The sequence below is a fragment of the Apium graveolens genome, chromosome 10 (assembly GCF_009905375.1).
Source record: "Apium graveolens cultivar Ventura chromosome 10, ASM990537v1, whole genome shotgun sequence".
Taxonomy (NCBI): domain Eukaryota; kingdom Viridiplantae; phylum Streptophyta; class Magnoliopsida; order Apiales; family Apiaceae; genus Apium; species Apium graveolens.
In genome coordinates this window covers 235674904-235746992 of record NC_133656.1, presented here as the reverse complement: position 1 = coordinate 235746992, position 72089 = coordinate 235674904, and the positions used below count along the sequence as shown (strand labels likewise).

The window sequence follows — 72089 nt, the reverse complement described above, 5'->3', positions numbered from 1 at the left end:
GGAAAAATCTATTTAAAATAGAGGGGATTAAGCGAGGTTGTGCGTATGAGGGTGTATTTAGGTTGTATATGGGTTGGGTTGGGTTTAGGTTTCTAATTTTTATTTTAAGGTTGTTTCTATTTAAACGGGTTAAATAACTAAATCATATTCAAACTCAACCCCAACTTTCAACTGGATCACTCAAGTCAAGAAGTTTTCATTCAACTCGTTGGACTTGAAAATGCTAACAAACAGGTAACTAAACTAAAAAAAGACTTGCACGACCGTTAGATTCTATTGACTTTCAACGGACGACCGTTAGTCCATGTCAAATTAGCATTAACTTAGCTACAATAAAGCTCCAACTCAGGTCTAGAGCCGGCCAATTGTGCGGGTTTAAACCGCTCGTTCGGGACCGGCTCGTACGGAAACCCGGAATTATTCGGCCCAAACTGGGCCGGTTCAAGACCGCACAATTCGTTAAAAGCTGCGAGCCGGTTACGAATATAGAATTAGAAAACCGAGACCGACCCGGCCCGCACAAACCTGCTCGAACCGACGAGCCGCACGAGCTGCACAGCCCGGCCGGCCGGCCGGCCCGCCCAGCCCGCGGTTCTAGTGAAACATTCCTTAGCTGCTTTGTTTAACTCATTGTTATATTATTGGAGTCTTTTATTTTATTCTCCACTTTCGTCTTTATAGATGGAATATCTATGTCTTGATTATTTTTGTTTTTAGTTCTCCATATTAGGCATTTTCTAGTAAATAAATTTTGTACATTGTGGTGTTTGTCTTGTATTATTGCATAGAGATTAAAGGTTGGATATTAATAGTTGCCGAGAAAAAATTGCAACCCACTTTCTTTGATTTGGAACTAGTTTAACTTGGAAAAATATTTAATATCCTAAAAAAACATAAAAAACAACCATGATATCTTTTGTTTTGTGCACCAGAATAAAACTTTCAGTGTAATTTTGTATGATGCAAATTTACAAGTGTATAAATCGCCAAATTCGGCCCGCACGACTCGCACAAGCACGCGAGCTTGCGAAGTTTAGTGCCGGTTACGAGTCTTATTTTCTTTATCCGAGCCCGGCCCAGCCCGGTTCGTAAATTCTATGTGTCGGTTCAGTGTTCATGCTTCGCGAGCTCAACCCGTGTTTAACCCGGCCCGGCCCGCACGGACCGCCCAACTGGCCAGCACTACTCAGGTCCAACAAAATTCTCATATTTGAGCCCAACCAATTGAAATCACTTGATCCCGAACTTAAAAACCAACCACATATTTACACATTCCATTAATAAAGTTATCATCTAGTCAATTTCCCGACCTTCGTCATTATCATAAACATTGTGAAGAAAATAAAGTGTATAACTAAGATTCATGCTCAAACTCCGTTTATCTTCTTAAACAAGATTCTTTGAATCGTTACTCAAACTTCTTCCTCACCGTTAAAACCCCGATCTCTTTGACACTTTATCGAACACTTGTCATGCACTTCGCTTCATCACCGCCCACTTAATTTACCACTAACTCACTGACACTAACCTATAATATATATTCTAGTATCATCTATTCATGTAAACATGAACATTAGAATCTTGAAACTAACAACAATATTATAGCATGAAACCAACAAAAGGAAATGATATTAGAGAAGGTAAAAATCAATTGAGGAGTCAAGACTAGATGTAATTGATATTTTGATGTATAAATTTAGAAGCATGAATTCCTCTCCAAGACTTTGTAGGTTGAAATTCATGCAAAAGTTGAGAAAATTTTGGTGTGTAAATATGTAGCCTTATGTGGTAAATTTGGGGAAGATGATGTTGATGATAAAATGAATTAAAAATATACATCAGTTAAATATAAGTGTAAACATGTAAAGTATATCTAATTCTGAATTTCAAGAACTATCAAATATCAATTAATATTTTATTATATTACAGGTGAGCAATCCATGTGAACACTCCTTTAAGTCCGTTAAAATATTTAATGACGGTAACCTATTTGTAAGTTTTAAATAGTTAAATGAGTTGACTGCAAACTTTTTGAGTTCAGCTTTTCACTTGCAAGTTAGGTGTGAGTTCAATTATGTTTCAGCCATTTAACCCTTATTTGAACAACCCCTATATATATGATATTGATCCAATATAAAGAAAATTAGCGTAGAAAATAGTTCATAGTTCCGTACCAATTTTTAATTACAGTTTTAACGTGCGCAAATCATCTGTTTGTACATCACAAATCACTATTTTGTATATAATAAATCTCTTATATATATATATATATATATATATATAGGGTTGGGTTCTATGGAGAACACTTGAGAACACTTCCTTTTTTTGTAATTTTTCTAGATCTCTTATTCAAAATGCACGTGTTATGTTAATCAAAACAAAAATTTGTATATAGAAAAAAATATGATAATTTTTTTATATAACACATACATATATTATGCACATATCAAATAACATACTATAATTCTATATATAGTGTTCTATAAAAATTATGACATTATTTTTAAAATTTTTGATGTGTTGTGTAAAATTAAAACATATTTATGAGAACTTTTGATATAATTACGAAAAAGGTGAAAAAATATTTACAAAACACATAAATATAATTACCGAACATACTAGTTCTTTGGGGAAATAGGAAATAGTTCACATTTGAGCCTAACCCTATATATATATATATATAAAATCTTGTACAATTCCGATGATATTGGATGTATTGTATATATATTTTTTGCTACCAGCTTTTAGATATTGGCCAAATATAGCCATATGTAAGAGAGATTTTAAAATTATTGCTAAAGGTTTTAATTTAAATAATATCATTGAAGTACATTAATTGCTAAAAGTTGTGTCATGTAGGATATTATTGTTAAGGGGTCTTATGTTCTCTAAACTTTGTATGAGCGGAATCTTACCTTTATTAAAATTAAAAAAATCAAAGTATGAAATACAACATTACATACACTATAGTACCAAACACAATTTCCCATGCAAAATACTTCATTCCCCGTTACTGTCTTCACTACACCATATACGGCCTCTCCCAACACTTTTTTTGGTGTTACAAGCAAAAATGTTACCTTACATCCCCCAAAATTGATCTAAGCTAACATTTTGATTTTGCGTTGCAGTAGAGATGAGAAAGTGTTACCATAGACAGGAGCAAATCGCTATTATAACATAAAAAAAATTGTAACCATTGATATTAAAATATATGTGACCATAGAACTGAAATTTTAGGCGGTTCTTTTTTTAGTCTTTGGACAGCATTTAGGCGGTTGGTTTTTGGACCAAAATTTTGGGCGCCCAAAACTAAATAATACCCCGCTCATTTATTTTGTCCAAAAACACATCCGACTCAAACACATCTCACTCAAAAACACATTTCACAAACACATCTCACAAACACTCTCGTCAAATTTGGGGCTGAAGATGAATTAGGGTTTGAGGTAATCAATTGGGTTTGAGCTTTTCAGAGCTAATCAGTTGGGTTCAGAGATAATCAGTGGGGTTTAGGTTTCTTTTCTTTTCTCAGTCGAAAATTGTGACGCCCTCAATCTCGGGGTTAGGAAATGAGGACTCACACACCTCTAATCTAATAATTAAATATGCATAAACCCCGATTAACTACAAACAGGATCAACAGGATAAAGTATGAGACAAGATTACAACTACCAATCATAAAATATAACCTACAAACCCAAAATATTATTAAATAAACAATATCGATTCCGGCTGGGAACCGACAGATAACCCATTATATCTTTATACACCTCTTCCTAGGCGCGAGCTCACTCATAAACACCACTACCTGCTCTGGCAACCGGAAGCCCTCAACACGATAGGGACCACCAGGTACGCTCTTACGAGCAGTGCGCCTAAGCCTGGCCATCTTCTTGCTTAACTGCCATGGTTAGATTAAGACAAAACAAATGAGTATAAAACTCTGCAAGTAACTATATAGCAGTTCTACAATATCAAATCACAATACGCTTTATCAAACTAGGGCATTCTACTTTAATTAGTCTAGGTGGCAGATTTCCATTTTTTTTTTGAATAAGGAAAGGTATCTGAAGAATAGTAGGGGCTTTCAAGAAACAAGGCTCGAAACAGGACGAAAGCTGACATTCATCACAAATCATTATAGGAACAAAATAGATCTTTCGATAGAGGAAAGCAACAGTATTTCAAGATAGAATCAATCACATGATCAACAATTTCAAGAATCAGGGTTCTCGAGCTTTAAGCTCCACAATAACATAATCAACTCTTTTCAAGGCAATATAAACCATTTTCATTTCCAAAAATCAATTTACTGAATAAAAGTTTCAGTTTCCTTTTAAATAATCAATTAGAACCCTTGATTGGATCACTTTATCTTTCTATTTTATTATATACGGGTGATCAGCCCGTATCGACCTCCATTCCGGTCTTTAAGGTACCAATCGGCATAATTTCAGCCTTAAATTGGACTAGTCCCACTAGCCTCTTACCATGACTGGACTAGTCCCACTAGCCTCTTACGTCTCAATCCAATCCATCAGGAATTCATTTGGAAAACCTTGAGTTGGAAAAACAAATAGGTTTTCTAAAATCCATTTTATCATTACCAAACATTTGAAATCATTCGGACTCCTTCAAGTCGAAACTCATTCTTAAATCAAATTTTAAAGAAGCAAAGTTCAGGGAGTGAATCAAAGATACGCAGGGAACAATTCACAAAAATTATGTGTCAAGGATAACAAGGCACCAAATTAGAAGGATAAACATTGATTTAGGGATCAATAGGGTGATCAAGAGAAACAGAATATCATTAAACAGGGTTAACCAAGATAATCAATAGGTTCAATATGATTCATGGCATTATAGGTAACTCGAACAGAAAGGTCAGATTATCAATGAGTGAAATCAATAGGCTTATCAATAACAGCAAGAACGGGGATTCTTTAAATCAATATCAGGGTTTCATAAAATAAGGGTCTCATAAAACAAGGGTTTCATGCTTAACCGTTCAATACTCTACATGGTATGAACAACATTTCCTTTATAATCATTTACACAAGTAATCAGAGTTACTTGCCTGAATTTGCTTTCCTGAGGGTTGAACTACTGCCACCTAGTAAATCATTTCCTTTCCTAGCCTGAATGCCCTCACACTCCGAATCTACAATAAAACCAAAATCTTAATTAGATTCTCAACTCTCGTTCCCGGAACGATCACTCTATACGATAACTCGATTATATCTTTGACTCGAGTATACGGATATAGCTTATACATATAAGCACATAGCACATCCCTTTTTCGTAGCTTTTATATCCTTATATACTTAACCATCAAAGCGTACTCGCTTAACCTTGGCTATTTCTTAAATCACACTAACATAACTCTATTATGAGTACAAGACCTATTCACAACCAAACATTTACGTTCATAACTATCACTTATATCATTCAACTTAGTTCCCTTTTCTTTTGTTCCTTAATTAGAACCACATATTATAATCAAGCAACAAATTCATAAATATTTACTTATACACTTTCAATCATCCTTTTAATCATAAAACCAAGTAATTTGACTTTCATTCCCTATGGCCTATTCGGCCTTATCACACAAAATTAACCAAATTCTCACTTTAACTCACATACATACACACAACTCATTCAAAACTATTAAAGTATCATCCTTCTTTAGTTTAATCATAAAAATCCGAACCAAATCATACATACTTGCGCACATGCAATTCAATTTCAACTTATCATGATATCAAACACTTTATCTTTATTAAGTAAGCCAACTAAGTTCCTTAACACAATCGATTTTCACCTAAATCACAACATGCATCCATTTATTCATCACATTAATCCCTTTTAACTCAATTTCATTCGGCAAAACTCAAACTTGCACCTCAAAGACAAATCAATGACATGCACATCTTGTTCCTCTTTAAAACTAGCATGCAATCACTTTTAAACCATACAAACTTAGTGTTTACCAAGATTATCTCACAAAATTCAATTTCCTTTCTTGTTAACACAAAAATTCAAACCTAAACTTAGCATGCAACAATAATTTCATTCATTTTTACTCTAATAGCAACCCGTCATTATTTTAAACAAGTTAACTCAAATCAAACAACTTTAAAGATTAACACCATTCGGGTTTTTCAAAAACAAAACATGCAACTTGATATCCTTAATCCTTGAATCACAAATCATCCTATTTTTCAACATCAAATCAATAACTCATGCATTTCAATACAATCAACTTGATTTCCTTAAAATAATAATGGACATTCGGCCTTTTTAATCAAAACATCACATGCAAACTCAAATATATGGTCTTAAGGTTCTAGAGCTCAGTTTTTAACATCATAGCTCACCACCGGTTCACCGGAGTTCATCACCGGTGGCGGTGGCATCACGGTGGTGCCCTCATTCGAGGGTGTCCAACCACGAAACCCCCGATTTCTTAACAAAAGAAATGCAGCAACACCACATGCAATCTGATTTCAGCATAATAATCACAGAACATGAACTAATCAAGCAAGCCCTCGGTTCTCGGCTCAAAACCGAACCCAAAAACACACACACACTTTGCATGCAAGCATAAACACACACATTCACATGAATTAAAGCTCTTGTATGGAATAAGGTTGATGATTCATGGAGGGTTTCAAAGAATTAGAGAGGGAGAGCCAATATACCGAGAGAAATCAAAGAGAGAGAGTTGCCGAGAGAGAAAGAGTGAGAGTGGGAGAAAAAGAGGAGAGAAAAGAGTGAGTGCACGGAAAAGAAGAAGAAAATGAGGGAGGAAGGAGTGATTTATACTCCACCAAAACAAGGGCAAAATGGTAATCTAATAACTCCTTTTTGACTCACACATTCTTTCTCTTTTTACTCGAATGCAACAAAATTTGAATATAAAATATTTCTCTCTCGGAAAGTCGAGAATTATTGAAAATGACAATTTTAACACGTAGGTCTCGAAATTAGCTTTTTATCCATTACTCATAATAAGAATTTGAGCGAACGGTTGATTTTATATGAATTTCGCAAACTTGCTTTAATAAATACATTTTCCACATAAAATCGATTTAAAAATGCAAAGATCAACAATCAAATTCACTTATTATTTTTAAAAAGTCTCTAGGATCTTTACGAAGATAACAGAACAAATCCCATATTTTTATCCTTCTCGGATGATTTTATAAAAATGCGCGAAGGTTAATTAAACATTTACTTAAATGACGTAATTCCTTTAAAATTCGCAAAATTGACACATAACACATAGTCATGCATACATTCAAGCAATCACACATATACAGTCACAAAACGACTCAGGTCTGATCATAGAACTTATCCCTCTTGAATCTTTTATCCTCTTTTACGCGTACCGGGTCACGTTCAGCCTGACGGCCCGACGCTCAGCGTTTCGATTACGCTTCTCATTATCTTTGCCAATCATCACGTCTCTTAGGACGAAATATTTTATTTATTCACTTCACATATAATTCTCATTTTATATTATTTAATTCCATATTTGGACGGGTTTCGTTCTACCTGACGGCCCGACACCACAGCTTAACTTCTAAGCTGACTCTTTAAATTGGAACGTTTTTATCCACGCTCCTTAACTCTAGTATACAGATAAGACAAATAATCATCACTTAGTCACATAATTATAATCACATCACATAACACATACTTTATTCACTTAATTACGTCACAAAATTCTCAGTCGTCACAAAAATTGGGTTTATTCAATCGGGTTTAGGGTTCAGAGCTTTCTTTTCTTTTCAATCGAGCTTTTCAATCGGGTTTATTCAGGTATGCCCTTATTTCCTTCTCTTATTTGCTTGTAATTAGGTATTTAGGGTTTGATTTTCTCCTGTATGCCCTTATTTTTAGAGCTAATTTCTTCTCTTATTTGCTTATTTTTTCTTTTTGTAAGCATGCATCTTTCCCTGGTCGATTTGTGATTTTGCCTGGTCGGTTTGTGATTTTGCCTGGTAGACATGATGCAAAATCCATCATGTGTTTTTTTTAGAATACAAGGGGTGTTGTAGATAATATATATAAGTGAAGTGATGATGTGTTGTGTTTTGCTTATTTCTTCTCTTGTATGTTTGTGTTTTGTTATAAAACAAATAACATGTTACTTGTCTTGTTCTTCACTGTAATTATTATTTTTGCTTGGTTTGTATTTGGGTTTGTTATTTTTGTTCTTCACTGTAATATTCTGATGCATTATCTGAATATTAGTTCTTCAAATCATTAGTTCAAAATAATTTAGAGTTTGCTTATAAGTGCTTGATTTTGTGCCTGTTTGTTTTATTTACGGAATTGATTTAGAGTTTGCTTATAAGTGTAGAATCTTTGAGTTTTGTGCATAGTTGCGAATTGATTTAGAGTTTGCTTATAGGTAGTTTACAACATGTTGGTTCGTAAATTAAAGTAATGTTTCCATATGCTGCGAGTGGAAATTAGGTATGTAATTAGGTATGTAATTAAAATGTTTAACAAACTTTAATATGGTAATCCAAATAAACACAGTGCTTATATAGATTCGGCAGATCAGATTGTTATAAGACAGGGTGAATAATGGTAAAGCGAGTGTGTAATAAGATTGCAGTTATAATTTTGGTCCATATATGAACCTGGTAAGAACTTTAATAGATGAAACAAAAAGTAATGACTTATATGTACTAGCTAATTAGAGAATAAAGAGTCATTATTGGTGAACATCGACTAAAGTGGATTGAAGAATAGCTGCCCTGACCCTGATGAGAAAATAATAAGGCAGAGGCCGACTAATAATTTTGTAACATGAATAATACTCTGAAGTGTATGCTTGTTTATAAATGTTAGTGGCCAGTTTCAAATAATTACGAATTCACTGTATAAAATAATTGGTATCATGTAATAGAAATATATGCTAGTTTTAGTATATAAATTAATTAGCTTTTAAGGGGCTCGTTATTTTAATTAAGTTTTTAAGGGACTCGTTTAGTGTAACTATAAAAGATGTATGATAATAAATGGATAAAATATAAAATAATAAATGTGGTGCTAATATTATAGAAATTTAGCGGTATTCTAAATTTGATAATTGTTTTCTTTTTATGTAGACATGACTGATCAGGATAGTAATTGGTTAAATCATCCTAAGTATAGTGAAGTATATAGGAATGGAGTACAAGATTTTGTGAGAAACTGGATGTCTAAATTCGGTGTTGGAAATGAAATGAAGTATCCTTGTCGTCCATGTGATAATCGTCTATGGTGGTCTCAAAAGGATGTTTATGATCACCTTGTCTGCAATGGACCTCATGAGAGATTAGTACACTTTATATACGAGGTTTCAATATCGACGATGGTGCACAAAGAAAATAACGGATTTCAGGATAATATTGATGAGATTCTGAACGCTGCCTATGGTAATGTGGGACCGAATGCAGATGCAAAAAAAATTCTACGTCTTGTCGAGGAAGGAAGACAACCATTATATCCAGGTTGGAAGAAATTTTCGCGTTTAAGTTTCTTAATTAGGCTTTATAACTGGAAGTGTCTTAATGGCATAACCGAGACGGCTTTTAGTGAAATAATAGAGTTATTAAAAGAGGTTGTTCCCGATATTAGGTTGCCTAAATCTTTTAATTCTGTTAAAACTACCATCAAGGATTTAGGTCTTAACTACGTGAAAATACATGCATGTCTGAACGACTGCATGTTATACTGGGGTGAAAATAAAAAAGAAGTTAAGTGTAGAAATTGTGGTGTTTCAAGGTGGAAGGCTGTGGCACAAGGGTCAGAAAATAATAAAATTGTAGCCAAAGTTATGAGATACTTTCCACTAAAACCAAGGTTGCAACGAATGTTTTTGTGCAAAGACTTCTCTAAACTAATGAGCTGGCATGCAGTAGACCGAAAGAAGGACAGGAAGTTACGGCATCCGGCTGATGGGGAAGCCTGGAAGATGATGGATGCCACATATCCCCATTTTTCTTCAGATAATCGGAATGTTAGATTAGGTGTAGCTTCTGACGACTTTAATCCATATGGCAAGATGAGTTCCACTCGCAGTATATGGCCAATTGTTATCGTTAACTACAACCTCCCTCCCTGGTTGAACATGAAACCCGAAAATTTAATCCTCTCAACAATAATACCTGGTCCCAACGATCCCGGAAACAATATCGATGTCTACATGCAGTCGTTGATCGCGGAATTGAAAGAGTTATGGAATGTAGGGGTGGAAACTTATGATTCTTTGACGGATCAGAACTTTATGTTACATGCAAGCGTCTTGTGGACCATTGGTGACTTTCCCGGATACGCAATGTTGTCGGGTTGGAGCACAAAAGGCAAAATAGCATGTCTACGAGATGTCGTCGAAGTATTTGAAATATAGAAAGAAGGTCTGCTATATGAATCATCGAAGATTCCTAGACCTCAACCACAAGTGGAGGTCTGATAAAAGACGATTCAATGGCGATGTTGAGACTGGAGAAACTCCTACAATGCTATCTGGGAGGGAAATTGAAATTTTGCTGGATGGTTATGTGAACACATTTGGAAAGGGAAGTAAACGGAAAGTTAGTTGCGAAACTAACCCTTGGAATAAAAGGTCAATATTTTTTGACTTACCGTATTGGAGAGACAGCTTAATTCGACATAACTTGGATGTAATGCACATCGAGAAGAACATATGTGATACTGTTCTAGGCACATTGTTAAATATGGGAGGCAAGACAAAGGATCATATGAATGCTTGATTAGATTTGCAAGAATCTGGTATAAGGAAGGTCCTTCATCCTATCACCACTGCTGATGGAAAATCTGTAATTAGGGCAGCAAACTTTGACCTGACCAACAAAGAAAATGATATATTATGTTCAGTATTCCAAAATGCAAAGCTGCCACATGAATATCAGCAGATGCGTGCAAGATAGGAAAATTCTGGGATACAAGAGTCATGATGCACATATTTTTATGCAGTATTTATTACAAATTGAAGTCAAAAAAACATTAAAGCCTGAGGTCGCAATACCTTTAGTCAGACTTGGAAATTTTTTGAGAGATATATGTGCGAAAGTGATTGAGGTAGGTGATTTAAAAAGGTTGCAGCAGGAGATTGTTGAAATACTTTGTCAGCTTGAGATAATTTTTCTGGATCCGTTCTTTGACATAATGGTTCACCTACCTGTACATATGTGCAAGGAAATCGAATATGGTGGACCAACCCATCAAAGATGGATGTATTCGATTGAGAGATACCTATGAGTATTAAAATGATACATTCACAATAAGAGTAAACCAGAGGGATCGATTGCAGAGTGGTACTTGGCAGACGAGTGTTTGACGTTCTGCTCAAGATTTCTAAATGATGGTCAGACTACGTCATCGAATCAATTTGAAATTCCTGGTGCAGAGACTGAAGGGTACTCTATCGGCTCAAGGAAGAACAAAGAAGGGAAAGATATTCACTTGTCACATGATACGTGGATCACAACTCACCGATATGTATTATTTAACTCTAATGACAAGGAGGTTGAGGACCTAATTGAGTAAGTCCTAGTTTAGTATTCTACAGTCAAGTAAATAAAAATTAATGCCTTTATGTATATTAACTTAGCATACTAGTCTATAATTGTAGGAAGCACCATAAATTAATGGCCAACAATGAAAATTCTAAACGGTATAAAAGGGAAAGAATACACGCTGATGAAATCTATGACTGGTTCAAGGATGAAGTTGGTAAAAAAGTCGAAGTTTCCAGGGAAGTGGCATCATTAGCAAAGGGTCCAAGACGATCAGCTAAGCAGTTTAGTGGTTATGTCGTAAATGTATTTAGGTTCCATACAAGAGAAAGAGATCATAAATGTATAACACAAAATAGTGGAGTGTATTTGACAGCCTTGACAACTAGCTTCACAAGTTCGAAGGATCAAAATCCAATAGTTGGGGATTTAGGTTACTATGGATCGATTGAAGAGATATTTGAAGTTGACTACTGGGGTGCATTTAATGTTGTCCTGTTTAGGTGCACCTGGTACCAAGATGATAAAGATTCATTTGATTTTACTCGAGTTAACTTTAACCGAGTTTGTCAAAAGCATGATTCTTTCGTTATGTCAAATCAAGTGCAACGAGTTTTTTATATTGAAGATCCTGTTGAAAAGAATTTTTATTATCCTGTTAAGATGATATCATCAGAGTTTTCGGAAATAGGCGTTGGAAATACAATTGAAGATGACATGCTTGGGAAGTTTTCACATGACACTAGCTTTCGTACCATGATAGAAAATCATAAAAATGAAGTTACATGGTTCAGAAATGATGTCCCTGCGAAGGAAATTGCAAAGGAAGTTCCAGATGGAGTGAATGATTAAGTCAGGTGTTCTTTATTATTGCTTAAGGCCTAAGTGTTTGAATTAATTTATTTAAAAGGAAAGGGTAGATAAATTCTATAAAAATTAAAAACTTCAATTAAACTTTAACAACAATTTACAGTCAGTGAGTATATGATAAATGTTCATTTTATGCCTTGAATTCTAGACTCTGTTTAATTTGGTTTAGTTTATGAAATGTAAGTGTTAAAGATAATATTTAGATTAAAATTAGAAATGTAAGATGAAGTAGCTGCTATACTTGGTTTGAGTTGAAATTATTGCATTTGTAGCCGGCTTTGAATAATCTGTATATTGTGTGGCTTTGTTTTCTATGCATGTAGTTGGTTAGCCTGTTTTATATATTTAACATGGTAGTTTTAGATCATTTTTTAAATTTATATTATTGTAGTTTTTATTTCTCTCCACCTTGTTACCTGGTAGTTTCAGATTATTGTAGTTTTTTTTATATCTCTAACATGTCTTTATATTTTTATAGGATGACTAATTCAAGATATACCATCCACTTGCACCATACCAGAGATTTCAAAAGGACTAAATACACAGATGCTGACAGATTTTCATATTCTGTACTCATGGATTGGATTAAAGAAGATCTCAAGTATGATGAAATTGGGGGAGTATATGTCAAAAAAGGGAAGGGAGGTGGCTGGGCATTGATAAGAGATGATAGCATCATGTTTCGGTATATTCATGAAAGTAATAGTTCATAAGTGAATTTTTTTGTTGACTGCATTGTTGACAAAAGAATAGCCCCAATGGCGCATATGTAGCTGTTCGTGATTGTAAGGCCAAGAGCATGTATTGTAGAGAATAATGCAGAACAACGTAAATTTGTGACCTTGAAAGACATCACTGATGAGAAGGAACGAAGGTTAACTTCAAGAAAGAAACTACAATTTAGTTCTACTATTCTGAGTGTTGTTCCAAGTGCTACAAAAAGGGGAACAAGTTCAAAAGTTCTGCTGGAGGTTGTAGAAACAGGGAAGGTGGTAGAAACAGAGATGTTAGTAGAAACAGAGAAGGCGGTGGAAACAGAGAAGGCGGTGGAGACAGAGGACAATAGTGAGCTGATGGTGTTGGGAGAATATTTGAGGAGATGGGAAATACCTGCAGAAGATACAGTAAACAATGTTGGGAAGCAAGCAACGACAAAGATTACAGTTGAAGATGAAGGATGTACCGAATATGAAATTAATCGAAACAAGAATGTTGCGGAACTTCAGAAAAAGGTTGATGAACTCAGACTAAAGCAGTTGGCAGCTGACATGTTTAAAAAGAACCCTCAGCATAAAAAGAAAAAGCTACTGCGTGCTCGAAGTGGAAGTGAATCATGTTTTCCAAATCCAGAGGTCAGACCAGAAAATGATGAAGCTGACATTGTCACATCAAAGGTAGAAATTCTTGCTTTATTTCAAATTCTTCTAGCATCGTATAATTTATTATAGTCACCTGCTCATTAGATGACTTCTACATTTTTTATAGATAAAAAAAGGTGCATATACCTGAGGTCGGAGCTGGCCCAAGAACTCGTTCCCGCGCTAATAAAATTGCAAATGTTCCTGAGAAGAACGTAGTTGGGGGTTCAGTTGCTGCTGAGGTATTATTATTTTTTTGTCTTTAATTTTTTAAAAACATTGTATTAAATCTTGATTCCAAGTCTGCAATATTGTAGGTTAATTATTTTAGGAATAAATTGGAAAAAATAAAAAAAAATAGAAAAATATTGCTAAGTAATTGAAATATTTATATACACGTGGTAATTTTTCTTTAGGAAAATGAAGAATCACCAGTTCCTCTTGGAGAAAAGCTGAGGCAGCTGAAAACTGCAACTCCCGGTTCAATGGAAGCATACAACGTTCTCAGAAAACGTCAAAAAGCTCAAGAGAAAATTGAGACTATCCAGTCACAACCCCATCCGGAGAATTTGCAAACACAAACTACTGGTTTTCTTGTTTTCTTCTTACATATCAAAATATGTTTTGATTTTACACCGACATTAGATTTATGTATCGTTTGGTTAGACAGATGCGCCTCAAGAGTTGACAGAGAAAAAAAGGAAGAGGGGAAAGACAAGAATGGATCATGTCCATATAAGAAAGGAGAAAAAAGTAATTACAGTGAACAACAAGTTCCAACCTATATCAACTGATGACAAGTTATTATCTGAGTTCAACCACTTTCTAGGGACAATGGTAAGGGATTATGTCTCACTAACTTGTGTTAGTTGGACTAAAGTTCCTAACAAAGAACTCATGTGGGAGTATATCAAGGTAATTTGTATAATCATTTGTTGTATTTTTGAAGTAGTTCATAAATGTTAATTTGTAAGAATTTAATTAAAGAATCGTATATTTTCCTTAGGATAAATACGTTGTTCCTGAATATTGTAAGAAGTGGGTATTTAGAGGAATGACTGACCAGTTTAGGACGTACAAAAGTCGCGTCAAGGCTACCCATTACACTGCTTATGCATCTGATGAAGAGAGATTGAAAAATAGGCCTGGGGAAATTCCTCTTGCTGACTTCAAGATACTTTTAAATTATTGGGCTGATGAGAAAGTGTAGGTAATAATATTGTTGTTAATCATGTCGGTTAAATTATTTGACTGATCAACCAACGGTCATTTTTAATGCAGTATGCTTTTAATCATTTTTTGAAAAAAATAGAAAAGCGCGAAGTAAGGTTGATCAGACACACATACTATCGTCCAAATTCGAAACACAATGGTAATAAAATGCTATAACATGTATTTTATTTTGTAATTCTGGTATGCTTTTATTTTATCTATGTCATTATTTATGCAAGGTACTTGAAAAGGAGGCGGTGGAACCTCCGAATCCGGTTGATTTTGAGAATACTTATGAGGAACCTCCATCGCCGATATCTGATGCTCACCTTTTTATGGAAACCCGCAAACGGAACCCCAAGCGTGAGTACAAGGTCCCCGCTGAGGCGGTTTTGAAAAAAATTGTAAGTAAAAATTTTAATTTTGGTTAAACCCTTTGAAATGTGGATATATATTGGTCTGGTGACTAATTAACGTTATTGCAACATAATTGGGACGGGATTATACTACATGTATTTAAAGATAAATAAATAAAAAGGTTATGTAAGTAAAGTGCATGTTTGTGAATTGTTGTGGTCAAAAAATTCATTTAAGCGATTAAGGCACTGACTTGGTTAATATTCGACTGCTTGGCCGTAATATTTTGAACTGACTTGTTAGTTAAGGCACTGAATTGTTGGTTAAGGCACCGAGTTTCATATTTGCTTGGACGTAATATTTTGCATAAACGTGACTGGGGCAACGATACTTAGATTTAAAAGTTTATGTGCACAGGATGATAAGATTCTCAAAACCGGGGGAGATGTTGAAGTTGCGAATAAGCTTGTTTATGGTAGCAAGGAACATGGCCCGTCCTTTCTTGTTGGCAGGATTTGTAAGAAAAAAGATGTTAAGGGAAAGTCTTCTGCTTCAGCTGTTCAGGATGACCAGTACGAGGCGCAGCTTAACAGCAAAGATCCGTGCTCAGTTAGAAAGAGAGATGGAAGAGAAATTTGATAGAAAAAATCAAGAGACAATGAGAAAGTTAGCGGAGAAGAGTCTTTGACGAGGGAAACTCCAGTGGAAATAGTACTAACACAGGAGATGGCGACTCTGGTGGAAATGATGAATCTGGTGGTGAATCTGGTGGAAATGAGGGCGACTCCAGTGGTAATCATGATTATGGCGACTCCAGTGGAGAAGATGACAATACTGATGTTTGATCAACATGTTTCTTAAGCAAGCTCTGTGTAATTTAAGTAAACGCGTAATCTTCTGGAAATTTATGCATAGTAGTAACTAGTTGGCGCTCGTAGAAGTTAGACTTTTTATCTGGATTAGTTAAACTAGTACTTGGAATTTGGTTATTTTTGTTTGTTGGGAGCTGGAACTTTAAATTTGTTGGAAAGCCGGACTTGTGCTTTTGCCAACAGTTATCAAGTTCAGTTAGTATGTATTTAGGTTTTAATCTTGCAAGTTGTTTTATATTTTGTTTACATCTTGAAAATTAACAAAACCAATTGATATTTTAATGTTGGCTAAAACAAGAAAAAATGTTACAATTAATATAAAAGCGTAGCAACAGAGAGCAGGATGTTTATAAAGAAAGTGTTACAATAAGCTCTAAAAATGTTATCAAAAGAATATAATTGTTTTACCATATTGTGTTGCAATAGAAAAAAATGGTGTTACAAAAGAGTTTAATGCAACATTTTTATTGATGTTACTAAAGGTTCAGGGGTGTTGCAACAGAACTGTGGTTACACATGCATAGTGTTACCATAGAAACCTAATGTGTAACCATAGGGGGTCTATTGTTACATCTTTACGTGTGTTACCACAGGTTCCAAAAGTATTACATTAGACCCCTATTGTAGCACGAGCAAATCCAACACCACTAAAATTTCAAAAAGTGTAATTATAGCCCTATTTTTTGCTTTTGGTAACACTTTTTGGCCATTTTTACACTTTTTTTTGGTGTTGCTAGAGGTCATATATGGTGTAGTGCTTCCATGTTACTATTTTTTTTGCTTAAAATGGAAATTACTCTCAATCTTAGAAATAAAAAATTGGAATCAGTAGTTTACCAGAGATTTTAAACAAATTCACTCTTGAAAATGCGGTCGATTTTGAAGGACCTCACTCTCTTTCTCTCTTTTAACCAAAATTCTAAGGTAGTTTCCATCTTCAAAGCACATCAATTACCTGTCATTAACATCATATACATCATATATAAAAATTACCCCAATCTTTTCATTACTGTCATATACATACTAGATTTAAACTTAAATCGCTAAAAACTCAACACAAGACACTAAAAATTCAATAAATAGCACCAAATTTCAAAACAAAGCACCAAAACATTTAACAAAAAACACTTCACAAAAGCATCAAATTTCAACACAAAAATACCTAAAAAATATCACAAATCACCAAATACTGTATCATTAACTTACCACTAAAAACAAAATTTACATCATACATACCACCATCGTAGATATTCTATCGAACATAATCTTCATCTATCATATTTCTATCACCATCATAACTGTCATATCCAATTCATTTACTTGGATTTATAAAATCTAACAAATCTGAAAGATGACTTATAAAAAAGGACATGCACGACATTTGCTTCAATTTAAATTTTACAGTAATTGAAAATAGGAACGAGGAACCAGTAAAAGGTGCAATGTCGGTAATCGGAAAAAATATATAAAAAAGTGGTATAACTAATACATGATCGATAATAACGATCTTTAATACCGGGATATGAAAGTGATGGTCGTAGACTCGTAGGCTGGGGGGAGAGAGAGGGAGAGGGAGAGAGATGCATCGAATAAGTCAGGGATATATAAATGAGTGGATGAGAGTGGCTGAGGGAAAAAATGTATATTATATATGTATGGCTAAGATCAATTTCAGATATGAAATATGTGTGATTGAGATTGGGTTTAGAATCTAATTTTAAGTGAGGGACTTTGAGCACTTGCCCTTATATATATATATATATATATCATCTTCAATCATACAATAATAATGAAGCTCCAGTCACCAATATCGACACATTTCACGACTAATCACAACCGTTTATCACCACAACTTGCCATTGCCTATTATCATCAGGGAGAGCGTGGCCGGTTCGGCTCGATTTTTCAGAAAAAATCAACGGCAACCATATATTTTCGATTTTTAAAATCGAAAACCGCAACCACCGGTATAAATTTAATTTCGATTTAAAAATACATGTTCGATTTTAATCGGTTCGATTTCAATAACAAAACCGGATGAAATGAAAATTAGAATATGAAAACAAAACTATAAACCAAAAACATATTTCCCTCGAATGTTTAAGCGTTCAAGTTTACACCATCAAACGTGAACTAACATTAAAGCTCTAATGTAGTAAAATTTGTTAGGATTTGTTATAATCATTGGCCAGCTTTAATGTAGTTAAATCCACCTGCCAAACCCTACTCAATGTGCTTCACAATTTCTACATTTCAAACATGTACTCAGGAGTATAAATAGGTAATATGCTGAACACCAAAGCATCTTTATAAATGGTTGAAAAAACTTGTCATGAACCCAAAAGAAATTGTAGATCTAGGTATATATACTATTAGATATTATAAAATTATTTAAAAAATTATAAAAATTATATATTTTTTTGATTATTTAAATATTCGCTTCGGTTCAATTTTAACCAAAAACCCAAAATGAACCCATAAAATCGGTTCATTTTTTAATTTTTTGGTTTCGGCTCGATTTTTACCGTTTTTTTTAATTTCGATTTATTTTGATTTTTTGCTTTGCCCTAATTATCATCACAACTTACCACAACTAGCGACTATTTGTCGCCACCACACACCCTCCTCTTATCACTTACTGCCAGTGTTACAGATTTCGGAAATCGGAACTATTCGGTTGAGGTACTGATTTACGATTTATCGGACGATTTTTAAAAAATCGGATGATTAATCGGCGATTTATCGGAAATCGGACAAATATTTTTGACCGATTTTTGAGCGATTTATTGACGATTTTTGAAAAATCGGTCGATTTCTGAAAAATCGGCCGATTTCTATAACAAAGCTTACTGTCACTACAATTACAATTTATGATAAATAATCAAGTAATAATAGCTTATATAAATAGATTTATTTAGTTACGAAAAATAATATTGATATTTTTTTTGCATAAAACAATGATTAATTCTGTATAAATGAGCAATTTTGTATTTATAAACGGTGATTACATGACTGTTTTTTGTTTTCATTTAAAAAAGAATTTCTTATATAAATAAATAAATAATAAATAATAAAACATAAAAAATAAGCACGATTAAACTAGGCAATAGAAGATAGTCATTCTTGTGAAAAGAAAAACTAAACTAATCTTTTTCAATGTGTTATTCATGTGCCATATGTTTTCTTTAACACCCTCGCCTATGACAATGAGATAGATGAAAAAGTATTAGACAAATTTTTGGGACTATATGTATAAAGAAAAGATATAAAAATTATATAAAATTAGTTTTCTGAGCTGTTTCGACTTTATAATATATTCCCGGATTGTTGAAAATTATATAAAATATCAGAGTCTTTTTCAAAATTCATATTTCAAATATAACATGATATCATAAATTGTTGCATTTAATATATTTATCCTAAAGAACCGACCATTAAATATTAAATTTAATAATTATAAAAAAGAAATAACATTACGATATAATCTAGAGTTGTTTTGGAATTTATACAAATTAAAGGAATAAAGTTTGGTATACAAGATTTTAATATTAAATGCATTTTGTTGTAAACTTAGTTAAGAAAATGACAATCTTACGCGTGAAGAACTCGTAAAATGAGACTTTCATCGGTTCACTAACTTTTTTTTATAAATTATAAATTTGTATTTTAATGTATTCATTAGTTGAAGTACTTATGTTATGATTTTTAAGATGGGCGTTTCCTTTTAAAAATTAAAGCTTTATTATCTATATTTTTTATCTCTGCATGTCTAATAGTTAGATGATAAATTTGCCTGAATGAAGAAATGTTTTGTTACGGCTATTGTATTCCGATGCAATTCATACAATTGTAATGTGATATTTGACAAAAAAAATAGAAATTCACAAAAATATATTGAATTTACATTTCAGTAGTTATTCTGGAATTATAAAAGTTGCTTCGGATTTTAATTTTTGAATATCATAAAATTTTCGTGAAATTTCAAAATTTAAATCTATAATATTATTTTAAAAATCAAAAAAATGAAAATTTGGTTGGAAATCGATCTGGTCACCGTAATTATAGCAATATTTAAAATAAAACACTCTCGTAAATATATTAATATTTATAATAAAATTTTATAAAGACAAATAAAATTATAATATTTTTAATGAATTTTGTTTTAAAAAAACAATATATAATATTCATCCGGGCCGGGTTAAACAAAATTGTACAATTGATCCAATCTGAAATAAAAATTAAAAAATAGACTACATACAATTAGTTAGATTTGAAGTGTCACACTAAAACAAAATAATAAAGACCAATAAAATTTTGAAAGGAAATTCATTTGATTGATATAATGTCATAATGTTAAAACAAAATAATAGACGGGATAAAAACAAAAATAAACATTTGAAAGAAAATTTGTTTAGCTCATTTAATGTCTAAAACAAAACTAGATATATTATCTATTCGATTTAAAGGAAAATAATATTTACCCCGGATTAAAATAAAATTAAATAAAAAACTAAATATATTCAGCTAGATTTGGTTGATATAACAGGTTTGAGGTTAAAATCAAAATTTAGTACCTCATGCTAAAACATAACAATAAGTATTACCGATGAAACTAATAAAATATTTACTGGGCTAAAACAAAAATAAAATTTGAAATGTAATAAGTTGGTCGATATAATGTTATCACGCTAAAATAAAATATATTATCTATTCGGTTTAAAACAAAATAATATTCATCCAAAGCTAAAATATAATTAAAAATAAATTAAAAATAATTAACTAGTTGATATAATGGTCTGAGGTTAAAACAAAATAACATATAGTATTGTTCTATGCTAAAATTAAATAAATTAAAACTAAAATAAATCTGAATATAATTAGTTGGATGTAGTTGGTATTAAATAATTCGTATATTATTGATGTGAGCTAAAATTTATCTTTTAATTAAAATATAATTTTATTTCATAAACAAGCGAGTAAATATATGTAAAACTATATCTTTCAAATAGTCTATTTTTTTAAAACCAGAATATCACTAAATTATATACATATATATTTAAAATTATTATAAAATCATATTATTAAAAATTTATAATAAATAAATTTTAGAGTTTATAATTTTTATTTAAATTTAAATTCAAAAATTATATAATATTAAAAATAATCCGTATATCGCACAAAGGCTATTAACTGGGTAACTCCCAATCTGAATAAACTTTTCAAAATCTAAATTGCATAGAATGTGATCCTAGAAAAACATTGTGCAATTCCTATTAAGTACCCTCTTTTTAAAAAAAAATATAAAAAAATTGAATTAAATCATAACTAATTTACTCGAAGCCTCCCGCCTCACCCTTTACATAAGGCTGTACCGACTCCAAATCCCACGTGGCCCTTACCCCAAATCCAACGGTCCATATCACTCCACGTCACCACAAACAGCAGCCCCAAATTTCCTACTCCAAATCGAATATACCACAACGCTTACTTAAAACAATTCGCTTCTTCTATTACAAACCCTAGATATATACGTTAACATTACACATCTCTCTCCACGTAAATCTCTCTCGCTCTCTCTCAAATCTCTCTCGCTCGCTCTTAAACTTTAATGGATACATCGTCTCTCGTGTCAAATTCGATCAATTCAACTCTCTTTTACATTCAATCTCTGCGTTTTAGTTTGTCTTTTATACCGATTCGTAGTCAACGCTGTTGCTTTTTCTAACGAGTTTCGTTCCGGAGCTGTCATCAATGGGTAAACGTAAGTTGCCTGTATCTTTTTTCGTAGTTTTATTGTAAAAATCTGATTTTTTTGTTTGATTATGATGTTTTTGTGTTTAATTAAGATATTTGAGCATGTTATGATTCAATTTGTGTTATTCGTAGTTTTCTTCGATTCGGTTGGTTAGGTAGTTTGATTATGTCTTTTTAAGTTTTATTATGATGTTTTTATGTTACGATTACGATTTGGTTTTTGCAATTTGTAGTTTTCGTTAATTCGGTCAGTTAGGTTGTTTGGTTATGACTTTATAAGTTTATATATGATGTTTTTAAGCTTAATTTGATTACTGAGCATATTATGTTTGTGATTATAGAAGTAAGGAGATAGATAAACTTGAATTGGTGTTTGTTAAGTTCAATTATGATGTTACGGAGTTTAATTATGGTGGATAAGCAGGCTACGGTTTAATTGATAGAATTTGTAGTTTTCTCTATTCTGTTAGTTATGGAGTTTGATTATTACTTTTTAAGTTTAATTATGATGTTTATTAGCTTAATGTTGATTATTAGCATGTTAAATCTGAATTTTGGAAAGGAATTAAGGATATGTAGTTATGACGTCTCGAAGTTTAGTTGTGGTGGTTAAGTATGTTACAGTTTAATTGGTTTGAGAATTCTATAGTTCATTAATTTTGGACAAAGGATGTACTTTTTGAGTTGGGGTTTTCGAGTTCAATTATGACGTTCTAAGTTTATTTATGATGTTTAAGCATGTCCTAGTTTGATTGATATATTTTGTAGTTTTCTTTGTTTGGTTAGTTACTAAGTTCATTATGAATTGATGTCGGAGCTTGTTATATGTAATTTTGTAGTTTTGGATTGAAATTAATGATGTAGATGTAAAAAGATGCTAATTTGGTGTATTTTTGCGACATATAGGTAGTTCTCAACGTAAGAATGTGGCGGCGACTTTAGATTATTCTGATACTGATAGTGTGAGTTCGAGTTCTACTTTACCGTCAGAACAATTGCTGGTGTCTGGTGTTGTGGACTTGCAGCTTGAAAAGGATTCTATACTTGATCAGGCTTTAGATGATTTATACGAGAAAAGGTAGTTTTTTCCCTCGATACTCTGTTTAGTCATTTGTATTTACAATTATTCTAACTGCTAGGCTGAAACTTAGTGTTGCACTTGAATTATACAGGGCGTCGACAAGGGAAAAAGCATTAGCGTCAATCATTGATGCTTTCAATAGCAAAATACAACATGAATTTGTTGAAAAGAAGTAAGCATCTCAATTACTTAAATTTGTTTACTTTATCATGTTTAAGATGGTTCATGACTAAATATTATTTCCGGAATGGTAGCATGCTTTATTTGATAATTGTATTTAATTATTAATATGTGATTTTTTCTTTGCAAGTTGGGTTAGAGGTTTATAGCATTCTAAATTTATGTCCTCGTTCAGTATATATTAATATTGGTCAAGTTCAGTGTGTAGATTTCCAATAGCTGTTAATTATATGATATGAAGCTCGGTTATATGCTACTAAGATAACCATGAATTATGAAAGAGAAAGATTAAATTCCCCCTGCTAGGTTTTTCTAGCAAAAAAGAAGTTAAAATATTATTTGGTTTTTGTATTTTACTATCATTTAAAAATTAATAGTTGCAACCCTCAATTAAATGGTGATATACTTTGTGTTACGTAAGAACAAAGTTGAGGTTCTTTATAGATACAGCCTCTTCAGTCTTCACTAGTCTTCACTCCTTGTAGTTGACATATGTTATTTGGTTTATAGAACTAAATACATTCTGGAATCACCTTCGGGAGCATGTCAGTATGCTAGATTTAGGGGTGTATCATTAGCAGTTTTTGTTATTTCATTTGCTTAGGTTTTATGTTGTGCTGTCTAAAAGTGATATAGATTAAATTTAATAATTTGTTTGTGAATTAAATGTAGTAATAATTCTCTCTTTTTAAACGTTGAGTTGGAGCTCGGTTAGGCAATGAAGAGTGTTCATGTAAAGTTATGACATTGCTACTGTCAAGCGTTGGTTGTCATGCTTCTTTGATTTAAAATTATTGTTGAAACACTAGATACTGGATTTCCATTTGTATTCTTTCTAGATTGTTTTGTCTTATGTGTCTTCTCATCACTGTACTTCCATTTTCAGGTTCGCTACATTATTACATCAATGTATTAACTCCATCAAAAAGGGTTCTGGCAAAGAGATAGCATTAGCATCCCACACTATTGGTGATCATCTCATTCGCGGATAAGATAGTTTAATTTATTGCTTGTTTGTGAATTCTCTAAGTATTTATTTCTTCTCTTTGTAGGTCTTTTAGCACTAACCACAGGTCCTGGGGAGAGAGCCCAGGAAATATTGGAAGAATCATTCTCACCTATTATAGAAGCTCTTAAATCGAAGTCAGACGCATCTAAGATATCTGCGGTACGAAAACAAAAATATATCCTTGAAAAACTGATTTTGATCAGTTGTTGTGAAAAGTTTTTGAATGACTGTATTCATGTTTCTAGCTGTTGGAGTGTTTGACTATTATCACTTTTATTGGCGGAGACGATCCAGAGGAAACAGAAAAGTCAATGCAAGCTGTGTGGCAAGTGGTTCATCCAAAACTTGGTTCGAATGTATGTATTTTACTATTAGATGTGATGCTGTATGATCATTTGTTTTAATTTGTTTCCTTCATGAATAGTCTGTTACAAGCACTTTGCACCCCAATGTTTTTTTTTAATGTTGATATTTAAGTTTCTGTTTGTTTGTTTGAATTAGTGTAGCTTTTTTTAAGGTTACGTATTGTATGGTGTAATATTTAAATGGTTTTAATTATGATTGTTTGAGTTTAAAGTATGTTGACGGTCCTATATGGAGACTTAAGCTTATATATAACTTTTCAGGTAGTTGCTATAAAACCATTACCAGCTGTTATAACTTCAGCTGTCTCTGCTTGGTCCTTTCTTCTTACAACGATGGATGGTTGGACACTTAATCCAAAAACTTGGCAAGAGTGAGTGACCTCTTCCTCTCTTGATTTTTCTCTGCCTGCTTTTACATACTTGGTGTTTGGATATCACATTAAGACTATGTTATGCTACCTGTAAACATATATGATTTTTTGACTGGACGATATTCTTCTATGGCAAACAAAATTCATGTAAGCACAAAATTAGAGGAGTTTTAACTTATTTTTGACACTGATGCAGGTCCATCGCTTATCTCTCTTCCTTGCTAGACAAGGATGATAGATCTATTCGGATTGCGGCCGGTGAAGGACTTGCACTAATTTTTGAGATTGGGAATCTGGAGAAATTTTCTGTTGCAGCCACAGGTCCAAGTGACAGCTCCAATAATGACGGAAAAATTGCTCGTGAATTTACTCATATACAAGGACTGAGGGCAAAGATCCTCAATCAAGTGAGAAGCCTCTCCGTGGAGGCAGGCGGTAAAGGTTCTGCCAAGAAAGATCTTAATAGTCAGCGAAACACTTTTCGTGATATATTGGAATTTCTTGAGGTATTTCTATGTAACCTTTTTTCTCTTTCTTAAGTTGAGTAAAGGTAGAAGTATTGATTGTCTTTTGTACATTCAGGATGGTTTTAGTCCAGAAACATCGATGAAGATTGGTGGAGAATCCCTAAGCACAAAGTCGTGGTCTGAGCTGATACAGGTTGCTGCTCTTTTTCGCTTCTTGATGAAGATTTCATAATTTTTTTTTAAAATTTATTTTCTAGGGTCTCATTTTCTGCTTTCTCTGAATAGCTAAACTTTCTGAAGCATTTTCTTGGAGGAGGATTTGTCAAGCAAATGCAGGTTAGTTCTCTTATTCATTTCTTGCCTTGACTTTCTTGTTGGCTATTGTCGATGAAAGATATAATGATTATGTGTCCTTGCGTTAAACCACTTGTGTCTAAACAGGATAATGAAGTTCTTCATGACATTTTTGGCTTCACACCAAAGAGAAATCTTCTTTCTAGCACGCAGAAGCTATCTGGCATGGAGAAGGTTAGTACTTATTTTATGTCGCTTAAACTTGGTACTATAATGTCAGGCTTTCTATCATTATGTTTATCAAGGTATGTTCTGTAATCTGTAGATAGTATATGACTATGATATTTCATCTTCATAGAATTTGTACGTGGGATGGAGTTATCGCGATGAATCAATTATAGTTGTGCTTGTTACCGGTTTTGAGTGTACCAGTATCCTTATTGACACTTGAACCAAGTGTTGTGTGCTAATAGTCTTCGAAGGCATATATTGTATAACGAACTGTAGTTATCTATTTCAGACAGACCTTCTGGTCCAGGGCATTGACCTTTGCACTTCTCATTTGGCATTTATTATATATTTGTGTGTTACTGCTGCTTATTATAACATTTTGTCAGCATTTTTTTTAATGCTTTGTAATAAAATTTAATATTGTTACAGAGGATGTACAAGTCACCAAACTCGGTCCACAACAAGTCAAGGACTCAGTTTTTAAACAAGCAGCGGATGATATCTCAGGTAATTTTCTTTGCTTCTGCTCTTCCTACTTGAAATCTTTTCATGCATCTAGCTATGCATAAGGAACCAGGATTAATTTCGAGGAGTTAGTCCTGACTCCTGAATAAAACTCCCTCCTTTCCCCAAGAATTGGTATTTGATAAAATTTTAAAGTCAAACTAATCTGACTTTGACCGATTAATAAATACCATTTGACATAAAAATTATGAATTAAATATCATTAGAAAGTAAATTTTAAATTTATAAAATTATGAATTAGTAATGTATAATTTGTGGTCAAATTTGAAAAGGTTTGATTTTCAGAAACTGTGCCGCCGATTTTCGCAGAGTGGAGGGAGTATATTTTAGTAGCTCTATTACAAGATCTAGTTCGAAACTTTGGTGGTATTTTTGAACCTAATACTGTGTGTATTCAACAAAAATTGGGTTCAATTTTAGAACTTGTTTCTTAATATGAAAATATCTATGCATTGAAATGATGAACTCAATGTTTGAATCTAGGTGATTATTACTAGGATTCATTTTTCGCTGTCCAGATTATGGTTTAATCGTATAAAAGTAGATGTAAACATTCTACAATAATAAAATAATTATAGAATTTTATTATAATTAAATGTGAATAAGTGTGTGCCAGAAATTGTAGTTATAAATATTTAGCTGGAACAATGGCCTAACACTATTTTTTTTTTAAATTTTGTCTGTTTTTTCAGAGTTTGTAGCAAAAGTCGAAGCACTTACAATGTTTAACTTCAATTTTTGCAGGATCGGAACGCTGGTCACTTTGCAGTAGCTGATGTGGGCTATGATGATGTCTAGTGTCTGCAGTAATCTGTATATGTACTATAGCATTGGATACCTGGAGGGTAAAATCCTCTTTAGTTGCTCAATCAAAGCCAATTTCATTTGTTCTCACTTGTCCCACCAATAATTTAGTAATGTGGGCGGGACTTAATTTATTGATTTAGTTATTTATAGCATAGTTGCACTATTAATTATTGTGATGTACGTTCAAAATACAATAAATATATTCATCCTTTTAATTTTACAAGATACGTCTCTGTGAATATCGTTTGAGTTTCTATAGGAACCATCTTAGATAACAATCTAATTAGGGATTAAACAAGATATTCAGACCTTGGAATTAAGAAAAAATGTTCGTTATCAAGCTACAGATTTAATTGCATGTGTTGATTGCTCGTTTTAAATTTAGAAGGAACACAATAGGAGACTTTTGGAGTTGCTTAACTTGCTTGAGTGACTATTTATGTTTTCATGATTGATATTTTGTTTAATAATGGTCTGTTTAAAACAATCATAAACAGATTGCACCACTGTAGTGTCTTCAAAAATAAAGCAGAGATGTTAGTTCTCTAGTAGAATGTTTCACTTTCAATAGAAACTCCACAATCTCTCTAGTTCCCTGTTACAGTCTATGCTAACAAAGTTTAACACTGAAATTTCGCAACTTTGTGAATCTCGCAGCCACTGTGATCAGTTTAGACCTTTTTTCTCATACATGTTGATGGAATATGCATCTGTGCACTGCGTAGAGCCTGATTTTGAAAATAACTTTTTCTCTAATTAATATCATCATTTCATGTTTAGTTATTTATATACTAGCTGAACCTGAATTAGTGCGAGGGGCTAAACAAATAAACCCCCACGAGATTTGTTATTCAAAACACAATAATTGTCCCTTGATCCAGAAAGTTTTCATGTTTCTACATAGTACATAGGGTATACTGTGTTTTCTCTTCTTTGCAAACAATTTTTCGTCTCTAATTAATGGTTACAACTAATAAATTTCTGATCTTCAAGATCATTGAGTTGGAAAAATGTTCTGGTAGAGACCCATGTCCATCCCCTTGTGAGCAATAGGTGCATACATCCACATTTCATCGGAGCTCAATAACTGCAAAACGAGTAATTTGTACATTGAGTTGATCATATATGTACCGAGTAACTCATGAAGATTAACATAGTTACAGTTACTCAATTTACCTTGATCTGAAGCTGCAAAAATTGCACATAGTGCACAGCATCTTCAAGCATTGTGCTTATGTCAACCTTTGTTCCATTAGGGACAAGGTTTTGCAGGATTCTCAATCTCTCATTAATTTTCTCTCTTCTTTTCTGCAATGTAACATAATGAAAAGACACCGTTATAAGGTAGAATAAACCCGATGAATAAGGCTCCTACATCATATTTTGATAATGACACTTTTATCTCTTTCTAACATATGATGAATAACATGTAGATTTTAAATTACTTACTCTAGCATAGAGGCTCTGGGGATCAGTTGCAGCTCCTCTACCAGCTCTTGGTTTTTTGCTCGATTTGAGAGCTACGGATCCTTTAGAATCTGAGGTAGCTCCGCCATTTAGTTCCTGGGAAGTATTAGAATCATCTTCTGAGCTATTATAGCTACTAGAACTCTGTGCAACTGGACCATTATAAGTGCTATCTTCATCAGTGTTGGCAATTTGATTGACACTCTTATTCTTCTTTGCCTGCACATTCTTCTTGCATGTTGGTATCTGCATTTTGAAAGGAAAATGTAATTAGACATCAAACGTTCATTCTAACATAATCACAATTCCTGCAACATTTTCTTGAAACAGTATAAAAAGTCTGGTGTACTTACATCTCTTGGAACACGGCATTTTTTCTTTGGATTCTCGACATGTACCACAGCTTCAGCCTGTTGTGGCACTTCAAACTTCCTTTTAATGCCTAAATCAGTCGATTCTGCATTTCCCATCTCTACTTTCAGGTTCGCAACATCATGCATGACATGATCACTAGGAAAAAATTGCGGCAATGCATTATTTGGTCCGTCCATTACACAGAAACGCATGGACTCGGGAATGTCACTCATGACGACGTTAGAATCACAAAACTGGGGAGTCTCTTGACTTGGATGGGAAAAACATGCATTATAGTTATTACCATAAGTACTAATATTAGTATTTTCTTGAGAAAAACAGAAACTGGTGTCAAAATTTTCATCGAAAAAGGAAAAATTTGCATTAGCATTGCCTTCAGTACAAGGCCAAAGATCTGCAGGAGTTCCGAAACCAGGCAGGAACTGAAATGCTGAATCAGCTTCTTCATTCATCAACAACATTTTGTTCAGGAAATCAAAATCTTCATTCTGAAAAACTCCCACAGACTCCATTGTACTAAGAAAAAGATTCAGATATTTAGTGATAGTACTGCTAATTAAAGAAGCTTATGATTTGACTTAAAAGAGAACTGAGAACTTATATATAGTGTAGAACTACAAAAGAATGAGTTCAAGAATTGACTTGGATTAAAAAAACTGCAATAAATTCCTACATTTCTAATGATGCATTAAACAAAGAAATATGTGTTTGTAAAACTCCAAGAGTCCACTCTACAGCTCAGAGGTAGACCAAGTACATGCATTAGGGGATTAAACTAACACCACCCTTTCAAACCTTATTAGACTTGATTAGAGTACCTAATTTCATTCGAGATAGCGTTAGAGTGTCGTAATCCTAATGATTGGAAGAGGGTTAATCATGATTAACTAGAAGTTATAAGGATTAAGCATGAAACTCAGCACATTTTGATAAACAAAGTACTTCTGAGAGTTACTTGTGGAATCTTGAGTGTTGAGAACGTGGGAACTGGAAAGTTAGAATAGTTCAAAAGAAATTGTTAGATGAAAGTTGATTCTGGTAAAGGGACTCATACAATCGTGGAGATGAATCTGACAGCTTTCGAAATACCAAGTAATCTTCTGACATTGTTAGCGCACAACTCGGTTCTTGTCCCCTCATTCACATTGTATTCCAAGTTCATCGTTTATCGAATTCTTGAAAATTTTAAAACTCCGTAACATTTACAGCATTTTCAAGATAAAATCACGATCCTTTTCCAAAGAATCCAAATAAAACAAACAAATCCGGGATTATTTGGAAGATACTCTCTTCGAATTAGGGTTCTCGACCAGTATCTAACTAAGAGGACCCTGCTCATAGAATCGCAGTATCGAGGATGTTTAGATTGGTTATGTTAAAGAGTATAAGATCCTGTTCCGGTTTTTCTCTACTACCTTAACGTTTTAGAACAACTGCTTACTTATCATGTTATCAGAGTTCGGTTTACTTATCATGTTCGGGTCTTTTTCTACTACCTTAAGATTTTAGAGTCACGGGTTACTTAACAGGTTCCGTTTGCTTCATATAGCTCCCTTATGATACAACTCATTTGATAATTGTTAGTAAACAATTCTCCTAAGACCTCAAGGTCATCAACAATAACAACACAAACTTCTGAAACATGTCTTACATCGGAGGAATGAGTACATTGTATTAATTTCAGTGAAGAATAATACTTATCTAAAGAGAACACGTAGGTGATTAGGCAAATCAGGGATGATATTAATTAAGGATTAAAAGGAGAGGACATTAGAATGCTTGGATATGACAGGGAGTGACAATCTAGAGATTACCTGAACTTAGACTTAAGACTCTTAATTACCAGTTCATACTCCGTAGACTCCGCCATTTTTTATGCTTGTTACGCGTTCTACATACACTGCTTCATTATGTTGTAAATTTGTAACCACACACATTATTTCTACTAAAACCTCCGAATATTTCAGATAATATATTTAACTTCATGTTACTATTGAGCGCGACTGGATAGCACATTCATAAAATGTAACATCCAAACTCATAATCTAATGTATACTAGATTCAACAATTCAGCACATTTCAATCCAACATTTCATTCCAGAAGTACTAACAATTTGGTATAGATTAGTTGTAATTTGTAAATATGTTCTTGTAGATGGCTCCAACACTCTCGTTGCAATCGATATTGGATGTTATAAACATCACATCATCATCGTCGAGTCCACGAACAATCTTGTGGAAACCGAACAAGATTAGTTGTAATATCTCGTAAATTTTGGAATAATATTAGTAAAAGAATAATAGAATAAAAGGATTAACATTTGATAAAGATTAGAATTTAAAATAAATTAGACTAATTGGCTTAAAATTTGGAACGAATTTTAAATGAATAACTTGTAGGTTAAAAAATATGGTTTTGTATCGTTATAAATACATTTTATTCGCCTTTCTCGTCTTTGTTATTAAAATTCGGAGGACTTTATTCATTAAAATCACCAGCCTTTTAAAATTCGTAGAAAATTTATTGTAAGTCAGAATTCGTTGATTTTGGGCTTTTCAGAAAAATCTTTTTGTTCTTTTCAACTTTCGTGTTACGTGTTTTCCAAGAAAACATCGTTTACTGGATCAAAAAGATTAAATTCAGATCTGGTTGAGGTACATTTTCGATCGATTTCTCTAGTGTTTTCTAAATTATGTGTTATGTGTATATATTTGATTATGAAAAATATGGGCTAAGTGATGATATATTTGAAAGTATACATGTGATGTCTAGACAATAATTTAGGATTTCTAATTTATGCCATGGTTCGTGAAAATATCAAATAAAAACTTAGGATCGTAGTCACTGGATTGTAGTGACAATTTTATGAAAATTTAGGACCATTAACACCAGGTTGTAGTGATCGTACATTGGATTATGGATTTTGAATTATTGTTCTTTTTGTGTCATGTGTATAATATGTATCGAATAAGAATATGAAAGTGTATCGAAAGTGATTGTTTCTAATATTGTATCATATAAATTATCGTATTTGTTATATGTGTATAAGTTGCTTGGCCTACTAGTTGGATCGATTGGTTTCTTGCTGGGCTGTATAGCTCATTACTTACAATTTCAGGTTTTGTCTAAGATTCAGACTAATAATTCTAAGTCAAAACTAAAATCTGATACAATTTATTAATCCAAACGTCTATTACAAAGGTTGACTATTACAAAAGCGCAGCTAACCGAAATCCAAAAGTCAATCTACTCCAATTCTAAGTCCTCGAACTTCAATGTTATCCAACTCGCATCTTAGACGAAACTTGAAATTGTAAGTAATAAGCTATCCAGCCCAGCAAGAAACCAACCGATCTAACTAGTATGTCAAGTAACATGAACACATATAACAAAATACGATAATTTATAAGATACGATATACGAAACAAACATTTTCGATAAACTTTCATATTCTTATTCGATACATAGGATACACGTAATCACGTAATAAAAATAATTCAAAACCCATAATTCATGCCCCAACCATTACAATCCGGTGATAACGTTCCTAAATTTTCAGAAAACTGTCACTACAATCCGGTGACTGCGGTCATAAGTTCTTATTCAATATTTTCACAAACCATTACACAAACCAAAGATCCAAAATTATCGTCTAGAAATTATATATATATATATATATATATATATATATATATATATATATATATATCGATACATATACTATAACACATAATACATTCAAATATATCATCACCTAGCCAATATTTTCATATTCAAATATATTCACGTAACACATAATTTAGAAAACACTAGCAAAATCGATCGAAAACTTACCACAAAACCCGATCAGACCCGTTTTTAGCCTTTTTAACCATCTAAACGATGTTTTCTTGGAAAACATGAAACACAAAAGTCGTGTAGAATGAAAAGACATTTCCCAAAAGTTCAGAATCAACGAATTCCGACTCACGATGAAATTTTTATTAATTTTACTAGACTGCTGATTTTTATGTATAAAAGCCCTACGAATTTTGATATTAAAAACGAGGAATACGAATATAACGTATTTATAACGATACAAAACCCTAATTCCTAACCTACAAGTTATCCGTATTAAAATACGATCCAAATTTTAGGTCCATTAGTCTAATTCAATTTTAAATCCATGTCCTTATATAATTTTGATCAATTTTATTTTATTATTCTATTATTAATTTAATTCTGAAAATTACGGGATATTACATACTACCCTCCTTAAAAAGAATTAGGTCCCCAAATTCGCAACAAACTTATACGTCTACAATCCCTAATCTCTTATTTTTCAAACTTAAAGTATAGTATACAGGATCGCATCCTAGAGAATGTATCCAAAATTCTAACAGCTCGCACCGTAACATCACACACTTCTGAACTATTAATTCTAAAATTGAAATTAAAATACAATACAATCTATTAATCCAAAATTTTGTTACAAAGGTTACTATTACAAAATTGCAGCTAAAAGCGGAAATCCAAGGGTCAATTTTCTCCAAACCTTAGGTCCTCGAACTTCAATGTTATCCAACTCGAATCTTAAACGAAACCTGAAATTGTAAGTAGTGAGCTATACAACCCAACAAGAAACCAATCGATCCAACTAGTTGGTCAGGAAACCTATACACATATAACAAATACAATAATCTATATGATACAATATTCAAAACACACTATCGATAAACTTTCATATTCTTATTTGATACAACAATACACATAATCACATAACAACAATAATTCGAAACCAATTCTTCATGCCACGACCACTACAATCCGGTGATAACGGGTCTAAATTTTCAGAAAATTGTCACTACAATTCGGTGAATGCGGTCCTAGGTTCTTAATCAATATTTTTGCAAACCATGACATATATTAAAGATACAAAATGAACGACTAGAAATCACATATATATCGATATATATACTATAACACATAATACTTTCAAATATATCATCACTTAACCAATATTTTCATAATCAAATATATACACGAAACAAATGATTTAGAAACACTAGCAAGATCGATCGAAAACTTATCTCAAAACCTGACCATATTCGTTTTTAGCTTTTTTGACCATCTAAACGATGTTTTCTTAGAAAATATAAAACATGAAAGTTGTAGAGAACGAAAATATCTTTTCGAAAAGTCCAGAATTATTGAATTCCGATTTACGATGAATTTTCTACGAATTTTATAAGACTGTTGATTTTTATGTATAAAAACTCTACGAATTTTGATATTAAAACGAGAAAGATGAATATGATGTATTTATAGCGATACAAAACCCTAATTTTTAACCTACAAAGTTATTCGTATTAAAATACGATCCAAATTTTAGGCCCATTAGTCTAATCTATTCTATATTATAATACACGAAACATTAAAAGTTTTTTAGTCGGTCGGTCGGTACTTACTGAAATTACGTGATTACCCTCTTATATTGATATTAAATTATATTATAACTAAATTTTTAAGTAAACCAATAAAAAGATTCGCTAGATCTGAAAATTAAAAAGGGGAGATAGTTTCCGTAATATAAAAGGAACGTTTTTCTGTTTCTTGCATTACCCAATAGCCTTGGATCCAATAAAGCTCGCTGGAAGGGAGGCCGGATTTGCACCAGTCACCTTCTCTATTTTCAATTACCGAATACTATTGCAGTTGGACTTCCCCTGCTCTTGACAAATAAAAATTGAACATGAAACAAACTGGTTTCTAGGACCTATTGATGCCTTTACTTAATTATTTTTAAAATTTTTATTCTAAATCTCTATACTATATTATATTAGACGAAACATTAAAAATTTGGTATTCGGTCGGTCGGTACTTGCTGAAATTACGTGATTACCCTCCTACATTGATATTAAATTATATTTTAACTAAAGTTTTAAGTAAACCAATAAAAAGATTCGCTGGATCTGAAATTAAAAAGGGGAGATAGTTTCCTTAATATATGTTGGTACCGGATTTTTGTTGGTACCGAATTTTCACCTGTTATGACATGAAGATTACTGAACATGATGACTGTAGTATAAAGAGTTTCTGCACACAAAAGCGGATTTTCATCTGTTATGACATGAAGATTACTGAACATGACGACTGTAGTATAAAGAGTTTCTGTACACAAAAGGAACCAACAGGAACAGTCGACATCAACTACAGTCGACACAACGGGAACGAATCAGTTGGACGGGAACGGAACAACAGTTAAACCAAGTCAAATAACAACCCTTAAAAATAGGAGGGAGGTTAAACTACATCTTCTATTTTCCAGCAACAAGCGGCAATGATGTGGCTTAATTGTAGCAACAGTGGGAGTTATGCGAGGATGGTTAAACAAGATAAAATGGAGAGATAATCATTATCTACATATACACACACTTACACAATTCTACTTGGATTAGAACTCTACTTCATCTCCTACACCCACTCTCTTCAATACCCACATCTTATGTATAATCTTCATACATTACCTACATATACACATAATCCATACACTTATATTAACACAAAACACTAATTCTCTCTCAACTACCTAGCTTCCCACCTCAAATATTAGCTCAAAATATGTATTTTGTAATATCTCTTGATGATCATCCCTTAAACAATCTAAATCTACACACCACGTTATACACATCTACCTCAAGAAAAGTTATCTCTATCCATATCGAATTTGGAACACACAAATAATAAGTTTTACATTACTTTTTTCTAATATCTTATTGATGGTAATAACTTGTAACATTATATATATTATATTTTTTCTCAGCCGACGAGAAGGTATGCCCAATCGACGATACACACTACCAACGAGTACAAACTGCACACTCGACAAGTCCAAACTACACTTCGACATGTCCAGACCGCATAATCAAAAAAGAAGCTTATCTCCAAGTTTTAGTATTATTTCATTTATTGTAAACACTTGTATTCATCTTGACATCATTATAGTGGAATCATTTTGGCTGAGTGTCGTCTCACCCGCGGTTTTTACCCTTTAACGGGGGGTTTCGCGTTACCAATTGTTCGTGTTCATTTATTTTTTCCACATATAGATCACTTTTATTTTAACAATTTACCATGACTAAATCTAGTAGACTTAGATTTTAACCTACAAATTTTGGTAAAAACAATATACAAGGAACGTTTTTCTGTTTCTTGCATTAACCAATAGCCTTGGATCCAATAAAGGTTGCTGGAAGGGAGGTCGGATTTGCACCAGTCACCTTCTCTATTTTCAATTACAGAATACTATTGTAGTTGGACTTTCCCGACTCTTGACAAATAAGAATCGAACATGAAGGGTTTCCGGGACCTATTGATGCCTTAACTTAATTATTTTTTAAATATTTTTATTTTAAATCTATTTTAATTCTAATTAATATATAAATTAATTACCTTATTAAATTAAATTACATTATATTTTCAATTAAGTTAAATTGAAAGATAATCTATTGGTCGATATAATGACATCGGAAAAAACAAGAAATAATATATACTACTCAGCAAAGAACATTCAAACCAGATTAAAATAAAATTAAAAACAAACTTAATATAATTAATTGAATTTGATTGATATAACGGGTTTATATGATTATGGGTTTTCTTATATGTCTATTTTATCCATAGTATTTTATTAAAATGAAACTAGAGATTATTCGTTAGTTTGTATAATAGCGTCATACTAAAACAAAATAATCTAAAATATTTATCATGAGTAAAAAAAACAATTAATCGAAGATTAAACAAAATTAGACAAACTAATTCAAATTAATGTATACATTTATCCGAACTAAAATAAATAAAAGATATGAACAAATTTCATATCTTGACATTTTTAATTCAAAATATTATTATTAAAAAGATATATAATATTAAAAAACAATCTGTGCATTGCACGGGTTATAAACTAGTTCAATTTTAAATCATAGTCCTTATATAATTTTAATCATTTTTATTCTATTATTCTCTTATTAATTTAATTCTAAAAGTTACGGGATATTACATTTGTACTTGTGCATTTCTGACCGGGTACAGTTCTAATATCATTAATAATATCAGTTAAAAACTTAAAATAATAAGAAGGTTTGAAACCTTTAAATTGATTCAAGTCAACAAGTAATGTGTATCAAATTAATAGCTTATATTAGAGAAGCACAAAAGGCCCACCGGGTCGGGTTTTGACCGGGCCTTAAAAAGCCCGAGCTTTGACCATGCCGGGCTTTTCGGGCTTTGACTTTGACCGGGCCGGGCCGGGCTTTCCGAAAATGTCAGAGCCCGGTTGGGCCCTCGAGGCGGGCCTAACCGGGCTTTTTTCGGGCCAGATCGAATCGGGCCGAACTTTTTTATAATTTAAATCGGATCGAGTTTTATTAGAGATTCTGAAGACTACATATATTAGCAACTAGATCATCGTAAAAATGTATTAGTTTACATGGAATATTTTATGAAAACATTACTTCGTTGAAAATATTTAAGTTCGGCAAAATATAAATATGTTTATAGAATAATACTCCCTCCGTCCCATTTTAATTGTCACATTTCCTTTTATAGAAGTCAAATTGACCGATTTTTGACCAACGATTAAACATGATTCTTATATTATTTCGAAAAACTAAAAATTATATATTAAAGCAGATTAAATCTACTTTCTAGTGATGTAATTTTTTTATTTTGTTCAATCCTAAATTATTAATAAACTTCAGTCAAACATAAGTTAATTTGACCGGCACAAATTCAAATGAGACAACTAAAATGGGATTGAGGGAGTATGTTTTATCATTGTTATCCAAATCTCTTCTATATATAATAGGTGAACAAGGGTATAATTTCATAAGATTAAAAAGTCTCATTTAAAAGACTAAATTACCCATGTTTTTAATATTTATATAAAAGATGTGGTTTGTGGGAATCGAACTCAAGTTATTTCATTCAACTATACAACCTTTTAACACTACAACATATTGTCACATGTGGTTTTTACCATACACATAATATGTAAGTGTGCTAAATGAATATTTTATTTAATTTTAAAGATACTTACTTGAATTCCGCAAAAAAAATATAGTTAGTTGAATATTTGTACAGTTAATTTTAAATAATTGAATTCTAGATATAAAATTAGGCATAGTACATAAATGGATTATTATCTTATTTATTAATCATTTCTTAGTTTGAAAATATATCTCATATATTTTCAACATATTTTTTATTATAAAAAGTAATTAAAATGTACATATATAATTTTTTTTTTAAAAAATATTGAATATAGAATCGCTTATATATAAATAATATATATTGGTATTACATATTTAGATAAGTTCGAATTATAATGAGTAAATGCATTTTCGAACTTGGTCCATTATTCAAAATATACTCGAAATTTGAATACATGACCCGAACGAAAAACATCGTCACATTCTACGTTTAGTAAATTTAAATAACAAGCTCGGCGAGAATATCTTACCAATAATGTGAATTTTTTAATAACTTATTTTAATATAAATTAATGTGTTTGAGGTATTTATAGAATCAAATCAATTGATTATTTATATTAAAAGTACTAACTTCACTGGTAATTTGAGATCTCACTAGATTTGTTAAAACTATGATTATATATTAAATCGATTTATTTTTCATTTTTCACTTAAAAAAAACTAACTTTTTAAAAAGAATTATTTTAGATCAACAATATTCATTGATCAAGATAATATTGTACAAATATTTTGAATTATTCAAATAAAAGTTATATCCATAGTGTATTGTAACATTTGATTCAATGCATTTTATATTATTTACGGAAAAAAACATATATTGTTCAATAATTTGAAGGAATTAATCAGTTCAATTGATATTTATAAAACTTTATCGAACTGAAATTTTTTAATTTTAGAAGAATAGTATAAAATGTTATCAAATTATTATATGAAGAAATATTAGAGTCGTAATGAAAGAAACTTAAAAACGGTTTAAATAACGATATAAATACAATTTTTCTTTCGAATTCTTGAAAAAATCATGAATATCAATAATAAGTCTTAAAAATATATAATTCATGTTATTGTTACAACCATGATTGATACCCGGTTGCATAAAAAATAGATATGGATTGTTTGTCAGTGATAATGTGAATATCATATATAAATTATAAATGCATGTTTTAATATCATACATAATTTTAATTTTTGAATAATTATAAATGCATGTTATTTAAGTAATCAATTATCTCACTAGATGTTAATAATGATTATACATGTACATAAATCAGATATTTAGCATATAAATAATTGAAACCATCATAATTTATTAAGAGATGTAACATACAATAATTTACATGCTAACACACACACATACATATAACTTAATCTTATTTTGTTAACAGTAGTGTAAATAAAAAACTAACATTTTCCCATACATACATACGTTGAATTTCAAAAACTAATATTTTTCATTAAAATCAACTTTAATATTAACAATAATGTAAATTTTACATTATTGTATATTATGATTGCAAGTCATTCTGAGTTCAGTTATGCATTTTTTATCTTTTTAAATTAAGTAAGTTAATTGTAAGTTAGTAGTTAACTTAGTAATAATATAAAGCAGTACATATAGTTTATTTAAATAAAATTCAAGATTTTGGTCAACTCTGTATTCAACATATATGTTAATTTGTAGGTTTTTTGTAATATCCGGGATATATCGTGTAATTATTTTTGCTATTATATAATTATTATGTGTGTTCAGTATCTATTCTGTGAGTTAATTGTTAAGTGTTATCTGTACTTGAATATTAAAAAATAATATTAATTGAGTATTTTATTTTTATATGTCCAAAATAAAATATAGATAATTGTCATATCTTCCTAATTATTTTTATGTTGGTTTATGGATTTATAAGAATCATATGAAATTTCTAAAATCTTTTTCCGGGTAATTAAAATCTATTTTATAAAAACGAGAACCAACCGACGTCAACCGTTGTTTCGTTTTTGGAACCCGAAACTCTTTCGAGAACTCCTTCCTAACCTAATTGTAATATTCCGAGCATATTCCATGTTTCGACTTTTTCGATCCGGCGTACGGTTTGTCCTGCGTGGGTCCCGGCGCAACATTTTCGATACAATATTCGTTTCGGTAAATCAATAAAACCTGCATTTTCGATAAATGGGAGCTTTTTATTAAACTATCACAATTATCACTTCATAATACGTGTAACCAGGCACTGAGACCAAGACCGCAGTACAAATTATACTGATTTCGATAATTATGCCGAAAACCGATACCGTTTGGATCAGTTTTTACAAATAAACGTACCGTTTTATATCCGGAATGATCCAACGGGATACAAATTTTCCGTAATTATAAATAGCCTTTTACCGTATTTTATTTCGTATCAAAATCATTTGCAGATAGTTAATTATATAATTTTCAGAGAAAAGCCCTAATTTCCTAAAACTGTTCTAAGAATCAAACAGTAAAACGAAGGCGTTACCGATCTCTGTTTTCAAAGCTTGAGTAACCAAAACGAAGGATTTGAAGTGTTCTATCAGATTCTGAGCTTTGTTTCACTGTAGAAATCAAGGTTATTTTTCTAAAAATTTATTTTTTTTCAAATTTATTTTATTAAAAATATGAATTTTTTTTCGGATGATTGTTTGTATGATTTGATGATTGCATGTTGTAGAGCTTGTTTTCCTGATGATTTTCATATGTCATACGTCTGATTTGGAGTTCAATAACATGTTCAAATTTGAGTTTGATTTTCGAATTTCAAAATTAGGGTTTATAACCCGTATGAATGTTCTTAATTGAAATTTGGGGGTTTCTTATTCTGTGATAGATTGATGTTGTGTTATAGTGGGTTGTGTTCTCTGTGAAATTTGCAATCTAGTCGTATAAGTTTCATGAACCAACGAGGTCTGTAGAGAAGGGAGTTGTGTTTTGAAGTTTTCCGATGTTCGCCGGAAACTGGAAAACTTCACGGCCAAATTCCGGCCAACTCAAGGATTCTTAGGATGAATTGATTGCATGGTTGTGTTCCTGATGTTGTGTAGATGTGATCTGGAGGTGTTGATGGGGTGAGTACGTCGGGAACGTGTTTTCTCCGGCGAATCCGACTGTTTTCCGACGAAGAGCTGGAAAATTTCAGTTTGGTACCCCAACTTTTGAAAACGATGCAGTTAGATCCCTGAAATTTCCAGACTTTGCAAATTTAGGATTCCTGTTTATAAAATGTTTAAAAATCATATTTCCTATTTATTTTTATTATAAAAATTCATTTTTAAAATTCTGAAAATTCTAAAAATTATTATTTTAATTCTGAAAATTATTTTTAATTCACAAATAAATCTAAATTAATTAGTTAATTAATTTCAGTTAATTTATAATTGATTAATTGGTCAATTAATTCGAAAATTAATTGATTAATTGATTTAATTAATTATTAATTAATTTTAATTAGTTATTTAATTAGATTTAATTATTTAAAAATGATTTAAAAATTCTGAAAAATAGTTTCGAGCTTTAAAATATTATTCTAAATTATTTACAAGGCTCGATAATTATTCTAAAATTATTTCGGAGCCAGAATGGGCCAACCGAACCCTGTTTATTAACCCAAAATTGATCCAACGACCCGTTTTAATTCCGAAAAATATTTTAAAAATCATTTTAAATACCAGAAAGCCTATTTATGACCCGAGACTTCTTTATAAATAATATATCATTGATTACGTGATGTATTATGTGCTATATGTGACTTGTTAATTGACTATCGGTCTATATATTCGGTGTTTACTTGATTATTGCATAACTTTCAATCCGTTAATCGGATTTGGGTAAAACGAAGGGTAGATAGAAGTATGTGTTGAATAGAATTCCATGAGTAAATTATTGATAGATGCTTATGTTATGTGAGCAGAAGAGGCAAGACGTAGGAAAGGGAAATAGGTAGTTGAGGAGTAAAACGGTTGTGATTGGAAGCGAGTGCAGTGTAGTAAGCTAATACCAGGCAAGTGTTCTGAACCTTCTCGAGATATTGTAGTACTTGATAATCCTATGATATTGCAAGTGCTTTGAAACACAGAAACCTAAATCCTGATTTCAGTTATTGTCCTTGAGCCATGAATCATATTCTTTCTAATCCATTGATTATTGTATACCCAAACAAGAACCACAAATCTACGATACTACTCTACAAATACATACAAACTAAATACCAAACACTGAAATGAACTATTATATACTCAACCCATGGTATCTTATACTTTGAAAGACCAAATCCTTGAAACCTTGAAACGTTGATTCCTTTGTTATCCAATTCTTTCATTACCCAGCATCCAAGCTTTTAAATTGCCTTATTGATCCTTACAAGGATTGAAACCCTTTCATTGTTAAACATTTATTGTTGTTAATGATTTCGGTTATTGTTTATTATTGCATACTCTGTTATTATGTTAGAATTAAATTGTTTTTATAAAATTGTGGACCAGATTCGTGGTCAGACCATATAATGGTCAAGTTAGGCCAATGTGTGTCTTGGATCCAGTAGTTAGAGCAATGTTGTGTGCCTTACTCGGGGTTAGTGCGTGACTGATCAGCAGCCTAACCTTGATTTTTAAATTAAAAGTATAATATCCAATTCTAAATCATAATCCATTGTTCACTTGATATCATAACCATATTCACCTGATGATCATTATTCTCAGTTTTGTCATTGTGACTTGCTGAGCTAGTTAGCTCATTTGTGCGATGTTGTTTATATTCTTTCCAGTTAAAAAGGAACCAGTTGGTAAAGAGGATCCCCAGTCCAGCGCGAGAGCTAGGGGTTCAGGTTGAGAAAGCTGAGCTAGTAGGCTTCTTTTGGAATAATTTAAGTTTGTAAAAGTTTGTAATAATGTTTAATACTCAGTTTGAATTTGAAATAGTTGGGATTTGAACGGTTTGTAATATATTAGTGTGTTTGGCTTGTGTGCATACTTTAACCTGTTGCGGTCCGTGCTGGTTGGTAAGTAGGGTCATTGCATATATTATTATTATCTTTATTATTGTTATAAGCAGGTTATAATTAAGGTGTGTGTGTGGACCCCAAACTTCTGACCCGGGTTTGGAGGGCGCCACATTTTTATTTGTAAACATACTAACGGCATTCTACAGTTTAAGTTTAATCATTTCGTTTTAAACGTACACTTACTATTCTGTTTATATTCATTCATTAAATATAAAATAACGGGTAAAAAAAATATAATATAATAATAGTTGTGGGGATATTCACTCCTAAAAGTGAGGAAACATTCGAATCTCCTAATGTTATAGAGGGAGACATGAAGCTTGTTGGAGAGAAATTTTATCTCCATTTATTCAAAATTTGACTCAAGAGCATATATACGGATATTGTTGGAGTTGCTCTACAAACATTATAATTGCATTACGCATAAAAAAAACTCTAGAAAATGATCTGTGTCTCGCGCGGATTATTATGCTGGTATATATAGTGTACTTATTATATCTTTTTTCATCATTTATGCAATGAAGTATATAAATAATATTATTAATTATAAATATGTATATATATATGTGTGTGTGTGTGTGTGTTTAAAGTATTATTTATATTTATAGTAAATGTGAATTAATAAATATATTATAATAATCAGATTTTAACCGGGTTTTTTCGAGTTTTTAATCGGTCCGGACCGGGCCAAGCCTGTGCTTTTAACCGGGCCGGGCCGGGCCGAGTTTTGCCTAAAAATATATGGTCCGTTCAGGCCTTAAGCCCGGGCCAGGACCGGGCCTGGCTTGACTGCGTTTTAATCAGATCGGGTCGGGCCAGATTTTTGGGCCCAGGCTTTTTGTACATCTCTAACTTATATCCATGTTAAATATATTAAGATTTTAGAGGAACGAGTTGCCGCAATTTGAGATTATACACGGTTTATTCTTGCTCTCCCGGATGAAACTGCCCTTTGCTGATAGTAAAGAGATCGGAGAGATCTTCAAAAAATGAGATTATGTTGTCTAAAAACAAAATTATCTTTCTGGCCGGCATTGCACGATGAGTACGAATTTTATTTTATTTTTATAATTTTTTGCTTTTAGAAATAAACCAGAAAAAAAAAACCGTCTCTCTCCAATCCCAGTGTACACCGTTTCAAGAAATGCCAACTAATTTTGTCTCATCAAACTATAACACAAATTTTTCTATTATTCTGTCTAAGCCATCCACCAGAAAACACGTAATTAGTATATAATAATAATATATTCAGCATTTGAGCCACGAGTATGAATTTTTAATTATCTGGTTCATTAATATAATATAACCGCCATTATTGGTACAATTTTATCATAGATAAATCGTGTTTATATGAAAAGAACATGCTGTGTCATTTTGTGTAACTTTGCAAAAGAAATCATGCTGTGTAGTGTGTTTACTTTGCGAAGAAATCATGCCTTCCTGTCTAAAAATAATTAAAATAATTCATTTTAATAATCTCTACCAAAAAGTCAATTAATTGGTTTTTACTAGGTATTCGGTCGGTTCCAAAACCGGACCAAACATAGATTGGAAATATTAATCGGATTGTGTAATAGACCGGACCAAATTAATTCGGTTCGATTCAGCCGAACATACTGACTTTTTTTAATAAAAAATTATATTATTAATAAATGAATTTTTTTATTTTATCAAGTAATTGCTACCCTGCATCAACACAGAGTATTAGAGAGATTGCTATCACTCGACCAACATGGATAATTAAAAATGTTTAAAAATAATATTCAAATTTAAAACAATTGTTAATACTATAATAACTGTCTTTAGAACATCCCAAAAACCTCCTAAAGGAGCTCCTAAAATTATTATTAGAGGAAAATGCAAGAAAAATTAAGTTCAACAAACTCTTAACACTTCTTCAAAATTTTAAGGGGCCTCAATTCCTCTCTATACTTGAAACCCCCACTCCTCTCCCTACAATAATAAAATTTAACTTAATAGGCATGAATAGAGATATTGTACGAGATAATAAGTAAGTTTTGTAATCATTAGGAACAATTAAATATATTATTTTTAATAAAAAATAGGTTATTATTGGAGTTACTCGTAGATCAAACAATTTTTAAAATCACTAAAAGTAGTGTGATATAGAGACGAGTGTGTATATATTTTTATAAATCACAAATCATAATTATAATTATAATTTATAATATATATACATATATAATGTATAAAATATAAAAATTATATTATTTATTTTTCGGGCTATTTAGTCTATTTGATCGGAACCCATATATTTTTAAAAGGGATGGGACGGAACCGCTTTTTAGTTTTGTCTATTAGGTCTCCCAATAAATCAAATTTCTTAAAAAATAGGACCCAACTAAAGTAATATAATTCAATTTTTTGGTTTCGATTTTGTTGTGCTCAGCTACGCTAGAGGTTGCTGAAATTCGTCTCGCTTATATCGAAATTTATACAAAAGTTAATATATTTGGTAGTTTACAAGTTATAATTTATAAAAAATTATATATCTAAGCAGAAAAGTTTATTGCATCTATACTATACTATAATAATCAGAATTATTTATAATTTGGTATAACTTTTTTTTGGTTGGTTTGATTATCCCCATTTATAACCGTCAAATTTTTTTAATCAAGTGATCAAAACAGTTAGATTCAAATATTAAAATAATACACACTATCCAAAATTATTAATCAGGTTCGAACCCCGCCAACAACAAATATCTATATTATTATTTATACGCTACCCAATATTTATGTTCCAATGCCGCCAATAACAAATATTTATATTATTATTTTTAATATACTAATAAGTTAATGATCCAAAAAAATAAATTATAATTTAAAATAATATGAAAATATTAATGAATGTAAAACTAGTATATAATAAAGGGTTCATACCCCTGAATTCATCCTAACTGCATTTCAAAATGCGCGAGGGCAAAATTATGGTTATCATTTTTTATTTTTTTTTTGAGAAAAATGGTTATCATTTTTTTCAACTATTTTACAAAATACCCCACCTTTCTTACACTTCTAATCTCAGGTAATTTCCCCAATAGTGAGTTCAACCTAGGGAATTTTATTTATATAACAAATTCTGAATATTTCTAAAATAAATTTTCCGTACAGTTAAATTTTTTTAAAATGATTGAGAGAGAATAAATATTTTAATGATTTTATGATTTTATCGTGTATAAAAAACACCGTCTTTAATATTTTAACGAAATTATTATTTTATTAATTATTAATTAATTGATGTTCAACTGTATTCATATTAATATTTATCATAATTATGCTAGGGGTAACGGGGTCTGCATTACAGCTGGATGCATATTTTTTTGTTGTTTATTTTTTCAGTATGAGCATGCTTATCCGACTGTATAAAAAAAATGATTATGCATACTAGGTTAACTAACAGAACTTCTATTAACAGACTTTATTTAAATTAATCTCTTGCTTAAGAGCATTCTATGGTACTTAAGTCAATACTCTTAAATTTAAATATAATATTTTCAAAATGAATAAAGTCGGTCCTTATTTAAACTTGGCCGTCTATATTAAGTCAGACTACATTGTTTTTAGAAGTGAACCATGTATAATTTGAGAAAGGCTATTTTAAGTCAATAAGCTAAAAAAAGAAGAAGTTAGTGAAATCTTAAAATAAATAATTTATAACTTAACATTAATAAGTAAATTATAAGTGATAAGTAAAAAAATATTTACAAGAGAAATAAGTATTTGGATAATTTTACTTATAAGAACTAAAATAAATAATTTTTACATATATTATCTTAATTCTTGAATTTGAAGTTAGATTAATATTTAAAAACATATATTTTAAAACCGAGATTAATAAATCAATGAAAAATCAAAATAACTTGAGGAAAAGTACGTCAATACTAACATAATACTAACATTCAACTGATGATCAGGTTATAAGTTATAAATTCAACTTATAAATTGGGTCGACAAACGGTCGTAAATAAGTTGTTACGCACTTGTAAGTCATAAGTGACTTGGCCCTTAATTAATGAAAATAAATCATAGAGTATAGCTTTGTTATTAGAGTTTCTATCATAATACTATGTAATATTTTAGAATCTTGATTCTTTTAAGAAGCGTTTTTGTTTTAACTAAAGGAGATAATTTTTGTTAAACAAAGACAACGAAAATATTTGAATACCTGACCATCGGAAATGATAATAAAAGATATAAAAAAGAATGGTTCTTTTTAATCCGTCACCTAAAATGACTCCCTATAGACCCTTATTGTTTTTTGACTTTGTTCTGCCCTTGGGCTTAAAAGAATGAGACGAAATATTGAAAATAAAATAAAAAGGTGAAGGAAATGATCTAAATAGGAAAAGTATATGCAAATGTATATTTTTAATTTATATTCTAGTTCTAGTGATAAAATTTGTAAAAAGAAACTGAGAGCAATGAGCATTTATATTTAAATTAAAGGAACAACGAAAATGGAAGTAACAGATTTTATTATTTATACTTGCACAAAATTATAAAATTTTTATTTTAATAAATAGTCAGAGTACATTGTTTACATTAATTCCAAGAATCCATTGTTACCTAGTAAAAAACTGGATAAGGCACAACATCAAGTTGAGCTTATAAGAACAAACAATGGCTTCTCACCTAAACGATCACGGCCCTGTTAAAAATGACCAAGGGAAGTACAAAACACAAGGATGTGTTAGCACTTTAAAAACACAGTTCAAGGCTTTAACTCGCATAATATATGTACCGGAGTCCGGTCAGGGGAAGCTATTGTTGAACATACCAAATCAGGTAGATTACCGTGATTTACTAGCGGTTTTTAGTGTGCATGCATGGCACCCATCTTTATACGGACCCCAATAATTTATCAGGATATGATATGCTGTTAACCATCGTTTGTCCACGACCATCTTCGGTATGTATTAAGTAGTAAATAAGATGCTCAAGAGTGATGGACTTACATACTACATGAACAAGATAACAGAACTTAACTAGCTTTGCTGATTTACTTAAGCTCACATATTAAAAAGGCTAAGCTACATATTCATATCTCTCCGTGACGACTGTTTTCTGCATTCCTAGGTATTGGAATATAGAAAAGGCTCAGATAGTAAGATGTGATTGCTCATCGGCCCGATCCAGGTCTACCCTGCAGGTTTTCAAGTCTTTTATACTTGATTAACCTAATTATACTTCAGAAAAGTTCTGAATGTTTAAAGCTTCAACATTGTTCCATACCAGTAATGTTACCCCCAATAAACAGTTATAACTACCATTATTCAGCCTCCTGTTTGTTTCAAACTAATGTCACCAGTGACTTCAGACGAAATATCATTTTCTAGTTTCTACTTCAACTACCATAAGAACATAGTAGCACTGTCTGCAAGAATCGGTCCTTGATTTCGTCAACTTGACATTCCCACGCTTTGATTTAATTTATAGCAATTATAATAAGGTACTCGAGATCTAAAATCTAGACTGGACACTGCCACCATCCACGATATTGAAATCCAAAATCAACTTCTCAAGAAAGTTAGAGGTTTTAAAAAGTACTTTGGCAACTCCGATATATAACTATAGAGGAGAGTGGAGACATTTGAAAATAGACTTAAGTAACGACTAAGAATGTCAGTTAACTGTGATATAGAATCAGTTATATACCTTTAGCTCGACCAGTTCAACGACACAAGCACACTCGACCACATGAGCCCCAACACGATCTGCCACAAACAATTTAAATGTAAGTGCGTATATAAGAATAAACATAAGCAAGACATTACATTAGAAATGTTTTTCAAAGAAAAATCTAGTGTGCTTCATAAATCATAATATTGATGGTCCCATGCTATTTCCTGGCTTCCTGCTACCAGCAACTCTTAGAAGAGAATAAAATGAATAAACTGGTTTAAGTTCTGAATTATAGAATTTCTGCTAGAATATTGATTAATAATAGTAAGAATCTTGGTTCCAGCACAATATTTTGCACCTCATTAACTAGGAAATCCTAGGTAGTGTGCAAGAGAGTTTCGTCATTCAAATATTTTTCTTGCTAATCCTTGGTACCCTGTAACCCCCCACCAGAGGGTGGTCCTAAAAATCTATAATCTTTTATATGTATTACTATTTGCTGACTTGTACACATAGAACTTATGAAAACTGATGTGTGCGTTACATGTAGGCCTAATTTATTTTAAGGACATTTCTGTTCCTTGTTTCTTTCTATCTTATGGGACTGGATCTGTTATTGGAGACCGTAAATATGCTTTAGTTATTCAAGCTCTAACTATTTAGCTGTACCCTGTTACCCTAATACATTTCTGGGGAGGAGAAACAGTTTGAGATAATGGCCTTCTCCTCTATAAATAGAGAAAGCAAAAAATTGTACAGCTACCAAAACTCAATGAAGAGGGAAATTAACATAACAGAGCACACTACCGAGTAGTTTCATGGCAGCACATAAAGTTCCTCCAGTTGCGATGAGATCATCTACCACTAAAGCTTGATCCCCTGCTTGTACCGCTCCTAAGTGCATCTGCATTATGTCTGTTCCATATTCCAAGGAATACTCTTCTGAAATGACCTCCCCTAAAGAAAAGAGGAGAACAAAATATATATTCATTGTAGATAAAGGAGGAAAATGTGAAAGCAAAACAGTAGCTAATAGCCAGAAAAGTATAACCAACTCGTTCAGAAGAAAATGTATTGAACAGTGCCCGATGAAGCATGCTAAATAAAATGACCATGAATCATAGACCTTAATTATTAACTTTATCTATGGTGATCAAATATGGTCTACACAGCAAATGCTAATTCCATGTGTTTAGCCTGCAGTTCATAAATTACTGCGCTCATTACAGTCTAAGTTAATTAAATGCCCGACTTCTTAATAGCAGGAGAAGAGAGCTAGTCTAACACTAACACTGCAATACAAGCGCACACCAATGTTTGATGAAAATAATAAAATATAGTTATAATAAAATTAATGCAGTATGAAGATCACACTTTAATTAATTACAAAGGGGTAAAACATATATAAGCATTCATATGTCCCTATATAACTCTTTCCGGCTTCAAGAATTTCAGGAACTCTTACAAAATTATAAACATATAATGTTTGTTAACTAATAGACCAACTAACAAATTCTTACGAGTTACATCTACATACATCTAATATAGATTTCTTAATGTTTTATTTTAGAAGCTTGCAAACTAAAAACCATTAATAAATAAAATATGTGAATCTGACACACTTTGACATATACCTGGCAACCGATTGGGTTTTCTAAGGGGAACAAATTTCGCCCCTATGGCCAATGCAATAGGAGGACCAAATATGAAACCTCTTGCTTCAACGCCTGCCCATAATATCAATATCCAAAAATCGTTTAGTTGGTGTAAAAATGGAGAGAAGTCATTTGCACTAACATACTACAACAATTTTCGCCATTTAAGTAAATAAAATTAATTCTGTGCTACTTATATTGCCTTATCCATGTATCCAAGGTTGAGATATCCAAATGTAACTCTAAATGGATTGACTTATATTAATAACTTGTAAATTTAACTTTGAAACAACTCTTTATTACGCATTTCAGCATATCAATTTATAATTGATTAAATGTCAAGTGATTGGCTTTCCGTTCGACTACCTTAGTAACTCTACAATCCACATTTACACATAATCTCCTAAACATATAAACAAAAAACAGTGAACAAATTATCACAACACAATCACATGTATATGAATTTACCTGCAACAACAGAAATATTCTTGTCTTTGTATCTCTCAACAAACAAATCGATAGTGTCTTTAAAAGCCGCGTGATCAAGCAACAGTGTCGTTATATCATGAAACATAATCCCTTCCAAAACCACACAGCTCCAATCAAAATCAATTTATATACATTTACAAAATCCAAAAATCCAAGCAAGCAAGATAATCAAGTACATAAATATACAGTGCACTTAAATCTCGATAAAGAGTTATTCGTTTATCAAGGTTATAATATACTATTTCTAATATATTGGAGCCCGAAAAATAATTCATTTGACGAGATTATTCGTCCGTAAAATATTCATTTATCGAGATTTTACGATATTACCAGGTTTAGGGAAGTCAGGAATAATGCGGATAGTGGAAGAGATTTTGGCAATGCGATCAGCGTTGTCCTTTTGAAAACGAGTTGTAGCTGCAATGTTAGAACTTGCTAGTTTTTTAAGATGCCTGATCGGACTGAAGTGAGTTGAAGACCGTGGTTGGCAAGAGAAAGAGGGTAAATTTGTTGTGACAGATATGCCCCTGGTGAGATTACTGAAAAGACGGCGACTGCTAATGACTGCGGCCATATTAGAACTTGATGTGTTGTCGGATCGGAGTTAATGTCTGGGTAGAACTTCTACGGTATTTGTTCTGACGAAATTGCCCCTGGTCAGTTTGCCTGTTAGAGCAAGTTCAATGTTCACTACTGCAGTTGCTCGTTTTTATCATTTATGCTCATCGTTTGGTGAACTTGAATTTGTTGTCCAATATTAAACGCACGCGACCGAAGTTTTACGAATTTCTACGAATGTCTGAAAAATAATATATTTTACGATAATTTATTTTTAGAACCATATTTACTAGCAAAAGATAGATACGAACCAAAGCCCCCGGTTCATTTATGTTACCGTGGGAGAGGAGAGAAAAATTTGAATGAAAGAGAATAATTTAAAGAGGAATAGTAAATATGAATGGTGAATATTTTTAATTAAAAGAACTGGGAATAAACTAGCAAAAAGAAAGAGGGTGCATTTACTTTTAAATTGGTGATGGTTACAACTTGCATCTAACTTATACTCGTGTCAATAAAATATAATGGAATGGAAGTAATAAAAACTTCCTTACAAAATGATACTACAATGTTATATTACTCCGGAGTTCCAACCAAATGAATCATTGTACTTCTGAATTAAACAGTGGTGAAAGCTTGATATGCTGTTTATATCAATTCCAAGAATGAAACTTAATCCGTAAAATAATAAAGCTGCAGTCTTAAAGTTTGTATGCGCTTTTGAGATGACTCGTGACTGTTACATAATATAGTGACTCTGAAGGCTGTTTTTGGTAGAGACGCGATATCAAGTTGAGCTTACCAGCACAAACAGTGGCTTCTCACCTAGACGATCCCGACCCTATAGAATAAGGCCAGAAATGGACAAAAACAAGGATGCATTAGCACTCTTACAAAAAATATACACTTCAAGGGTAATGCTAATGCCTGAAACAAGAATCCTAATAGGGGCAGACTTGCATATATGAACAAGAGATGATGCATAAGTTTATCAACGGAATAATAAAACTTGACATAAGTTTGATGATTCATTTAATTACGCAATTGTCACGACCAAGCTCTGAGTTAGAAGAAGCTAAGTTACATACTCCCCTTTTCTGCATACATAGATCCCACTTAATTATGAGGTTTTCATCACCTAAACTCTGAACTTGGGTATTCCACAATATCAAAATCCCAAAATCAAACACCTTGAAAAAACTAAACAGAAACTTTCTCAATACAGTAGAAGCCTTTAGAGCGGTTGTCATATAGAGAGAGTAGCGTTTTTTAAGATCCAGAATAATCAAAACTGTATATTGAGTCACCAGTTGCACACACTATGCACTGGTTTTTATTTATGAATTTCTAAAAAAATTACAAAATTCATGTATGTTAGCACTTCTAGTCCTGCAAAATTACTTGGATATCATTTAACATTCTCGAATTTTTCAACATTTTTTATGAATACGACAAGACAAGGATCGGAACTGCCCGTTAAAGACAAATAGATACTTTTTTTTCAGGGACAAATAGGTAATTCTGAATATACTATATAATGTAAAAGTTATTGGACAAACAAATTCAACACAAACTACTATCATAAAATATCTATCAAATTCACAAATTATATATTAAAAAATGTTTTTAACTGACAATATCACTTTATGCACGAGTCGGGACCAGAATTTAACAATGCTTTTTTGACAAAAGTTTTAAATATCACAATAGAAGGTTTATTTGAGACCTACATTTTATATCAATTCAGAAAGGTTATCACTTTAGAGGGGAGAGGTTCTGCTGCATATATATACAACAAGTAAAAATAGACTCAACTTACAAGTAAAAATATGTAAATATTGACCTAGTGACATTAATATGGAATTAGTTTTATACCTTTAGCTCGGCCAACTCAATAACACAAGCACACTCAACCACCTGAGCTCCAACACGTTCTGCCACAAAACAACTTCAATGTAAGTTTGCAGATTAGGATGACGAATATTAACAACACACTAAATTAGAAATTATTTTCACCAATACATCAGTTGGGCACAACGTTCATAAATAATAATATTGAGGAAGTTAACTTTTAGTTTTGGGTTTATTGTTGAAGACTATAAATGCACTTATAGTGATTCAAACTCTGTCCATTTTAGCTGGACGGGGACCTCGTTGATTTTATTCACTGCTGGAGAGGGAGGAATAGTTTATGATCGTGACTTTCTCTTTTATAAATAAAGAAAGCCAAAAGATTATTTTGTACTACTCAATTTCCAAAAGTAAATGCCAAGGGAAATTAACATATCAGCGCAATACATTACCGAGTAGTCTCATTGCTGCACATAGGGTTCCTCCAGTTGCAATGAGATCATCTACCACTAAAGCTCGATCCCCTGCTTGTACCGCTCCAACATGCATCTCCATTTTGTCAGTCCCATATTCCAAAGAATACTCCTCTGAGATAACCTCCCCTGAAGGAATGACAACTCAAAATATTAATGGAAAATTGCCAATAAAATATTCTTGAAAATAACTGAAGCAAAGAGAAAACGTTATTGCATATTGATTGAAAATGTGAAAACAAAACAGTCTGATTGTAGAGTCACTTTCATGAAACTATAAAAGTATAACAATGTTGTTACAAAGAAAAATGTAATGAACAGAACCTGGTATCCTGCTTGGCGCAAGAACTACTTGGCGCTGTGGGAGTACAACTTACTAGGCATATTACATAGATATGTACCATGCTAAATGAAATGATTATGGCTCATGCAACATATTCAAAAACATTATCATCTTCCTAATGGTGATTCAGATAAACACAAAAAAGTCGTTTTTCATACACCACAATTCACAATGAGAAACAGGTTATTAAAAGTATACCTTCCAATATATCCAGCCACATATATTCTTGATGCACAAAAGTAAATATATAAAGGAGCAGGAACACACTTGGAAGAAAACAATAGATAAGACTCCAAAAAAATAAACTACAGTCTCCACAGCAAGGTTTCTTCAATATGTTTGGTCTGGACTCTAAAGTCTAAAGTTATAAATTACAAAGGTCGGTCATAAAAGTCTAAATTCTTGCAATACCTAACTTCTTGATAGCAGGAGATGAGAGAAATTCTAACTCTTACAAAAGTGTACATGAATGTTTGATATAAATATATCTTTTAAAATTTGTCCTGGTACAATAGCACCTCGCAATGGTGATTGCTATTTTTTTTGCATGTGCATTATGCCTATCATTGTTAGTGTAGGATCTTGGTTGCACTCCTAAATTTTTTAGTTTTAAACTGAACAATTCTATAGAACACTTATCAACCACTGTACAAAGGGGACATAAGTATTCATATGAGCCTACATAAACCATCTAGGAATTTTGACAATTCTACAAGACTAAAAAGATACATAGTTTTCAAAGTTCAAAGTCTTAGACAAAATGACAACTTCTTCAACAATTAACATCAACATACAACTAATTTAGATTTCTAAATGTTTTGGATGTTTGAAAACTGAAAACCACTAATAAAACAAAGATGTAAATATAAGAAAGTAGACCTATACCTGGCAATTTTTTGGGTTTTCTAATGGGAACAAACTTTGCACCAATAGCCAGTGCAATTGGAGGACCAAATATGAATCCTCTTGCTTCAACACCTGCCCACAATATCAATATTCGAACACAACTGATTGTTAGTGCCAACATCACAACATATATTTTGTTATGAACAACCAAATTCAGATAGAAATTTATAGGCAACTGTGCAATTGTTTTATGCATGACAACTGACACCGTCTATAAATTTTAAGAGGTCAGCTATGCTCACTAGCCAATACCGAAATAGATTGATAACTCAAAAAGTTCCCTAAAGGACTAAGAACAGAAACTAATAGCAAACCTATTTGCATTTTATATAACATGGTTTTTCCCGTTTCAGTAAATAAAAGTGACATGTAACTGTAAACTGTGCAACCTAACAGATAGGGAAAAATATACCCAAGCATCGATATCTCAACCCACGATATGTGGATGGCATGATGAACGTCAAATAACTAAGATCATACAAAAGCCTCGGGTAGTCTACCGGTAGACTGAACTGTATACAGTGTTCCAACACTTAGTTATGTTCATAACTTGTCCTAAATGCTAGAATACCAAATTAACATGAATATGATAGTCCAGATACAATCTTACAGATTCAAGATTTCTAAAATAATATATTGCAAAGCGACAAGACTTCACCTATTTAAGTAATTCAGCAGCTGGACCACTTTTTAAAAGGGTAGAAGCAATATTGACCACCAAAAAGCTAAAACACGATTTTATAACTCCAACCACTAAAATGCTACGCTAGGAAAGCGTAGATACCGTTTTACAATTTACTCTTCTTTAAGTTCATTAAACTTTGTATGCAACATTGCAACTGCAATTGTATCAAATCAGAAATTTATTCTTCTTTAAATTCATCAAACTTTGTATGCTACTGCAATTGTATCAAATCAGAAATTTATTCTTCTTTAAATTCATCAAACTTTGTATGCTACTGCAATTTTATCAAATTAAAAAACTAGTATAACCTGAGAAATTGACATAATGCTAACCTTTCATTATGCATTTCTCTTACCATCCTCCACGATTACTACATTGATAACCAAATGTACCTCTAACTGAAACGACTATACAAATTGATATAAATCAGTTATCACTTATCAGTAAACCGAGATCTAGACTTAAAGCAAGTCCATTACACATATCAGCTTACCAATCAACTGGATTTCTACGTTATCCGCTTTACATCATACTACTACATTAACACTACAGTCTACATTCACACAAAATTTCAAAATACGTAAACGAAACAACAGTAAACAAATCACACACACGTCTATAAAATTTACCTGCAACAACAGAAATATTCATGTGTTTGTATCTCTCAACAAACAAGTCAATCGTGTCCTTAAACGCCACCGGATCAAGCAATAAAGTCGTTATATCCTGGAACATAATCCCTACCAAAACGAAATCACTCTAATCAATAAATATCCACAAGTACATACACATTATGACCTTGATAAATGAATAATTTAGTTTATTTTTTTTTTTGAAACTCGAATAAATAAATAATCTCGATAAATGAATAAAATTATCCGTCAAGTCCATTTTAAAACTCCGATAAATAAATAATCTCGATAAATGAATAAAATTCTTCGGTCCGAAAGATAGTAAGAAGAGTATTGTAGCTACCTGGTTTAGGAAAGTCAGGAATAACGCGAATAGTGGAAGAGATTTTAGCGATGCGATCGACGTCGTCGTTTTGGACAGGCGAGATTGCGGCGGCGGCAGCGGCGGACATGTTAGAACTAGCTAGATATCCGGCGCGGCGGCGGATCGGAGAGAATGTGAGAGGAGAACAGGGGAGTGAAATATTTGGTTTGACGAAAATGCCCTTGGAGAGATTACTGAAACGAGGGCGACTGGTAACGACTGGGGACATTGTATTGGTGAGATTAGTACAAATAATGATTCGAGTGGATTTTTAATTTTGTCGGTATTGATTAAAGTGAATGTATGTGAGACGCCTTTAGCCCAATTGGTGGATTAGTTTGGTACTATGAGTTGACCACGAGTACTAATAGTTAATCTTTTGTCTATTAAATGTGGTCGTAAAAATGGGGAACCGGGGAAGAATAGGTCGAGTTACTGATTTGAGATTAATTGAAAATTGAGAATTAATTAGAAAAATTAATAGAAATAAAAATCGGATGTATTATAATATTAAATTGTATTTAATATATTTTTATGATTATATTAGTTATTTACTAACAAATGTATATTTATTATATCACAATTTGTAACTATTCATATTTAAATTAATTTAGTATTTTGATTTTAATAAATAATTCTATTTTCTCCAAAAAATAAAAATTCGTAAAGATTAATCGAATTTCAAAAATCGAATCGGTCGAATACTTTACCGAAAATTAATTGGAGATTAATTGATTGAATCACGAATTTTTAAAACATTGTTGTTAAATAAAAATCTCGCTTTTGTTATTTTTCGTGCCTAGCAGAACATTTTGTTTTTAACGTCATTTGACAAGTTGACTCGTCAATAAATTACTCCTTCAGTCCCACTGAATTATTTATATTATTTTTTGAAACGCGTTTCAATACTCGTTTAAAATATAATTTCATAATATTTTTTAATTTTTTTTCTGAATAAAAGTTTTATATTTAAACTTTTATTCAAAAAAAAACATTATGAAATTATACTTTATAGAAGATTCAAAATACGTACAAATAGTAAACGTAAATATCCCAGCGAGACGGAGGGAGTAAAATTTTAAATTGTTAGTAATTCGAGTCTCGATAAATTTGCAGTGTCGGGCTGCGCGAGTTAGGCGCGTTATACACGAATTAGGCGAGCTACGTGTGACGAGTTATACAAGCTGTGTGTGCGAGACGGATACGAGCCAAGCCATGTCGTGCCATTTATATGAGTCGTGCCGTGCCGAATCTCGGTTCAATTTCTCTCGACTCGTGTACGCCCCATTATTCGATTTGTGCCGAATTTGAACCAATCTCGTATAAGCCGTTTTTAGGCGAATAAAAAGGCGAGTCAGGACGAGTTCGGGCAAACCAACCGCCAATTTGGCCCCTCCAGTTATATATGATTCATTATGAATAAATTAACAAAAAAAATAAAGTACTATGGAGTGTTTTTAAATTAAATCATTCTATTTCGTTGTAATAGTTAAAATTGTAGAAAAACGGAAATCGGTTTGAGCCGATTTTATTCGAAAAAAGTAACTGTTATTTAATTTGATTTACATGTATTAAAACTTGACCTCGATTGTTATTTAATTTTTGTTATATAATATATAATCATGCATTAATAACAAATAATGATCATATATTAATATTTTAATAACATATTCGCAATATAAGATTTCAAGTATACATTGTCGATTTGATAATTTTTTGACAAAATCAAAAATTATTTTTAATAACTGCCAATACGTATAAAAAAGTTAAAATATAAACAAATTCACATTTATTTTTCTCGTAACAATTAAAAAAATTATAATAAGAAAAATGAGACAGTGAAACTCGAAATTAAGTTAAAGTACTCTGGTGTCAAAATGAATATTGACTAATCCTCTACGAAAATCGGTTTTGAACTCGATTCCTCGAAACTCGGATTCATCCGGGGGTTTAAAATGAGTAATCGGTCAAGTTACCGACTTTTAGAATAAAATATTCTATTTAAATGTTAGTTGAGTTATTTGCCAAATGTTAATATTTTTTTTTGAAATAGCAAATGATCATAACAGTAAAATTGTTTTTTCATTTGTCAAATAAAGAAGTGATCTTTTTTTAACAAAAAAATGAGAAGAACAAATGTCGTAATTATAATTTTCTAATTTTATATTTTACGACATATATTTCTCGATACTTTATAAAATGAGCGTGTATATTAAGGGGTTGTTTGGTTCGGTTTGTTGTGGTATTAATTATTAGTTTTGTTCATTCTAAACTCATACACGGTATTTGGCTGACTGTTTTGAATAGGGCTGAACATTAATTAGCCAAAATGACCGAAACCACCCGGTCCAAATCGATCAAATCGAATTTTGAGGTTTACTAACGGTTAGGTTCGATTACGGATTGATATTTTAAAAACCAATTTTTTTTGATTTGGTTTTGATTTTTACCTTCAAACTGACTGAATAATAAATTAAAAGTTGCTCCTGCTACTCAGCCGAGAGCCTTAAGCATTGTACAAGGACGTGCTTTAACCTATGGATTCCTATTCTTACGATATAATACTAAATATTAGCCATATAATGGATTTGGACTTTGGATTAAAAATCCTGAAAAAAATATATCAGCCTTAGGGGCCATGGGACTCACCCTTTACTCGGGAATAGAGAGGGGAAACATAGCATGTCATAAGAGCGAGGCGAAGGTTGGAACCCTACTACGAAAAGGGCACCTCGCGAGCCGTCGTTACAGGTCCTCCTCTTTCCGTTGAGATGACCCTCTTTTTTTTTGTTCACCGTGACACGAAATCATGAAGAAGCTGGAAGAACTCAGAAAAAGAGCGGCGCCTAGCTGTTGAGAGCGTCTGTTGCCTTTGTAGATGAACAATATAATCTTGGAATGACCCCTTTCGCATGACCTAGAAAGCAAAACAAACTGTACTACTATAAGGCCTCTAAACTCCCCCCTCACGACACTGTTGTGTTGCCCATAGGGACGGGGTAGCCCCGACTTCCATAGGTTCTCGGTTCAACCTCCTAATGAGAATTGAGGTCCTTGTGCGGGCGTCTCATCCCTAAGACTTCTTGGCTCTGTATGGAGTGCCCCGTGGTTCCTCGAGTGCCAGCCGCAGAGAGGAATGCCATTAATTAGGGCGCTATTGGCCACTAACCACTCGCTCGCCGGCCGCTCGGGCTTCGTGTTTCAAGTTCGTTATCCTAACCGTATCCTCTGCTCCACCGGGAGCCACATATATAAATTGAAACATTTATATACATATATTAGTAATGTGCAATTAATAATAAAATTATAATTTATAACATAATTAAGACATATAAAAAAACTAATCTTAATTTATTTAGTTCTAAGATATTAATATTTACGCATGTGATATGTTTTCATTATATTTTTCCAATAAAAACATAAGAATTTGTAGCATCTTTGTCATTTTTTGATCTTTTTTATTTCTCAAAATCATAATTTTTATATATTCTTTTTTAATATGGGTATAATAGAAAAAATAATTCTATAATATTATACAAACTTTTGATTATTATTTATAAGTTCAAGTTTAATTTAATGTCTAACTTTGTTATATAGAGAAAACCGTTAAACCGAAACCAAACTTAACCGAATCATTTTAAATGGATTAATTTGATTTAATTTTTTACATAACTGATTGGACTTTATCAAAATCGCTAATTTCGGTTTGGTTCGGTTTGAACCCTAAAAACTACCTAAACCGACTGATGCTCGCCCCTAGTTTTTCAAATATGATACCAATTCTTAAATAAGTTGTTTTTAATTTATTTAATACAAATTAGTAATATTTTATTTATTTATTTTAAAAAGTATAAATTAACATTGAAAATTTAAAAAATTTAATGTTTTGTTTGTAAGTTGTATAACAACTTAAATTCGACATATGAAATAAATAAAAGTTTGGTTCAATCAATGAATCAAAAATATTTAAAATTAAACAAATTTAATTTCAGCACGACCAAATATATGATATGAAAAATAATTTTTCAATCCCGTATCAGCCTATTCCGAAATTTTGTTATAAATTCATATCGTTTCTGAACAAAACGATCCCTACACAATTTTTCAAATGGAATAGTCGTCGGATAAGAAATCTAAACCATAATTTCCTACTTCAAATAGAGATGAAATCTCGCAAATATTTACGCACATCGGTCGTCATGCCCCTCCCCTGCAGTCTCCCGAGTCAGTAACTCAAGCAAAATCCAACATTTGGAAGCAGAATATACGTCCCCCGAGTCTCCGAACCTTCCGCCGTAACAACAAACAGTTACAAGAACGTGTACAAGTAGCCACCAATTTAACAACAAAATTTAAGTCACACCAACCGCGTAACACCCCTTTGACTCAGAACCAGTCATATTGCTCCACCCAAGCCCACTCTGCTCTAGCCGACTCCCTACTTGCTTCAGTCCGCTGACTTTTCATTATTCTAGCCCACCCAAACCCAACTAAGGCTAAACTAACGTGTTTTTGAAAACTATTATACTGTGAGAAAAAGTGTTATGTAAAAAATGCTTTCAGAAAAATTAGATGACTGTTTGACAATTTTTTTTTAATTTATGTATATTTTGAGATATAATATATATAAAAATAATATTTTTAAGAAAAATTGATGATTAAACTGATAGTTATTTCCTGCAAAAGCTGAAAATAACTTTTACAAAAAACAGGGGACATACTTTTGCTAACAGCAGTTTTTAAGACCAAAAGCGTCAGACAACAACTTTTAAAATTTATCAAACATCTTTATGATAATTTTTCGGTAAAAAGCTGTTATAGCTGTCACCTAACAGCAATACGAAATAGAGCCTTACTCACTCCATTTACAACACATGCTTCTTTTCCTATTACTAGTTCATTCCCTCACTCAACTTTGACCACTCCTAACCTCAACTAACCCCACACGCACCTTCCTTTCCCCCCTCCTTATATACACACACAACTAATCCAATTTCACACAGTTCAATTTTCATATTTTCCTCAATTTCATACACAATCAATTCTCCTATACATTCTTATACAATGGCAGTTGAAGCTATGAGCATTCCCAATTCACCTAAATTTGATCAGGTTTGCAATCTCGAATCGTGGACTAAAGGCAAGCGCTCCAAACGCTCTCGTACCAATCAGCAATGCTCACAAGACGATCAGAACGATCAGAACGATCAGAACTCTTCGTACACACAAGACGACGAGTACTTGGCGCTGTGTCTCGTTATGTTAGCTCACAACGGAGATAAAACTGTGTTCTCCGCTAAATCACTTGCTTCATCACGCGAACCACAACGAGAACCAGAATCAAATGTAGCCTACAATTGCACGGTATGTAACAAGGCGTTTGGATCATACCAAGCACTTGGCGGACACAAAGCCAGTCATCGCAAACTCAACGGCACAACAACTTCCGACACGAATTCCGCCACCACCTCCGCCGCAACCACCGCCACAACTACTAGTGGAAGGACACACGAGTGTTCCATTTGTCACAGGTGTTTTCCTAGTGGACAAGCTCTGGGAGGACACAAGCGCCGCCACTATGACGGTGGAAACAACGCTACGAGTAGCAGTGGGGTTACGACGTCGGAAGGTGTGGGGTCCACTAACAGTCACCACCGTGGATTTGATCTGAACGTGCCGGCTATGCCGGAGATGTGGAGTGTGTTCAGAGATGAGGAGGTTGAAAGTCCACACCCTGCCAAAAAGTCACGTTTCTCTTTTACAATTAAATTGCAATAGATAGGTCGTTGGTCAATGTTTGACTTTTCTTTTCGGTTCCTTGTATAATAGTAAAAATACTTAAATTGTAGTCACGATTTGATGATCTATTCAATTTATTTATTCAAATTTCATATAAATTTTAGTTCCTTCTTAATTTTCCATTTACATTACATGCTTATAATTTCTACGAATTTTGACATGATATTGATGATCAATTCAAATACGAATATTATGCATTTGATTAGTTATGGCTTGACGTTGAGCAACTCCAAGTCTCCAACAGTTGGTCCAAATTTGGACCAAATTTCGGTCTAAATTTTGATTGAACCTCTCTTTAATTCCTACATTTTCCTACATTTTGGTTCAAATTTCGGTCCACATTATAAAATGATGTTTTTTAAAATATTTTAAGCTTTTATAATAAAAAATATTTCATTATTGTATCATATTTAATTTTATCTTAAAATTTGATTATTACTATTAAAAACATTTCATTCATGTTGCATTTTCATTTAAGTTGTATTTTAAATTACATTTTATGCGTTGTAATCCTTATTTCAATTGGGGAATGTATTTTCAGTTTGAGTTTAAGAAATGCAAGTATTTGTAATTTAGTTATGTTTTAGTATTTTGTTAATATAAAATTATAAATAATTAATAATGAATTCAAATATTAGTTACAATTATAAATATCCAAATTCAAAATTATATGTAATAAATTAAATATGAAAAGTTAAAAATTATTATTTTAATTTTGGTCCAAATTTGGACCGATGAAGAGTGTCGGTCCAAATTTAGGCCGACACTATTAATCGACCCAAATTTGAACCGAGATTTAGGTAATTGTTGGGTGAATTTGGGTCATAAACGGTCCAAATTTGGACCTTTAGGACACCGTTGGAATTGCTCTTATTTTGACTTTGAGGAGTAAAATACATAAGTGATCTAAAATTTATAAATTGTGTAATTTGTGTGTATCTATGATATGAGAATAGTTAAACGTGTACTTGGAGTTATAAAAAATGTATAAATTTTATGTCTAATTAGTAACTTTTTTTAATACCATTAGTGAATGCTCTTTTGAATGCAAGATGTGTATAAGAGGATTTGAAATAATACAACTTGTGTACCTGAAATTTGAAAATAATAAAATATAAATTCAAAGAAAGCCATGCAAGGTGTTTTGTTTCGTGTTTTCATGTAAATTGAATATTAAGATAAATTAACAATAAAAATATAAGAATTTTAAATAAAAATCTTATCAAATATATAATATAAATATTCAGATTACATTTATATACAATATTATAAGATCAAGTATTATTTTAGAAATGTCGAGTATTATTTTACAAGCAAAAAATTCTTATATTCATTATAGATATTCATATTTAATTAAAAAATTATAAATGTTCTAAGTTGTGTATTCCGAGGGTAAATACAAAAACGACACTAAATCTCGATAATATAGTTTCGTGTTCGTTTACTTTCGTATCGTGTACCCAAAATATAAATACAAATACTAAAATTTTTGTGTCATTTCATGTCGTTTATTTTGTGTCGTGTGATAAATTATCAGGTCTAATATATTATATTTTTATATACAACTGTCATAAGTGAAATCTTATCCTAATTTTTTGTAGTCGAGCTACCTCATAACCAATTTAATAAAGAATATTAGAGCTTGAAATAAATACTCCCCCGTCCCACTAGGTTATTAACATTTGATATGAAGTGATCGATACGCATTTTAATTTTAATGCTCTTATCTAGTATAACTCCATAACTAATTTTTAAAATTTTCTTTTTTCTGAATTAAAGTTTAACGTAGAATTTTTATTCAGAAAAATAAAATTTTAAAAATAAGTTATGGAACTATACTAAATAAGAGACTTAAAATACATGCCGCCCTTTATATTTCAAATGTTAAGAATCTAGTGGTACGGAGGGAGTAGATGATACAAAATACATAATTCTTAACTGCTTGTTTTCGCGGTTTCTCGATAATTTTAGTCGTATAACACTTTTTAAACCATCGATGAATTACACTGTATTTAAGTTAGAGCAGAAATAAAATCAAACGAAACCCCATAATTTTTTTTATTTTTTATTTCAACTTCAAATGAATAAATTTTTTTAAAAAGTGCATTTTATAGTTACAAAATTTTTATTTTTACTTCAAATTTAAGGTACACAAATTGCACAATTTCGAATCCCCAGACACACATTTTGCATTCAAAAAGAAATCATCCACTAACGTGTTGCAAAAATTTAATTGTTGTACATAAAATGCACAATTTTTTGTTAGTTTTATATACACATTTTACTATTATCAAATTACATGTACACAAGTTACACAATTTGTAAACCTCTTATACACATCCTGCATTTTAAAATTTCATGTTTTCATGTGAAGTTTACAATCTCGATAGCTCGAAAAATTGAAAATGATAACAAATTACATGGTATTACAAAACATAAAATTTTGAATTTAATATTTTAAGAAGTTACGTGATACAATTCAAATAGTATACATTTGATCAACTACAAAGTAATTGGCAACCTTGTTTCGAAGTATCACCACCTTTAGGATGTCCAATAGTAATGCAACACCAACAACTGTAAACAAGAATCAGGTATTGTTAAATATTCCGCACAACACAGGGGTGAATGTGTTTTTTTGAATTTTTAACCTTTTAATTCTTGTTTGGATATTGTGAACAAAGGAGTTTAATATTTGTAGAGATATTGTGTTAACGGAAATAAATCAACAAGCACAATATCTCAAAACTATTTCTAAATTAACCTTTTTTTATTTTCATTTCTAGATTAGCAAATCTGTGCAGAATCTTAAAGGTCTGTGACCATCCTTTGTCCAGTTAATCTTGACCCCTGATCTTGTATTCTCCCATCTATTGTTTAGACTTTTCAATCTAGTGAATGGATCGTTTGTTGAATAATATTCTTGAATCTTGAATTTTTTTGCATTATGTATTTGAGAGGCATATCGAGATCTCCATTTTGTTCTATAGAGAAGTGACATCTCGATAAGTATAATGACTTATCGAGATCTCTGAGTTCTCTATAGGTATACTTGACTTGTCGAGGTCTCTTGATCTTTACATATGAAATGACTCGTTGATATGTCTGAGATCTCTACATGTAGAAATGACTTGTCGATATCTCTGAGATCTCTTTAAACATTTTGACTTGTCGATATCTCCAATTCTTCACATCTTCATTTTGAGTTGTCGATATCTCTGAGTTCTCTACATGCATAAATGACTTGTCGATATCTCCAGTTCTCTACATCTTCATTTGACTTGTCGATATCTCTGAGTTCTCTACATACAAAAATGATTTGTCGATATCTCCAGTTCTCTACATCTTCATTTGACTTGTCGATATCTCTGAGACTTCTCTATAAGCCATTTTGGACTTCTCGATAAGCTATTATGGACTTCTCGATATGACTTGATCTGTGACTTGTCGATATCTTGACTTAGAATATTTTTCGTAGAACAGTTTTATTGAACTCCAAGCTTCTAAACTTTTCTCTGAGGCCTGATCATGGCTTGATCTTCTTCGAGAGTTTATTCCTTAGTTTGAATCTGTTCACAGAACAATACTCCAGTATAATCTTCAAACCTTTTTACAGACTCAATAAATACAATACATAATACAAAATTGATTATCAAACAACTAAATTTTAGGGTTGTCAATATGACTTAGTCTTGTTATTGTATAGTTATGTCTTGCACAACAGATATGTTACTATCTTATTTTTATCCCCGCAAACCCAAGACACACAACACCCATTTACATGCTTCTTTTCTAAGCTTCTGTTTACCAAGTCGTTTGCTTATCAAACATATTATACTGTTATTTTCACACAAAACAAAAATATAACATAATAAATAAAAATGAAACTTGAATTAAATTTACTTTGGCCAAAAAATGAGTTGGACAAGAAAAAAATTGTAGTGAACATGAGTATGAATAGAAGTTTAAAAGTGGTCATGTTAAAACAGCAGGTCGATAAATATGTAATATGTTATAGTTTATTAAAAATGAGAATGAAAGCTCAATTTATAGAATAAGCACTCGGTTTTTCTATACTTCCATCACATTATTTCACTTTTTTACTTGAAAAATAAATTTATATTGTTCCAGCTATTTATTACTCTATCTTTAGATATAATATCTTTAGGACTGTACCAATCAAACTTTTAATATTTCGTCTATTTTATAATAATATAGAAGTGATATCTTATCCTAATTTTTTGCAGTCAAGCTACCTCACGACCAATATAATAAGGAACATTAGAGCGTGAAATTAATACATGATACAAAATACATAACTCTTAACTGCCTCTTTTCCCGGTTTCTCGATAATTTTAGTCGTATAACACTTTTTAAACCATCAATTAATTACACAGTATTTAAGCTAGAGCCGAAATAAAATGAAACGAAACCCGTTATTTTTTTATTTTATTTTTTGCAACTTCAAATTGATTTTTTTGTATCATTTCAAAATAATAATTTTTTTTTTTAAAAAGTGCATTTTAAAGTTACAATTTTTTTTTATTTTTACTTCCAATTTCACGTACACAAGTTGCACCATTTTGAATCCTCAGATATACATTTTGTATTCAAAAAGAAATCATCCAATAACGGTGTTATAAGCATTTAACTTTTACACACAAATTGCACGTCTTTTGTTAATTTTATAAACACATTTTTCTATTATCAAAATACATGTATACAAGTTACACAATTTACAAATCTCTAGTATATATATTTAATTTTAAGTATTCCAACACAACGCCAACAAATGATATCAGTTAACAATGGGGCCCTTTTAAGCCTTCCTCTAAATACATATATTCTAATGGCCCCCCCAATCTATCTTCTAGGGCCTAAATATATACTCTAGTTCTTTCTCTTTGAGGCCTATGCCTTTAACACTCGGTTTTGTTATCGAAATTATAAAGATTTCACACACACAAACCAATAAAATTCATAAAAAATTCTTTTAAGTTGTAAGTTATTAATTAGAATTTATAAAAAATACAACTTTTTGTAAGATATTTTGCCATCTTACCAATTTGTGAAAATATTTGTAAAATTATTTTTTATTCTAAAAATATTTGTAAAGATATGATATTGCATAATAGATTATATTTAGTTTGAATTACGAAACTATTGTAGGTTTTATTTTGGTTTGCATTATATATTGTATTCTACGTTACAAATTATGTTTTCAAATGTGGTTAAATATGTGTAGAACGTATTTTCACAAATATTTTCTAAAACTTAAGTTGCAAATGTAATTTCAAAATGATTCCAAAGTTGCGACACATATTTTCACAAATATTTTTAAAAACGGAATATTTTTGCAGAAAAATTTAAAACTTAAATATTTATGAATTTTTTTGTTATATTGCGAAAAAATTGGATATGATTCTCCGTAAATAAATATAGACATACACTAGATTATCACTAATTTGCGAATTTAAAACTTTTAATATTTGTCAATTCCAAGAAGTTATGACAAAACCGTACAAATTGCGAAATAAGTTAAAGTAGCATTGCATTATTGCGACCGAATTTGATCATCATTTACAAATATTTTGACATATTAAATTTGAACTAACACAACCTTTGCCAACACAACACCAACAACTGTGAATATCAGGTGACATTTTCGTTGGACAAAGATTAGGAAGACAGACACTGTCCATGTCACCGCCACGAGCCATCTTTCCTGCTTATCAAACAAATCACTATGAGCTTATGACATTAACATAATCAAAAAAATAACAATAATATTAATATTTAACAAAAAGCAGGATTAGTTTGCATGTGCCCATAGGCGAGCAAGATTTTCGGCTAAAGTCTTACACTCAAAAATCTGAACAAAAAATAACCTTAATATATAAATTACATGATATATGCATGTTACAATCCATAAACTAATTTCAACTAAGAACATGCGAATTTAGAGCCCGCCCCGAATATATTTGTCCTGTAAATTGGACTTACATTCGCTAGAGAGAAAAAATCATGACTACAAGTTTAGAGAAGACCATGTTATAAAAGTAGCATATGTATATATACAATTAAATAAAATGAACGGGGAGAATGCTATGAATTGATCATCCGAAGCACTTGGTTATTTATACAAATTATTGGTTCAAGCAGAAATCAAAGTAGAATTCATTTTTTAAGAAAATGTTATAGAAAACAAATCCCAAAATAAATATTCAAAAAGATATATGAATATTTAAGACTGTACATCGGGGATATTATTGAAAAAGATGAGTTTTAACAAAGGTAAATATTTTTGAAGGAAAAGGGAAAGAGATACCGTATTATTTACTTTTTGATAAGGAAAATGTAATAAATAAAATTGAATCGTCAACATTGTTTACTTTTTAGAATTTGATAATTAATATAGATTTCAAAAAATCTGAATATTTATCTCAGATTTTAAATAGTTTTTTTAAAATAAAGGAATATTAAACGTGTATTTAGAACAATATATTTAAATTTTACGATTAGATTGATGTTTTATTTAATTTATTTGTTCATTTTTTGAAAAAAGAAAACATATTATTTGCAACCAAAGGTACAAATGCCATTATATAAAATGCAACTTGATCCATTTCAGTAACAAAATAATAAGAAAAGCCCAATAATTAATATATCCCTCCCAGAAATCCAAAATCAATACTATCTTGTAGGCCCAACTACAAATCCAATCCAACCAAAACTTCCAACCCAACCAAACTTCTAAAGACGCGGAGCTAGTTCGATTAAAAAAGTTTGGACTCGTACTTGAGCTCAATTTGACCTAGTATTTAATTTCAAGTTCGAATCTCGGTTCGTTAAAAATTTGATAGGCTCGAGTTTTACTTGAAAACTCGAATAGATTTCATCAAATATTAATAAAAGTTCGAAATATCATATGTAAGGTTCGAGTTCGATTCGATTGAATATATATAACATAATTAAAATACTTAATATTTGTATACAAATATATTTATAATTAAAAATTTAAAAATTATTGAGACTCAAGCTCGGCTTGGTAAATAATTTTAAAAGCTCGAGCTCGGCTCGATTATTACCGAGCCGGATGCAAATATTTTTACGAACCGTGCTTAGTAGATCTTGAAAAAAGGAAACATATTATTTGCAACCAAAGGTACAAATTCCATTATATAAAATGCAACTTGATCCATATCAGTAACAAAATAATAACAAAAGCCCAATAATTAATATATCCCTCCCAGAAATCCAAAATCAATACTAATCTTGTAGCCCAACTACAAATCCAATCCAACCAAAACTTCTAACCCAACCAAACTTCTAAAGACGAGGAGTGCTAGTTCGATTAAAAAAATTTGGACTCGTGCTTGAGCTCAATTTGACCTAGTCTTTAATATCAACTTCGAATCTCGGTTCGTTAAAAATTTGATAGGCTCGAGTTTTACTCGAAAACTTGAATAGATGTCATCAAATATTAATAAAAGCTCAAAATATCATATGTACGGCTCGAGTTCGATTCGATCGAATATATAAAACATAATTAAAATACGTAATATTTGTATACAAGTATATTTATAATTAAAAAGTTAAAAATTATTGAGACTCAAGCTCGGCGCTTGGTAAATAATTTTAAAAGCTCGAGCTCGGCTCGATTATTACCGAGCCGGATGCAAATATTTTTACGAATCGCGCTTGAGTAGCTCACGAACCGTTTGACTCGTTTAAACCTCTATTCAAAACCAAAATATTAGTGGTGACTTGTAGGTTGTAGACTCGAAGCATTTTTTTTTCAAAGTTGGTCGTAGCATATAAGTAAACTAGGTGAAAAAACCACGCTTCGCGCGGTTGTTAATAATATGTTGTAATACATTATTGGCAAATTAAAAAAAATATTTGTATGTATTAATTTATAGGTAGTGTCATATCAAAATAAAATACATATACACAATTTATATGATTAACATTATTAAAGAACACTTAACCAAAAACTTATAAACTTATACTACAAGAGGGGAAGGAAAACATAATTACATTAATGCTACAAGGCTACATCGGTTTTATAGTCAGAAACATAATACCTTTTTTTTTTAATTAAAAATGTGTAAATCTGTATCAATTTGGTACTGAAAAATAAATGAATAGAAGCAATTTTAGTTGACTCGCTTGCTCTAATTGGAAATTGAAAACTTGAAAAATATTTTTTCTTTAAAAATAGATAAAATGTCAAATAAAGACTTTTACACTATTGAGGCAATTACATATCAACATCCTCAAATGTTGCTTTAGAATTCATCTAAGTATATTTGTCAAAATAATGGTTGATCTTCCATCTTCAAATCCACTGCGGCTGTCGACGTTTATTGTTATATATAGAATTCCTGATATGAGCGTGACAATCCTGCCCCTAGCTTGGTCCTGAAAATGTACGCATGCAAAAAAAATAAAACAGACTCTATTATAAACACCGGGAATAAAGATTGACAAAGAAATAAACTAATTTATTGGTTGTCCGCAACTTACTTTTAAATATAAATACTTCTATATAAGTGTAACTAATTCACGATCTAAAGATTAAAATAAAGCTACTTTGATATGATATTATAGGGTATAAATATGAAATTATGCAAACCTGATTATATGTGAGAAACATGCGAGGCAAAATGTGTCATCTTCTTGTTTTGCTTATATATTGGTGAGTGAGAGTATTCTGGAAAGAGTTAGGAGTTGCAGAAAACAAACCAACAACCCTTTTAAATTTCTGAATATCATTATTAGTGTGCCTGTTCATCAATTGTGAGGCTCTCCATGAAGCAATACCAGGATTTCAGGTATTGGAAGGCAGGGAAGATTCCAAATCAAAATGTCTTCTACAATGTAAAGTCATATACCACCAAAATCAGCAAAACACACTGTAAAGCCCTCACTCACTCATATAACCAAGAACCTAATTAATGCAAACCGTCGACGAATCAATTCTCAATGCAGCACCTGCATGCATTTTTAAACTCGAACCTGCAAATTTTCTTTTTAAGAAATACTAATAATCTGAAAGGCCAATCACATTTGCATGCAATTTATAATAATCTTTAGATAGTTGGGGAGAAATGTGAAGGGTCTCTGTCATAATTAGAAAGGCGGTGCAACATTGCCAATTTTAAACCGTAATATCATATTCAACTCAATAGATAATTCGGTACAGGCACCTCAAAATCATGAAGCAGACACAATGGAAGAAAGACATATTCTCTGAGTCGTTATAATAGGCATTCAAGTTTTTGTTAGTGTATACTGAAAATATTTATTTGAAGTATGTACATTTATTTCTCGCCAGTTTTTTTGAGAATCATTTGAATGTTTACATGTTGTCTAATATTATATATTGTGAACAATCTAGTATCAAATGGGATACAAAATATTAGATTGTTAAATACGGTTATATAATATAATAAGGTTCACAGCACAGGTGGTGTTGGACAATCCACTGGTATGGCTGTAGTATT

General features: G+C 31.7%; 5 protein-coding genes across 5 annotated transcripts; 2 read left to right on the top strand and 3 right to left on the bottom strand.

Annotated features, from left to right (window-relative positions):
* Window positions 1-21712: 21712 nt before the first annotated feature.
* Window positions 21713-27516, top strand: LOC141692349 (uncharacterized). The gene is made up of 13 exons (XM_074497157.1): window positions 21713-21970; window positions 22870-23041; window positions 23136-23216; window positions 24111-24193; window positions 24277-24392; window positions 24479-24589; window positions 24860-24969; window positions 25166-25475; window positions 25552-25629; window positions 25722-25772; window positions 25878-25964; window positions 26391-26468; window positions 27231-27516. The coding sequence occupies exons 1-13, from the start codon at window positions 21961-21963 to the stop codon at window positions 27282-27284; spliced, it is 1341 nt and encodes a 446-aa protein (XP_074353258.1). The 5' UTR covers window positions 21713-21960; the 3' UTR covers window positions 27285-27516.
* Window positions 27517-28287: 771 nt separating this feature from the next.
* On the bottom strand, window positions 28288-29647 carry LOC141692084 (uncharacterized). Its single transcript, XM_074496823.1, has 4 exons — window positions 29114-29647; window positions 28743-29006; window positions 28470-28601; window positions 28288-28380 (listed from the first exon to the last, which is right to left on the bottom strand). Exons 1-4 carry the CDS (start codon window positions 29645-29647, stop codon window positions 28288-28290), a joined length of 1023 nt encoding a protein of 340 aa, XP_074352924.1.
* Window positions 29648-47663: 18016 nt separating this feature from the next.
* On the bottom strand, window positions 47664-51749 carry LOC141689210 (adenine phosphoribosyltransferase 1-like). Its single transcript, XM_074493425.1, has 6 exons — window positions 51300-51749; window positions 50949-51059; window positions 50460-50552; window positions 49633-49782; window positions 48859-48917; window positions 47664-47851 (listed from the first exon to the last, which is right to left on the bottom strand). Exons 1-6 carry the CDS (start codon window positions 51541-51543, stop codon window positions 47798-47800), a joined length of 711 nt encoding a protein of 236 aa, XP_074349526.1. The 5' UTR covers window positions 51544-51749; the 3' UTR covers window positions 47664-47797.
* Window positions 51750-51965: 216 nt separating this feature from the next.
* Window positions 51966-57045, bottom strand: LOC141689209 (adenine phosphoribosyltransferase 1-like). Its single transcript, XM_074493424.1, has 6 exons — window positions 56761-57045; window positions 56415-56525; window positions 55080-55172; window positions 53831-53980; window positions 53403-53461; window positions 51966-52368 (listed from the first exon to the last, which is right to left on the bottom strand). Exons 1-6 carry the CDS (start codon window positions 57008-57010, stop codon window positions 52315-52317), a joined length of 717 nt encoding a protein of 238 aa, XP_074349525.1. The 5' UTR covers window positions 57011-57045; the 3' UTR covers window positions 51966-52314.
* Window positions 57046-61769: 4724 nt separating this feature from the next.
* On the top strand, window positions 61770-62669 carry LOC141693221 (zinc finger protein ZAT10-like). The gene has a single exon (XM_074498238.1). It carries the CDS (start codon window positions 61846-61848, stop codon window positions 62557-62559), a length of 714 nt encoding a protein of 237 aa, XP_074354339.1. The 5' UTR covers window positions 61770-61845; the 3' UTR covers window positions 62560-62669.
* The last annotated feature ends 9420 nt before the right edge of the window (window positions 62670-72089 follow it).

Coding starts and splice junctions, on each gene's coding strand:
- LOC141692349 (XM_074497157.1), top strand. Junction 23,042..23,135: donor GATGATTTATACGAGAAAAG/GTAGTTTTTTCC, acceptor TGAATTATACAG/GGCGTCGACAAGGGAAAAAG. Junction 23,217..24,110: donor CATGAATTTGTTGAAAAGAA/GTAAGCATCTCA, acceptor TTCCATTTTCAG/GTTCGCTACATTATTACATC.
- LOC141692084 (XM_074496823.1), bottom strand. CDS start 29,647: ATGGAGTCTGTGGGAGTTTTTCAGAATGAAGATTTTGATTTCCTGAAC. Junction 29,007..29,113: donor AATGCCGTGTTCCAAGAGAT/GTAAGTACACCA, acceptor TTCAAAATGCAG/ATACCAACATGCAAGAAGAA. Junction 28,602..28,742: donor CCCAGAGCCTCTATGCTAGA/GTAAGTAATTTA, acceptor GTTACATTGCAG/AAAAGAAGAGAGAAAATTAA.
- LOC141689210 (XM_074493425.1), bottom strand. CDS start 51,543: ATGGCCGCAGTCATTAGCAGTCGCCGTCTTTTCAGTAATCTCACCAGG. Junction 48,918..49,632: donor TGCTGCCATGAAACTACTCG/GTAGTGTGCTCT, acceptor TGTTTGTGGCAG/ATCGTGTTGGGGCTCATGTG. Junction 47,852..48,858: donor TTGAACTGGTCGAGCTAAAG/GTATATAACTGA, acceptor CATTTTTAACAG/GGCCGTGATCGTTTAGGTGA.
- LOC141689209 (XM_074493424.1), bottom strand. CDS start 57,010: ATGTCCCCAGTCGTTACCAGTCGCCCTCGTTTCAGTAATCTCTCCAAG. Junction 56,526..56,760: donor TCCTGACTTTCCTAAACCAG/GTAGCTACAATA, acceptor TCGTTTTGGTAG/GGATTATGTTCCAGGATATA. Junction 52,369..53,402: donor TTGAGTTGGCCGAGCTAAAG/GTATAAAACTAA, acceptor CTTATTCTATAG/GGTCGGGATCGTCTAGGTGA.
- LOC141693221 (XM_074498238.1), top strand. CDS start 61,846: ATGGCAGTTGAAGCTATGAGCATTCCCAATTCACCTAAATTTGATCAG.